We start from the raw sequence: 72,089 nt of genomic DNA on the forward strand, positions 1-72,089 counted from the left end.
CCCTAGTATTTGAACTCTCTCACCAATTCCAGTCTCTCTCCATTCACTGTAACATCACACTGGGATTCACTTTCTCTCTTAATAACCATCACTTTACTTTTTCCTACATTTACTATCTGGGCACGACGCTCACACTCATTAGCAAAACTCTCCACTAGCCTACCAAGTTCTTGTGCGGTATTTCCAAGTAGCACTGCATCATCAGTATACAACATATTTGAGATATTCTATTCAACACCATTCATTACCAACGCCATCCCTCTCTCCATTACTCATGTTTTTTACTTCTCTCATCATCCCACTCATATATATATATATATATATATATATATATATATATATATATATATATATATATATATATATATATATATATATATATACATATATATATATACATATATATATATATATATATATATATATATATATATATATATATATATATATATATATATATATATATATATATATATATATTGAACAATTATTGGGACATCACGCAACCTTCTTGCACACCCACACCGATCGGGAACCATTCACTTAGATGCCCATTTACACTTACATATGCTTCACTACCATTATATAAACTCTTGACGGGACCTAGCAGCTAACCATCTACACCGTACATGCGCAAAACCTTTCACATTCCTCCTCTGTCTACTTTGTCGGATACGTTTTCCAGATCCATGAAAGCCATAAACACCTTATCGTCCTTCTCACACGCCTTCTCCACTGTCTGTCTTACAGCAAATATTTGATCCACACATCCCCTACCACTCCTAAAGCCACCCAGTTCATCACTCGCTAGGACTTCTTATTTCTCTCTTACTTTCTGTATAATAATTCTTCCATCATACCTTCCCTACCACACTTAATAAACTTATGTCACGATAATTCTTCCACTCACTTTGTTCAATTACGTACTACGTACTACATTGTAGTACGTAGTAGTATAAGAAATCTGTAAGACAAGGGTGTCATTAATTCTCTGACAGCTAGAAGACGGCCCATAATGACGTGGGAATGAGGTAAGAAGGATGAGACAAAAATGAGGAGAGGACTTCCAAAATGCCGAGGGAAAGAGTGAGGAAGAATGTAAGGGCAGGGATTGCATTGCCAAGTATTCTAGGTGAAATAGGACACTTGGTAGCTTATTTTCTAGACAATTTATTTTACGTGTATGAACATAATACTGACCTGCAGCTGACTTAAATCGATTTATTATTTACCGGGTTTGCAACAAGAGTATACATGAGGTTAATGAGCTGCATTATGCAGACAAAATCGATTTAGAAAATACGTTACAAAACTTACGTTGACACTACAAGGCGTTATAAAGAGGGAGGTGATGAGGAGTCAAGAAAGATTGTTACCATAAAACCAGAGAATAGAAATTAAATCTCAGTACTATGAGTTTTATTTAGCATGAGTATAAGATCCCGTATTTTAGAGATTAATGAAGAATGCGACTAATCCTCCCAGATAGTCTATCTATCTATCTATTGCCAGACACCTTAATGCTGTAAGGGATGGCCACAAACGAATTGCCTCCATGTCACTCTGTCCCCCGCTATTTCATTGCCCTGTTCCCAGCTCACTCCCCCCTCTCTCATATACTTCTCCACTCCTTCCCTCCATCTCATCCTTGGCCTCCCCCTCCCTCTCCCCCTCTCCACCTCACTCACATACACTATCCTCGTCAGTCTCTCACTCTCCATCCTTTCCACATGGCCAAGCCACCTCATGGTGTTTCTCCTAACGCTTCCTATCACATCCACATCCACACCATAACGCCCCCTCACTTCCTCATTTGTCATTCTGTCTCTTCATGTGACTCCACATGCTCCTCTCAGATAACTCATTTCCACTGCTCTCACTCTTGACTTCTGTCCTTCCAACAAGGTCCAACCTTCACTTCCATACGTTTGAGTTGGTATCACAATACTGTCAAGTTGTAGCATTTTCACTTCCATGCTCACTTCCCTGTTTCTTTTCACTGCTTTCCAGGAACCAGCAACTTTTCTTCCTTGTTGTACACTTTCACGCACTTCACCCTCTAAATCTCCATCCTAACTCACCACACTACCCAAGTACTTAAATGCACTCACATTTTCCATTTCCTCCTCATCCAGTCTCACTGTACATTCACTGACTTCACTTCTCTCTAAGCCCACAACTTTACTCTTCCCTAGATTCAATTTTGGATTTCGTTTCTTACACACTCTCCCATACTCATCCACCAAGCCTTGCAGCTCCCCTTCGTCTTCACTTAACAACACAGTATCATCTGCAAACAACAGTCCAGGGAGTTTCCAAACACTGCCCTCTCTCACTATGGCCACTCCATCATCCACTGCCCTACCTTGTATCTCATTTCTTACCCCATCCATATACAGACTTAACAACCATGGAGAAATGACACATCCTTGTTTCAGTCCAACCTTCAAACAGAAAAGTTCACTCAGTTCGCTATCCACACGCACTGTAGCCTTAGCACCCTCATACAAACTTTTAACGGCCTTCAGCAACTTCCCATCTACTCCATATATTCTTAATACTTTCCACAATCCTTGTCTATCCACCCTGTTATAAGCTTTCTCCAAATCCATGAATGCCGTATACAACTTCCTTCCTTCTGTAGAAACTTTTCCACTAAAGATCTAGGAATGAATATCTGATCTACACAACCTCTTCCCATCCATTAACCTCCCTGTTCTTTTCCAACTAATTCCTCTGCTATTCCCCTAACTCTGTCAATAAGTATCCTACCATATACTTTTCCTATATTACTAAGAAGACAAATGCCCCTGTGATTACCACACACTTCTTTTTCCCCTTTTCCTTTGTACAGGGGAATAATTATACCTGACTTCCAATCCTCCGGGACTCGACCTTCCTCCCAGGCCAATCCGCATATCTTCCACATGCATTCTGCTATTATCTCTCCCTCATTCTTCAGCATTTCACAACATACTCCATCAATTCCTGGGGTTTTCCCCATTTAAACTTTCTTGTTTCCACAACTTCCATCCTACTGATTTCTTCCTTTCTTCTCTCATCCCTCCTTCTCCCAGCCTTTCCTCAGCCACTTATACTTGCATTACTTTCATTCTCTATGTGCAACAATTCCTTAAAGTGTTCTCTCCATCTGCTAACTTTTTCTCCCTTCTCCACTAGTAATCTACCATTTTTATCTTGCACTCCTCTGCTAACTTCTCTGGCACCCTGTCTAACACTCCATATCTCTTTTCATAACATTTTCTTACTTCTCCTCCACTTTACACTGAAGTTCCTTCCATATTCCTCATCCACTCCCATCTTACTCTCACTTCCCATTTTTTTTCACCTCTCTCCTCCTCTCTTCATATAACTCTCTCTACCGTCTCTCAACCTCTTCCACGTCCCTGTTTCTCATCCACTCACTATATGCTTTCTTCTTTTGTGCCACAGCCTCTCTCACCTCGTCATTCCACTATGATTTTCCCTGCACTCCCTTTCGTCTTCTCTTCACCCCACACACTACCTGACATACTGCACAGATTTCTTCCGTGAATATCTTGGACACACCTTCCAGGACCCCCATCTCCTCCAATCCATATTAATCTAATTGCTTCTTCACGTCCCTCTTATAATCTTTTTTTTTTCCTCTTGTAACCTTTCCACACTCCTTTTATGCACTATTTCCTGCTGGCCTTCCCTTATTTTATTTCTACATTTCATTTGGTGGTGGTCAGAGAGTCCACTCCCCCAACCTCTATATACTCTTGCATCCATTACACACCTTCTCATCCTTTTATCCACGCACACATAATCAGTCATTGTCTTCCTTTTATTCAGTTCACACCCACCCTTCTCATCACTCGTCACGTATACCTATGGATCACTTTGTACCTGCAGAGGGTATTACCTATCAGAACCCCATCCCGGCACAAATGTCCACTAAGGCACTGCCATTCTTATCCATCTCTGCAGGCACACTCCACTCACCAACTATTTCACCCACCTTCACATTCCCTACTTTTCGATTCATATCTCTCATTCCTTTCAAACTTTTCCATGCACGCTTCCACATTTGTCCAGAGCTCCTCTCTCACTCTGCTTGCACGATCTTGCGTTGGCGCATACATGCACACAATCACCCACATTTGCAGTCCAACTTTCAATCTTACCCACACAATCCTTAGACCAACCGATCCATACTCTCTTAAATTCTCTTTCCATCTGTTACTCACAACAATACACACTCCTTTTACCTTCTTATTCTCACCTACTCACGCGCATATACCCCATTCATACTCTCATTTTCTCACTCTCTTACCTCTCCATTTAGTTTCAGTTAATCCACATACATCCACTTTCGCACCCTCAAGCACCGCTCTCTTTCTTTCACCTCATCGTTTGCACCCTTTACATTCCATGTAGCTATCCGTACCATGTCCTTTGTTCGGTCCTTAGTCGTCACTTTTTGGTCAGTCCTGGTCCGAGGCTTCTTGTTTGTATTTTTAGTTAGCTGTTTTCCGGAAAGGGGCACTAACATTCCGTCAACCCACTTGTTGTCACGTAGGGAACACGTGTTGGTTGGTTATAAGGTTACCACCCAGCGCTGTAAATGCTTTCCTAGTTTACAGGAAATCATTTGGCTTGCCACTCATTGTAGAGCTACCCTAAAAGTAAAGTACCACTACACTAAGTGGATGGATGATGGGCGCCCACACCTACCACTCCGAGATAGAATAGAGTTAAATGTAAGACAGAAATATCTGCCAAACAATTGTTGCCAAGAAAAAACAAATCTAAAAACAAGAAAGACCTTAGAAAACAGTCTGTCGCAATGTACAATGAACAAAGATAAACAGACGACGCAGCATGAAAGAGGTGAGAGAGAAAGGGAGAAAAGGAGAGAATGTGTGGGAATGGACTGTTGACTCAAGCACTGATGAAAGTGTGGAGTGAGAATCGCATCGCACAAGAGGTGGTCAAAGAGGCGAGAAGACAAAGAGGGAAAACAAAAAGACGAACAGGGTAGAACAAGAGGCAATCGCAGTGTGTGTGTGTGTGTGTGTGTGTGTGTGTGTGTGAGAGAGAGAGAGAGAGAGAGAGAGAGAGATGATAAAGAAAACTAGGACAAGCAAAAGGGGGTAGTATACTAGCTAGGTTGATGAAGAGCAGTTTTGACAATACTGTTGTCACTTCTGTCAATAATAATTTAATAAAACTGATCAGTAATTTTTCATATTTCTCCCATTCCTTCATTATTAGTCCCTCACTTCATTCATCTTCATCATCATCATCATCATCTTTATCTTCATCTTCATCATCTGTGTGTGTGTGTGTGTGTGTGTGTGTGTGTGTGTGTGTGTGTGTGTGTGTGTGTGTGTGTGTGTGTGTGTGTGTGTGTGTGTGTGTGTGTGTGTGTGTGTGTGTGTGTGTGCGTGCGTGCGTGTGTGTGTGTGTGTGTGTGTGTGTGTCTGACTGTCTGTCTGTCATCTTCATCCGTGTGTGTGTGTGTGTGTGTGTGTGTGTGTGTGTGTGTGTCCCTCTCTCTGTCTGCCTCTCTCTCTCTCTCTGTCTGCCTGTCTGTCTGTCTGTCTGTCTGTCTGTCTCTCTCTCTCTCTCTCTCTCTCTCTCTCTTGTTCCTGCTGCAACTTACAACATATCTTAGTTCGATTTCCGTCCATTAAGTCCATATCCTCCTGTCTCGGCAGTGTTTGGTGGTGGTACATTGATATCACACTAAGCGCACCGCAGCTGAATCTTGCAATGTCAGTCATGTTCTGGGGCAACACCGAGTTTCCACCTCTCTTGATGCGAGATGTGATGGGTGTATTATGCTAGCTATGCATCCATCCTTCCTGAACGCCACCACAAGGATATGTATGTCAGATGCACTCACGTAAACATAAACAAGTGAAACATTAATGCTTTCATGATCGAGGCATTTGTGATATTATTCCAGCTAATGCCAGGGGACACCTCCTGCGCCTCCCTCACCTCATATATTACGAATTCATAGCATAAATAATCAGTCAACATAACCTCAGCAAAAAAAAAAAAAATCTCTTGGAGAGATCCGTTGAAATGGCCCGTTTCCTGCAGCAGTGCCCGGGATTGCAACAACAAAAACAATATTAAGCTAAGAGTCATAGCAGCTTAAGTGTAAATTTTATCTAGCGTAAAGCACACGGCTTAGTAAATCACAGTGTGTTTGTTCCTGTTTGCATTCCTTTGCACTACTTTGTACTTGTATTTGATTACCTCTCCTTCTCGTGCTCCTCTTGCATTCCTGTTTGCTTTTGTAATCTGTATCAACACTCCTCTCACTGGATTCACCTCACCTGCACACACACACACATACACACACACACACACACACACACACACACACACACACACACACACACACACACACACACACACACACACACACACACACACACACACACACACACACACACACACACACACACCTCACTTAGAGCTGTACTGCTACAGAAGACGACGTCTGCCATATGTAAGGTTTCTCATTGTCTTTGGTGCCAACTTGTGTGACTGAGCAGACTAATCCTGAATCCGCAAACTTTGTCACTGTCGGCATGTCCAAGTCTGGATTTGCTGGAAGAACTCTGATATGGTTGTGCCCTCATTGTCTACACTCTTCTCTGGCCAGGTCCCGAATTTCTTCATGATGAATTTTTCCTTTGTTGCAGAGGACTCACCAGCGTGTTCTGTCGGAGGCATTAGTTTCAAATTCTTTTGGCATGATGTTGCACTTCTTCAGAGTTGTCCTTATAGGATTGCTATATTTCTTCTTTTGTCCCCCAGGGTTATGCCATGCTGCAGGGAGTTGGCCATACAGAACCTGGTGGGGAAGGCGGTGCTCAAGCATGCTGAACATGTCCGACCCATCCCAATTGCTTTTTAACCAGCATGGTTTATATACAGATTGGCTTCGACCACTGAAGAATTTTTGAGTAAGGGAGTTATCCTCACATCTGAATCCTAGTGTGCACAATAAGCATCGATATTAAACGATTGAAACTCTTTGATGTGATACTGGTAAGTAGTCCAGAATCTAGCAACGTATAAGAGTGTGGAGAGGCATACAGGCGTATATACTGACACCTTCGTCTCGATTCTCAAGTTGGTGTTTTCAAAGACTCTGGATCTGAGATATTCAAAATAGGGTGAAGCGTGGTTGGTTCGTTCAAGGATTTCTGCATTAATACTATGTTTATCTGTGAACACACTTCTAAGGTAGGCAATATTCTCCACCTGTTTTACGTAAATGCCATTTATCTGAAATGCAAGAAGCTAAGCTTGGTAGTTTCTCTGAGATATTATTTCCGTTTTACTGATATTTATTTGGAGCCCCATTGCACAGTATATGTAGAAGACGATGGTGAGACTTTTTTGTATGTGCAAGCACAGTACAGTCAACAACTTATTGTAGCTCTAGGAAATGAGTTATTTCAGTCTTTGTGTTTTAACAAGTCTGAGACTGAATAAGTTACTGCCTAGATGGAACTGGATTTTTAATCCATCATCAGGGTTCATTTGTTGGTGACATAAAAGGGTGACTGTGGTTAAGCAGATGTTGAAAATGACAGGAGCCAGGACACATCTTTGCTGCACTCCCACATCCGCGCTGAAGGACTCAGAAATACTCCCAGCTATAGACACATGAGCACGCATGTTGTCATGCAAACTCTTCAGAAGGGTAAGAATTTGGAACTCCAAATTTTGAAACAGCATTCCATAGAAATTCGTTGTTGTCAGTTTCAAACGCTTTTGTAAAATCGATGAATGCATAATATGTCACGGTTCTGCTTGTATTCTTCTTGTGTCTGTCGGGCAAACGAAGATCACATCACGGACATGTTGGTCCTGTCCACACTGTGGTTCAAGAAGTGTCGACACAGTTTTGTCAGTCTAGATAATATTTTCTTGGCTAGTACTTTGCCAGCATTCACAAAGATGAAGATACTTCTTCCTTTCTCACAGTTTGAGTGGTTCTTTTTCTTCTTCCAGGTGGTAATAATATAAGAACTAAGTAATTCAGATGTAATTCATTCCTGGCTCCAACTGGTTAGCATGAGATCATGGAGGTGCTGGTGGAGTAACTGGCTACCCTCTTTGATTAGTTCAAATGGTATGCCATCAGGACCAGGGAATTTGTTATTATTGAGTTAGCCTGAACATTTTCTGCAAGTGTAGAAGGGACACTTGAGATTTGCCATTTGTGGAGCATTTGGGATGTTATGAAGGATATTGGGCTCCAACAGCTTCCTTCGATTCAGTCAAGTAGTATAAATTGTGCTCTTCTTTCTAAGATACCTTGTTTATCTCTTAGGAGCTCTACTTCAGCTGATTGGATAGGGGTTATGTTATATTTGGATGGGTCAGTGATGGTTTTTACAGCCTTGTAGAACCCATGTTGGTCACTAATATCAGCCAATCTTTGCAGTTCTTTTGCCCACTCAGCGCACTATTTGTTCTCCATATCAAGCACTTTTCTCTGGGTTTCATTTCTGAGATCCTAGAATTCAGTTTTTAGGGTTAAGGATCCAGGATAAGCCACCAGTTGTTATGTTTTCTATTCTTCATTGCACGAAGGTCATGTATGTCAGCATTTTCATCAAACCAGTTTCTTATGGCAGTGAGTGGAGAAGCCTAGGGTTTCTACTACGGTGTTTTAAAGCAGTGTCTTAATGTTAAGCAATGCTGCATCTGTTTGTTGCATTGTTCTTTGGATCAAGTGGTGGCCATTGAGAGAGCTTGTCTGTAACAGTGCTGCGGAAGATCTTAAAAGTTGCCACATCCATTAAAATACTACAGTTTAGATTTTGGAAGATGGCCTGCAGTACATTCGTTGGTGAATGACTAGTTGCAGTTTGGTGAGTATAAGGTTATGATCTGTTGAGCACTCAGCACCTCTCATGGCTCTGGTTATAAGAACTTCTCTTTGGTCTCCCTGCTTTGCAATGACACTGTCAGTTAGGTGGCAGTGTCTAGATCGTTGGTGCATCCAGGTGTTGTAGTAAAATTTTTCTAGTAGTATACAAATCGTAGGTCCTCACTCGGGGCACCAAAAACTAAGAAATATTTATTTTAATATAACTCGGTATCCTCACTCGGGGCTCGAAAATATTTTAATTTTTTTGTAGTAAACAAGTTGTAGGTCCTCACTTGTCCCTAAGATTGTCCTCAAGTAAATTCAAACAAGTCTCATGGGGTTAGGTGAACTGTAATTTACACCTTAACTCACCTAACTATTACTCTTCTATCTACTAGCTAATCCCCCCTTGAATTGGCCAATTCGTTAAGTTTACTTAGCTAGAAAGATTCGGACAGGAGATGACGACGAGCCTGCTTTTCTGTCGATTGCTTGGGCTGTCAAGCGTCCTTGAGGTGCGTATGTACACACGTGCTTGGACCTTGTCTAGGAGCAGAGTGATAGCTCGACGAGATCTAGGAGCAGAGTGAGACAACATGGCGATCCTCTGATCCCTCATAGAATTGTAGAGGTACCAACTATTTTTTAATTACAATGCTAAATACAGTTAGATTACATCATGATATATAACTAATTAATCTTAGTTTTAATTAAACTAAAGCCAAACCAAATATTCCCCTAATCTAGGTAAATATGTTAAAACTTTTCATCCTCAGACACGTCATCTAACGCGCAGACGCAGTTTAGGTCAGTGGAAATTCCCAAGTAATTACATGTATTTACAATATAGTTGTCCAAAAGGGTTAAATGCAGTAGCATTTAATTTATCAATAATAAGAATTATTAAAGAGAACGTAATTTCTGGGTAGTAAAAACAGCTTGAAGATATTAAAGCTGTCAAGTTTTCCTCTGCTGTCTAACCAAGGACGACTATTTTAAAAACTAGAGAGCACAACTGCTCTTGGGGAGAATATTTCCCACAGGTGTTCTTGTTTTTATTCTCAGGTTGAAAAATGGTGTTGGTGATGAACAGACTGGGTTCTGAGCATAAGGAAAGCAATCTAAGGCCATTGTTTGTTCATGTTTCCAACACCATGGCAGCCTATACTGCTTTGCCAGAGGCAATTATCTTTTTCTACTCTTCTACTGAATCTCCAAGCAGGATGAATTAGTCATTATGTGTTATTGTGCGAATGTTATCATCCAGAGTCATAAAACGAATCTTTGACCGTGTCCTCAGAGTCAAGCGTTGGGTCATAGGCACTGATGAGTGTTGCATATTGGCCTTTAGAGAGTAGTATGTGCCGGGACATTAGCCTCTCTGATATACCCATGGGTGATTCTTGGATCTTCTGTAGTAGGTTGCCTTGGACGGCAAAGCCAGTACCATGATTTCTTCTTACATTGTCTGGATGTCGCCTCCAGAGAAAGGTATACCTTTCTCAAGTGTCTGTTAGTTTGCCCAACTCCTGAGAGCAGAGTCTCAGACAAGGCAGCAATGTAAATTTTATTTCTTTCCAGTTCATGGTCATGTGTCTGGTCAGTATCAGGCAACGTTCGTATATTTCAGGTTGGAATATTTAGAGGAATTCTTTTGTTTTTTTGACAGCAATTTGGGATTCCTTGACAGATGCGGTTATCTGCGCAGGTGGTTTGGAAGAGCAAATGCTTAGTTTTCCTTTTCTATGTCCCTCCCCATGAAGGGTAAGCAGTTGGGCATCCATTTCTGGCGGCTTAGTCGCACTGGATGTATGATCTCTTCTGGCCACATCCATGACCTGTCACCGTCACCCAATCCTGTCAACATAAGTCTATTTATTTTAGTGAAAGGATGAAATGGGATGTGAATATAACAGTGGGCCTGCACAATGAATGAATCTGATGTGATGATGAGGGTGCGGAATCCTTACCACCACGTGACATGGCTCTTTTCAGCCTGTGATGGTGGCATGAAGGTCCACAATGACCATCTACAGATCAGGGTTGCAGAAATCTGCGGAAGCTCTGTCTGTCAAGCCCTGTCTTCCATGGAACTCCACTTATGGAGTTTCGTTCAGGATTTACTCCCATAGCCTTAACCCATCCAAGGCAGTGGGCCTGAGAACACTCTAGTCTGACCTCTCGCTGATGGCCCTGCCTGCATGGGTAACCCTGTCCCTCTGCTGAATCGGGGGGAATCTCGCCCCACTGGTACAGCCCACCAGCTTTATGTGGTACCGTACGCAAGCCGCCTACCATGATGAGGTGGTTCCCATGAGGTGCACATACACTTATTCACACATACACTTATAAACACACACACAGACACACACACACACACACACACAGACACACACACACACACACACACACACACACACACACACACACACACACACACACACACACACACACACACACACACACACACACACACACATACACACACAATACAAAGTTTTTCTCCGTCCAGGCAGACAACGCAATATCTCTTAAACCCCCGCGACCCAACACCGTCTCATCCTGGATTGGCCAGGAGAGAATTATATTTTCCACAATTTGCTGCCTTCATGTTGAGGTTTCCGCGGCAGGTGGAGGAAATATATTCGAGTGCTGCAGAGATATACGAGGCTTATAATGTTTATTTTGCTGTAAGCGACATTATAAAAATTTATGATGAATACAGAGTCTGTGTACAAAGCTGTTCGTTCCAACACTGTCAGCATGATTTCTTTTTTCAATATATTGCTCTGTCGATATGATGTTTGTTAGATTACTGTGGATCTTCCGGGTTTCTAAACCCTTTATTGCCAGTTGTCTATCATAAGCTGAATAATATCGGCTGGTGGTACCAAGAATAAAACATAAACGTCACTGTGTTAAAAATATTACTGAATAACATAACATGTTTAACCCGCGCCGTCCCGAGGACGTACTTCCACGTCCTCACGTTTTGTCACAGCTAATCCCGAGGACGTACTTCAACGTCCTGCAATTGCAAGATTCATAATTTCCACGATTTTCAATTTTCGCGAGTCATTTTTGGTACGTATACACGGGACACCTTCCTCAACAAGATGCCAGGCAGAGACAATGCCTTACCCAGCATGACCTCCTCCCCCCCCCTGCATGCCCTTTTCTCAGCAATTCACCTGTTATCAGTGACCTGGCCAGTATAGCCATGTCATGCCACGGTACGAAATTCAGGGCCAGAGTGATTCCCCAATCAATGACAATGTGGAGGACAAACTTTACATAGCATTAGAGGAAGAAACAGTTAGAAATGATGATCAGGTAATGTGGCAAAAAAGGTCAGGTATTAGTGAGTGAAACAATGCTTATAATGCCTATATTACTGCTTGAAAACCAATATACTCTTGTACTACATATAAATTCGTAACAGTAAATAAATAAATACCGTTTATGAGTGATGTGAAATAGTTATCCTCCCATAGAACTCGTTTTCTTTGGTGCCAGCCTGATAGAAAACCCAGTAAGGTAACGAGGCTCTCCTACCTGTAATGAGTATTTTAAACCTCAGGTGAGCGATTTCTCTATGAATTTTCGATGTTTCTCACCAAAAGCGAAAGTTTTAGCAAAAAAAAAAAAGGTCGAAAATTGCCCGGGATTGGGGGGTACCAGTGGTCGAAAAGTGGCCGGGACGGGGCGGGTTAAGGTAAACAACGGTTAACTTTACATATTTGCAATACATATAAATTGATCTGCATTGAATAGCTGTCATGACATAAATAAAATTCTTACAATTAAAACAATAACATCGCCATTATTATCAGCCTATGGAGGTCCGCTGCAGGATGAAGACCTTTCCTTACCTGCTCCACTATAATTTATTTCTTAACTGTCTGTCTTATGCCAGTCTGCCTTATATACGAGTTCCAACCCCCCAGTAACATAAGTGCAAATATATTTGACACCTCAGCAGAAAAGGATTTAATAAACATGAAAGTGAAGGGAGTGCAAAGCCAACAAAGAGAAGGCTCAGCCCAGATATAAACTTGAGCAAGGATGCGACGGAAAGCAAGGGAGAGGAGGAAAGGAAGGGGGAAAAGGAAAGTAAGGAAAAGGGGGTTAATAAGAGAGAGAATGAAAGTAAGAAAGGAGAGGAAAGTAACAAAGAGGAGAAATGTAGGGTAGTGGAGGAAAGCAGAGACAGAAACCAAGCGAGGGGAGAAAAGAGAAGAGTAGGAGGAAAGTAAGGAAGGGGAGGAACATAAGAAAGAGGAGAAAAGTAAGGAAAGGCAGGAAAATATGCAATAGCAGGAAAGCATGAGAGAGGAAGCAGGAAAAGTCAAGAGAAAGGAAGTAAGGAAAAAGAAGAATGTAGGCAGAGGAGGAAAGCCAGAAAGAAGACGACTTCAAGGGAGAGTACGAAAGCAAGGAAAAGGTGGCAAGAAAGGGAGATTAGGAGGGCAAGAAAGAGTAGGAACGTAGGGGAGAGTGAGAAGGCAAAGGAGAGTAAGAAAAGAAAGGAGAGAGGAGGAAAGCAAGGAGCAGTAAGAAAGCAAGGGTGAGAAGGAAGTCAAAGGAAGGTATGAAAGCAAAGGAGAGGAGGAGGGCAAGAGTAATTTAGGAGACAAATGAAAGCAGGAAACGTAAAGGAAAGGAGACAGACACGGGAGAGCAGGAAGGCCAGGGAGAGTAGGAAGGCAAGGGAGGGGAGGTAGTCAAGGGAAGGTAGGAAGGCAAGGGACAGTAGGAAGGGCTAGGAGAGTAGAATGGCCAGGGAGAGTAGGCAAGGGATGGGGGGAAATTCTGAAACTGAAGGCCTCACCCATGATCTTTTGTTGGTGGGCTTGAAGTTAATATACAAAACTTGATTTAACCAGTTCACTGTGATGACATCTTTCTTACACATGCTTGTGGAGGCGATTTTATACAGTTTCGGAAAGACCTCTTGTCCTGGAGTGGTTAATGATTGCCAAATCTGAAGCTCCAGTTCGAAAAACCTCTCCATTGCTGGGTATACCGTATTTTAAAAATGTCACTATAGTGATGGTCGATACTGTGACATATATATTTTTTGCAAGGCGTATGAGGTCAAAAGCAAAGAATGCCAAAGATTGCTATAATTATTTTTACATGGGTATATGGAGATTCAAAGGACAACTATTGCATCCCATTCTCTTTACTTGGCAGTCAAGAGAATGGTCTCCATCGCACTGTTACCATAGCCCAAATGCCAGAACGAGTCTTCAGTCGAACTAGGAAGTCTGGATTGAAACGATCCCAAGCTCAGGCTCACTGCTTACTGAAGTTGGGCTCAGGCAGCATGACTCAGGCCATAGCTGAATCGAAATTCATGTCTGACTTCACAAGGGCGGGCCCATGAAGTCGCAGGCTTGAGGAATATCTTTCATTATTTTCTTATCAGGCATGAACAATCCCAACTTGTGAATATAAAATTGAATAATTAAGGCAAGTTAAACAAAAACGTTTTATAATACATTAAAGAGCTGATATCTAGTCAGTTATCATCTGCTTTGACATTTTCATTACTGAAGCTTGTAATATCACATCTTAGTTTTCAGATATTATAGAAGCATTAATACCGCCTATGAGACAATGCTTACTTTATTTTTGTCTATAAAGTTCATATATATATATATTGCCAGACGCCTCAATCCCGTTTGGGGTGGCCACAAACAAATCGCCTCCAAGTCTCCCTGTCCCCCGCCATTTCACTCCCCTGCTCCCAGCTCACACCCCCCTCTCTCATATATCTCTCCACCCCATCCCTCCATCTCATCCTCGGCCTCCCCCTCCCTCTTTCCCCCTCCACCTCACTCACATACACTCTCTTCGTCAGTCTTTCACCCTCCATCCTCTCCACATGGCCAAACCACCTCAGTGTGTTCCTCATAACGCTTCCTATCACATCCACAGCAACACCACAACGCTCCTTTATATCCTCATTCGTCAGCCTGTCTCTCCATGTGACTCCACAGGCTCCTCTTAAATAACTCATTTCCACTGCTCTCACTCTTGACTTGTGTCCTTCCAACAACGTCCAAGCTTCACTTCCGTACGTTAGAGTTGGTATCACAATACTGTCATGTAGTAACTTTTTCACTTCCATGCTCACTTCCCTGTTTCTTATCACTGCTTTCAAGGAACCAGCAACCTTTCTTCCCTGCTGTACCCTTTCAAGCACTTCACCCTCCAAACCTCCATCCTTACTCATCACACTACCCAAGTACTTTAACGTACTCACACTTTCCAATTCCTCACCATCCAACCTCGCTGTACATTCACTGACTTCACCTCTCTCAAAGACCATCACTTTACTCTTCCCTACATTCACCTTTAGATTCCGTTTCTTACACACTCTCCCAAACTCATCCACCAAGCCTTGCAGCTCTCCTTCGTCTTCACTCCACAACACAGTATCATCTGCAAACAACAGTACAGGGAGTTTCCAAACACTATCCTCTCTCACCATGGCCACTCCAACATCCACTACCCTACCTTGTACCTCTTTTATTACCCCTTCCATGTACAGATTGAACAACCGTGGAGACATGACACATCCCTGTTTCAACCCAACCTTCAAAGAGAAAAATTCACTTAGATCACCATCCACACGCACTGCAACCTTCGCACCATCGTACATACTCTTCACAGCATTCAACAACTTTCCATCTACTCCATATATTCTTAACACTTTCCACAATCCTTGTCTATCCACCCTGTCATATGCTTTCTCCAAATCCATGAATGCCGCATACAACTTCTTTCCCTTCTCTATAAACTTTTCCACTAAAGATCTGAGAATGAATATCTGATCTACACAACCTCTTCCCTTCCTAAAGCCTCCCTGTTCTTCTCCAACTAATTTCTCTGTTCTTTCTCTAACTCTGTCAATAAGTATCCTACCATACACTTTTCCTATTATACTAAGAAGACAAATGCCCCTATGGTTATCACACACTTCTTTTTCCCCTTTTCCTTTGTACAAGGGAATAATTATACCTGACTTCCAATCCTCCGGGGCTCTACCTTCCTCCCAGGCCAATCTGCACATCTTCCACATCCATTCTACTACTATCTCTCCCCCATGCTTCAGCATTTCACCACACACTCCATCAATTCATGGGGCTTTCCCCGATTTAACTTTCTTCATTGCTTCCACAACTTCTATCATACTGATTTCTTCCTGTCTTCTCACCTCCCTCCTTCTCCCAGCCATTCCCCAGCCACTTATACTCGCATTACTTCCATCCTCTACGTTCAACAATTCCTTAAAGTGTTCTCTCCATCTGCTCACTTTTTCTCTCTTCTCCACTAGTAATCTACCATTTTTATCTTTCACTCCCCTGCTAACTTCACTTCCACCCTGTCTTACTCTTTTCACCTCTCTCCAGAACATTTTCTTACAGTCCCTCCACTTTACACTCAAATTTCTTCCAAATTCCTCATCCACTCTCTTCTTACTCTCTCTTACTAATCTTTTCACCTCTCTCTTCCTTTCTACATATAACTCTCTCTTCCGCCTCTCAACCTCTTCCACGCCCCTATTTCTCATCCATTCATTGTATGCTTTCTTCTTTTGTGCCACAGCCTGTTTCACCTCTTCAGTCCACCACGCTGTTCCTTGCACCCCCCTCCGTCTTCTCTTCCTTCCACACACCACATCACATGCTGCACATATTTCTTCTGTAAATATTCTACACACACCTTCCACGTCTCCCATCTGCTCCAATTCATATTTGCCCAATCGTTCCTCCACTTCTCTCTTATACTCTGCCTTTTTCTCATCCTCCTGTAGCCTTTCCACTCTCCTTGCAACTATATATATATTGTTACGGAACAGAGAAAGATAATGTACACTTTAAGTGAGAATACGAAGAGTCACTACTGTTCCGTAAAGTTCCAGGTTCAAAACAAAAGAGTTAGGTAAAATTACAAGTTAAAGTTTAATGCTCAAACTAACAACAAAACATTCAGAACTCATAAGGATAATGTAATGGCAAATAAACAGGTTAAATATATGGTTAACTGCAATAGCCTCTATTAACACGAAATTAGCAAGAATAAATTTATCTAAGTCAGCCCTGATAAAATGAGATACCAGATAATACTCAGTGAATGCCAGATAAATAATTACAGATACAAACTATTATCAAAAATGACTGACATAAAGAACCCCACACGAATTACAAAAACTTCACTAGGCCCACAAATTAAACTTATGCTATACAGTACAAGAAAAAATGCAACAACAGTTATACTCAAATTACACACAGCTGCTAGATGGTTGGAGATTTCTTGAGCACTCACAATAATAATATCTGTACAGGGGAGGACAGAGATGTGAACAAAATGAGGAGCAGATCTAAGTGGCAATGATGCAGAGACTGAGCTCATTATATAGGGGCCAGCAGAGCCTGATACAACTTGTAAGAAGGATGCGCAAATGAAGCCATGGGGACAGAGAGCTGAAAATCCCGCAAAGTATAACAGAGAGAACGACTTACTCTACTATAACGGTAGAAGGGGGGGACTGAGGCAGAACAGCTCGTGATCAGACATGCAGCAACTGTGCGTTAAAATTACACAAAGGATGATGAAATCATAGGCTATGTAACAATATATATATATATATATATATATATATATATATATATATATATATATATATATATATATATATATTGTTACATAGCCTATGATTTCATCATCCTTTGTGTAATTTTAACGCACAGTATGCTGCATGTTTGATCACGAGCGTGTTCTGCCTCAGTCCCCCCTTCTACCGTTATAGTAGAGTAAGTCGTCCTTTCTGTTGTTCAGAGCAGGATTGTCAGCTCTTTGTCCCGTATGGCTTCATTTGCGCATCCTTCTTACAAGTTGTATCAAGCTCTGCTGGCCCCTATATAATGAGCTCAGTCTCTGCATTATGGCCACTTAGATCTGCTCCTCATTTTGCTCACATCTCTGTCCTCCCCTGTACAGTTGTTATTGTGAGTGCTCAGGAAGTCTCCAACCATCTAGCAGCTGTGTGTAATTTGAGTATAACTGTTGTTGCATTTTTTCTTGTACTGTGTAGCATAAGGTTAATTCTTGGGCCTAGTAAGGTTTTTGTGATTTGTGTAAGGTTCTTATTGTCAGCCATCATTAATAATATTTTGTATCTATAATAATATATCTGGCATTCACTGAGTATTATCTGGTATCTCATTTTAACAGGGCTGACTTAGATAAATTTACTCATGCTAATTTCGTGTTAATAGAGGCTATTGCAGTTAACCATATATTTAACCTGTTTTTGCCATTACATTATCCTTATGAGTCCTGAATGTTTTGTTGTTAGTTTGAGCATTAAACTTTAACTTGTAATTTTACCTAACTCTTTGTTTTGAACCTGGAACTTTATGGGACAGTAGTGATTTTTAGTATTCTCACTTAAAGTGTACATTATCTTTCTCTGTTCCGTAACATATATATATATATATATATATATATATATATATATATATATATATATATATATATATATTTATATATATATATATATATATATATATATATACAGTCCACGCCAAAAGTTCGTGCGCCCCCAAAGCAACAACTGTAAACAATATTTAACAATATCTTAATATTAATAAAATGGGTACTTACAAGTAATTAGTACTTCAGAGGTCTTCCTTTTATCTTCAGGCACTTTTTGAGACGTTTTGGGACAGAATCTACTAGGTTCCTTAAATGTTCTGGGTCAGTATTCCTCCACACCTGTTCCACTGCTTCGATCAGTTGAGGGATAGAGTGTGTGTCATGTTTCCTTGGCTCCCTTTTAATAATTGCCCATAAATTTTCAATTGGGTTCAAATCTGGGGAATTTCCTGGCCAATCTTCAACGAACTCAACCTGACAATCTCACAACCACTGCATCACATCATGGGCTGTGTGGTACGGTGCACCATCCTGCATATAAATGTCAGTCTGGCAAGTCTCAAAACACTCTGGCAGGTGGTCACACAAGAGTTCCAGGTAGGTGTTTTTATTGAGGTTCTCATTTTTTGGGAGCACAACTAAATTCCCCTGACCATGGTACCCAAATGCACCCCAGACCATAACACTGTCAGGGAATTTTTCTGTCTTCTGGTGTAGCGAGGGTCGAGTGGGTCACTGCCCCTGCGACGATACACATTCCCACCTCTGTTCCCAGCCACAGAAAAAATTGTTTCATCACTCCACAGGACTCGCTGACACTTGGTTTCTTCCCACTCAGAATATTTTCGGCAAAAAGCAAACCTATTTTTTACTTGCCGAGAAGTTAGACAAGGCTTGTGGCGGGGGAGGCAGCTGTGATAACCCAGCCTGTCGTGCAGGATGTGTTGCACTGTCCTATTGGAGACATCAGCCAGGAGTAGTGGGTTATTTTCTTTTATTTCTCTTCCTGAAATCCGTGGGTTAGCCTCCACTTGCCGCCGGATAACGTTTGCAGTCCGTTTATTGGTCTTCCTTGGTCTCCCAGACTGGTATCCATGTTCTGGTACTTCCTCAGCACCACCATCCTTAAATCGCTTGATCCAGTTTTGAACAGTTCGTTCTGCAAATCCAACGATCATTGAGATATCATGCACTGACTGTCCTGACTTACAGAGGGACCCAGTGCTTGCCAGCTGCTCTTTTGTAGAGTGCTTGGGATTCTCCATGTCTTTTGTAGAGGAGAACAACTAGCAAGAGAATGAACAGAGTAAAGGACACCTCACTCTCAAGCACTTCGAAGAAACCACCAGCTCGGAGCTACTGAGATCCCCCGAGGCAGTTACAGCAGCAGCTGGGTGCATTAATACTGCCAGATGTACGATATCACTACCATCCCCCCTTCGAGGGAGACACAGCACACAGTCTGTGTCAACTGATTAAGCCGCGACACGGTCCAACTTAATAGTTAGGCTATTTCAACTCATCCCTGGACCATCACATTTGTACTGGAGCAGCTGTATTAACCTTGCATTTATCCTTTAATTGAAAGAATAAGCAACCTAATGAGCCATGTTCGATCGATCAATATATCATAAATGTGGGTGTGGTGATCACATCTTCTGTTGTCACCAGCCACTGCCTTTTCACCAGATACTGAACGATGCATTACGGAAGGTTATATCGTTCACTAGACAGAAATGCGTGAGCCATATTCTGTCGGAAAACATCTCAGAGTGCCTGAACGTTAAAAGAAAGCCTCTAAATTACTACTAATTTTTCAATACCAAGTTTATTAATGCATAGGGATGTCTTTCTTTCGTTTACACTTGTTGTGTCAGGTGGTGTTAGTAATGTTTATATGTGTTGCATCAGGGGGTGCATAAATTTTTGGTGCGGTCTGCACATATATATATATATATATATATATATATATATATATATATATATATATATATATATATATATATATATATATATATATATATATATATATATATATATATATATATATATATATATATATATATATATATATATATATATATATATATATATATATATATATATATATATATATATATATATATATATATATATATATATAAATCTATGTAAATACAACTAGAGTATATATCTGCGTAGAAACGTCTATTCAGTAGATCCTCACTATACTGCATCAAGTAGAGGAAAGCCTGGTCCAGTAAAGCCCATAATCCTGTAAGTCCAATGGTCCCCCCCATGAAGTCAGATTTCAAACACATAATGGAAAATAAATGAATAAAATATGATACTGTAGTACTAAAAATGAAAACTATAACCATTTTGCAACAACTTGACCCATAATTTCACACCCTTGTCATATGACTTCTTCATGATTAGCCCAAGCTGGTGAGAAAAACCGCAGCCAACGTGGTACTGCATTCTGAGTAACCCTACGTGTTGGAAGCAATCCGGTAGGCCTGCGTCATACTCCCCATTCAATGGACAGTATACGAAAAAGTGTTCGGTTGTCAAGTCCACGTGGTTTTTCCCATTTGCTGGATGGTATCAGTTATGTACGATGGTATGTCTGGGGCCCCTCAGAGCCTTCATTAAATCCATTTATCTGGTCTAGAAGGATGTGGTAAAGTGGAAGTCTACTGTATTTTAATTTTCAGTACTGTAACGTTAGTCGAGATTAGTATGCTATTAACCTGAGGCGTCCCAATGACATATGGATACGTTCCCACGTTTTGTCTCGGTGACATCTGACGATGTATCCATACGTTTTGCAATTGCGAGGTCCGTCATTTGAACATTTTTCAAATTTTGTGCGTGATTTTTGGTGCATAAGCGCTGGACACTTTTCTTAATCCGCCATCAGGCAGGGACACTCCCTGACCCCGCATGACCCGTGCACCCCCTTGTCTTGGTCACTCACCTGTTAGCAGTGACCCAGCACAGACATGGTGTGCCGAGGTCTCTCTGATGCTGAAATTCAAGTTGCCCTTGATGCCTTCACAGGCGACAGCGATTCCCTACTTGATGACGACGAGGCGTACAAAGACTACATGCTTCCTGAGACGAGACAAGCAGCAGTTATGAGGAAGTACCGTCTCCGAGGAAGCGGTGATACATGATTTATTGTGAAGCTAGAGAAGGCCAGCCTGGACCCCAACCACATGCACACACCTCTCTCCAGCCCCTAGAAGAAAGGGAGGGCGAGGGTGAGGATGAGGACATAGCCATGGGACGTGATGAAACCTTGTGGCTTGGGAGAGAAAGGATTTTGCCCTGGGGAGCTGAAGAGGCAGCAAGGAAGAGAGTCATATATGGGCCTTGTGCTTTATATGGGGAAGGCAGGAGTGGTGTGGCAGGTGTGAGTGGTGAAAGGGAAAGTGGTGTGGCAGGAGTGAGCAGTGAATGTGAATGTGGTGGTGGGAGGGAGGCAGCGCGAGCATGTGGTGTATGTGGGCAGTGGGCCCGTGAGGAAGAGCCACTCCCTAGCCCTTCTTCCTCCCCACAATATTCCTGCACTTCCTCCCTACAGCCCCGTGATGTGGGGAAAGGAAGGAAAGGGAAGGGAAAGGGGAAAGGAAAAGGGAGAGGAAAGAGGAGCGCGAGTGAGGAAGCGCGCCGCTCTCCACCTTCCCAACTTCCCCCACCACCCTCTCCTTCCCACCCTGATGAAGGTGACAATGGGGACGAGGCTGGAGATGGTAGTGTGTAGTGGGAATGGAAAGATGGGAGTAATTTCACTCCTATCATTCACCACTTCACTGAGGAGTGGCGGTCTGGCTGCACGGTCCCTGGAATCCACGCCGGCTCCACCAGGGTGGATTTCTTCCACCTGGTCTTTGATGAGGAGTTTCTGGAGTGGATTGTGGAGCAAACAAACACATTCGCAAGCAGCCAACACTGTGAAAGCGAGCTTGAAGGTGCGAGAAGCAGGCACTTCCTCCAGTATGATTACCCAGTTACCACAGGTGAAATGTTTATCTTTCTAGCCCTGGTTCTTTTGATGGATATTGTACGGAAAAGACGAATCCCGGCATACTGGTCTATGGACCCTATGACCAACACACCTTTCTTTGGGAAGGTAATGGGCCAGAATAGATTTCAGCAAATTCTGAGCCGCCTCCAATTTTACAATGCCGACGATCCTGCTAAAGCAAATAACATGGATAGAATGAGGAGAATAAGGCTGGTATTTGATTACCAGCGGGAAAAGTTCAGCTCACCCTTTTATCCAGATCGAGACCTTGTCATAGAAGAGAGACTCGTGTTGTGGAGAGGCAATAGTTCTTTTCGGCAGTACATACCCAGCAAGAGACACCGTTTTGGGTTCAAGATCTTTGTTATTTGTGACTGTAAGACTGGTTATGTGCAAGACATAGTCTTGTACACCGGCGCACAGACAGACATAATAGAACATCGAAGTATTGGACTCTCAGGGGTCGTGGTAAAGACAATGATAGAGGAATACCTTCATCGTGGTCACGTGCTGTACCTGGACAACTGGTACACTAGCCCCCTTCTTGCACGGTACCTACACCTGCACAACACAGGAGTCTGTGGCACCGTAAAGAAAAACCGTCGGCATATGGTCATGGTTGGGAGGAAACATGACAAGAATGATTTTTTTTTTTTTTTCAAATCAAATAAAATCCTCGCCACGTATGGAATCACAACAGGGAAATTTGCCTCCTGTCGATGGTACACCGCCCTCTGATGCATCACAAAGACTCCGTGGATTACTGCAGCGAGAGGAGGAGCCACGTCTGGACACTGGAGTCGGTACTGGACTAGAATGTCAATATGAGCCAAGTAGAGCAGTCTGATTCCATGACTTCCAATGTGGAGTGTGCCAGGACCACGATGAAGTAGTACAAAAAGCTCTTCTTCCACTTGCTCAATATCACGGTCCTGAACTGCCACTACCTCCACGCCATGACTACTGGAACCTCAGAGACCTTCGAGGGGTTTGTGAAGGAGCTGTCTTGCGAAATATGCAGAGGATAGGCCCCACCGCCGCCTCTGCCCCGCCACTGCCACGCAGACTCCCCTATGCCTCACTGCTCGCCACTTCCCCAGCACCATCTCTCCTCAACTGAACCACCCTAGACCCCAGCAGTGGTGTCACATCTGCAGTAACTCGAAAGTGAGACAAACCACTCAAAGAAAAGACACGAGTTACGAGTGTGTGGATTGCAACATTGACTTGTGTGTTGGGCCTTGCTTCAAAGAATACCATACCTTAGTGTATTACTGATAATGTGTGTGCTTGCGATATGGTGCTCTAAGTGCTGTAAATATGTGATAATCTGACACTTACTATAATAGTAAGGTCTGTAAGTATGTGATAACAGTAATATAAGGTGGAAACTGATATAGTGTGAGTGGAAAAGTTTAATGTAAGTGGAAAAATAGAATTTAAGTTGAAACAGCAGTGACAGCGATTTCACCCAGTATGTAAATATGTGCTAACATTACACTAAATATAATCGTAAGGTCTATAAATATGTGAAAACAGTTATATAAAGTGGAAACGGGTGTAATATCAGTGGAAGGGTATAATGTAAGTGGAAAAATAGAAAGTAAGTAGAAACAACAGTCATAGCAGCTGCACCCACTATGTAAAATATGTGCTAACATTACACTAAATATAATTGTAAGGCCTGTAAACATGTGATAACAGTTATATAAAGTGGAAACGGGTGTAATGTTAGTGGAAAAGTATTATGCAAGTTGAAAAAATTAAACGTATGCTGAAACAACAATCATAGCGAATCATACTGTATATGGCCAATCTGGGCAATTTCACTATGCTTGCTCAATGGAACAATGCTTATTTCACCTATAGTTTTGTATGAAAACCAATATAATCTTGTACTACTTGTTTTTTTTGTTCAAAATAAATAAATATCTAGCTGTTGTGAATGGTTTCCCATACTAAGCCCTACCTTAGAAAACGTGACAGCCGCGGCGCACCTCCACGGAACACTATTCCAGGTGTACAGAGGCTTACCTGTTTAGGTCACTTTTAGACCCAGGTGACCATTTCTTTGTGATTTTCCATTGTTTCTCACCAAAAGCGGAGGTTTCAGCCAAAAAAAAAAAAAAAATCTGTCAGGACGTGGCAACTTAAACTTGCAAAGTACTGTACAAGAATTTAATAATGGCTACTGCATTATCATAATTGCAGTAATAATGCACAATTGTCATACGAATATCCTAAGCTATACTCTTTCCAGTAAGGAAAGCTAGTAAAGAACTGCATAACGTGGCATGCATTACACTGTGTAACAAACCTAAACCAATTTTTTGTTTATGTAGATTTTTATGCTATATCTGATCAATGTCAATGTCTAGAATCCGAATATGCTATTTGTTTTTGTGTAAATCTAAAGCTACAGGAATGTAATGGGTGCAAATGATGGGGTGAAAGAGAGAGATTGTCCAGGTGCTTCAGGGTGTGAAAGTGAATGTATGTGGATTAACTGAAACAAAATGGAAAGGTAAGAATGTGAGAGAATGCGAGTATGGATGGTGTACAGTATATGTGCAGGGGTAGGTGAGAATGAGAGGGCAAAAGAAGGAGTGTGTATTGTTGTGAGTAACTGATGGAAGGAGAATATAAGAGAGTATGGATCAGTTGGCTCAAGGATTGTGTGGGTAGGATTGAAAGCTGTACTACAAATGTGGACGATTCTGTGTGTGGACGCGCAAATGCAAGATCGTGCAAGCAGAGTGAGAAAAGAGTTCTGGACAAATGTGGAACCATGCATGGAAAAGTCTGAAAGGAATGAGAGAGTGTTTTTGATTGGAGATCTATCTATCTACTGTATATACCTAGGCTGCTTCCCCCAAGGAAAGGGAGGTAGCCGAGACGACACATTCCCCATTTACTCATCCATTCAGACACATTCATTCGCATCTTAGCCCTAAAGGGGAGAAGGGAGAGATCCTCACCGCACCACACCACACAAGGGACAACTGCAAAGTGCAATCAGTGACATCCACAGCAGGGCCCGACAGCAGAGCTGGTTTACCCCTGCCACCTCATAATAGACCCATCCCCTTACCTGCACCTGACCTGACTAGCTGATCAGACCAAATGCAGGAGAATATCCCCTCAGGGCTGTGTCATCATTTATTCATTCACAATTTCTCTCCATTTATTTCTTTCATGCACAGCCACTCTTCCTTTGCTCAACAGACATCCTCTCACAACCAGTGCTCTCTTCACATTGTCCATTCATCCTATTCGTGGTCTCCCTCTCAGCTTTACACCTCTCACAACAGATCTAGTTATGTTTTTCATCAATTGCTCATTATCCATTCTCTCCATATGCCCAAACCATTGCAACACACTCTGCTCAACTCTATCAGCCATCTCCCGAACAACTCCAGTTCTCCTTCGTACTTCGTCATTTCGCACTCGATCAATACACGTCACTCCAAACATACTCCTCAGACACCTCATCTCCATTATATTTAAACTTTTTCTCTCTGCTACGCCCATATTCCATGTTTCAGCCCCATATAACGCAGTCGGTACCACAACACCCTCATACACCTTCTCTTTACATCCATTCTAAGCGAACGACATCTAAACACATTTTTCATTCCTCCCAGCACCTTTCCTACTTTATTCATTCTAAACTTTACTTGTGCATCTATTCTTCCATCCACAGCAACATGTGACCCTAAATATTTAAAATACTCTACCTCCTCAAGCAACTCACCATTCAAAACTATATTCATCCCCCTACCATCTACCAACCTCATACACTTCATCACTTTACTCTTATTCTCATTTACTTTCAATTTCCTCCTTTCACACACCCTTCCAAACTCCTCTACCACCTGTCTCAATCTCTCCTCTGAATCAGCCACCAGTGCAGTATCATCTGCAAACAGCAGCTGCTTCAGATTCCACTCTCCACCATCAACATTCACCAGACTCAGACGTCCACCTAAAACTCTTGCATTCACCTCCCTTACAACACCATCCAAATAAATACTAAACAACCAAGGTGACATCACACATCCCTGTCGCAGCCCCACTCTCTCAGGAAACCAATCACTCACAGCATTTCCCACTCTTACACACGCTTTACTATTTACATAAAAACTCTTCACCCATTAACCTACCGTGAAGCCCAAACAATCTTAAAACAGCCCACAAAGCCTCCCTATCAATTCTATCATATGCTTTCTCTAAATCCATGAATGCCCAAAACACATCCTTGCCTTTCGCTAAATACTTTTCACACACTTGTCTCACGCAAACACCTGATCCACGCATCCTCTCCCTCTCCTAAAGCCACACTGCTCATCGCCAATCACTGCCTATGTACTGTCTCTAACTCTCATAATTAACACTCTACTATACACCTTACCTACAACACTCAAGAGACTTATACCCCTAAAGCTGTCAGGTCTCCATATTATAATTACAAATCATAATAGATGAATAGATAAATAGATTGATAGAGAGACAGATAGAAGCAGGAAGTCAGATGATGAGAAGGTATTGTGTCTGCGAGAATCGAGCAATGCTAAACATGCTTACACACTCATAACTCAATGAATGCTTTATAGGCACACAACAGCGCCTCATGACCATACACACACATGCATACATACTCACACACAGGCTTCTAGAACTTTCCAACCACAGTGTAACACACGTGACACGACCCCCGCTACACCAGAATTTAGGAGTCAAGAGGTCAGAAGGAGACAGGCCATAGAACAGGCAGGTAGGAGGGAGAAGGGCTTAGCAACGTGGAAGAGAGAGAGAGAGAGAGCGAGACAGAGAGGTAGCTTGCGGGACTCTACTTAGCTTCACTCGTGTGTGAGAGACTGTTAATATTTCCAAGACAAATAAAAATAGTCCCATACTCATCTTTACCTCTCCTGTCATTGCACGACAAAAGGGAACGAAGATTATCTACTTTGCAAAGCCACTCAAGTATAACAACCGCTCGCCCACAAGTCTAATATATATATAACTTCCCTACAAGTTTATACAAAGTCCTTTGTGACATTTGGTAGCAGCGAATGTATACGAACCTCGTCTATGAATCAACAGTGAATTCCTACAAATATCAAGATTGAAAACAAAAAAATACCTCTCACAACCAACAACTCACAACCAGCTACTGACAGTATTCTTTCCAACTCCCCCTCCGTCTCCATGATCATCACGCTGATTTAGAAGTGATCACACGAAGCCTTGCCAGTAGTTTAACAAAGTATTGATACAAAAAATCTTGCAATTTCTACGACGAACCAACGATCTACAACCATCTACAATCAACTACAAGTAACAACTTATAATCTTCTACACGCACCTACAAGTAGCGGCAGTCTTCATCCCACAACGAGTAAATCACAAGAAAAAAGGACCGAGAATACATCAAGAAAGAAAAAACAAAACAAACAAACGAAGAGTGAGATACGACTCACAACTCACAACCACCAGACCTCACCCTCCTCTCTCTGCTACATCCACCCAACCTCTACCGCTGATGCAGGAGTCAAGAGGTCAAGACGACGAAGCAAATACCAAGTCCATATTCACAACCCATCTTACTCACTCATCTTCACCCAAGTTACTCATCGCTACTCATTTACCACAGCCACCAGTGTGGGAAGTCAACGTCACCATACGTGTGCTGAAACGACGGCAAGCCGTGTGTCTGACACCCCACAACACGTCAATTAACCCGTGAAGAACAACGCTATCACCACGTGCAACACCACTCACACCATTTCCACCACGGTAAAAATTAGTGAGCTACATAGTTACTTCACTCATACGATACACAGTGATAGACAACACATTTTGCACAAACATATAAAACCTGCTATATAGTTACAACTTAAATACATATACCTACTTCAGTTATCTTCATAATTCAATCATTAAATACTTGCACCAACAATAAATATTCTACACTGTATATATTCATTCATTTATTATAGCATTTATTTACTACCAACGAGTGTTACCATTTATACCTATATAAAATACGTGTTTCATACATACAGCTATACATTATTACATCTACAAAGTGATAAAGAAAATATACCATCATAGTTACTCAGTGACAATTAAAAGAACTGTATTAAACATTTATTAATTAAAGCTACCTAGTGGAAACAGATAAATTAATTTACAAGGAAAACCAGAAAAAAAAAATGGCCAACACAAATGACGTTAGCAAGAAAGAACATCTTCAACACAATTGTGAGGACAATGATTTCCACACAGTGCTGACACATATATTGCCCACGATATGTACAAGTAAAAAACAAGTCAGTGTATATAGTTAATACTGTATATAGTGTATATATATTTTTTATATAAAATAGCAAAACATGGGACTATATAATATCATTTTCAGTAATATCTGTGCAATATAAACTAAACCTTAAAAAAAGGATCCCAAGGAAATGAGCCAGCAATTATGCAACCATGAACAACACAGAAAATGCGTAGACAAAAGAAGAAAAACAAACTTTAGAAAATCAATTTAAAAAAAAAAATAATAGAGTAAGATCACATAACAAACAAATGAAAATAAGTGTAAGTGTTACTACAAATGCCAAAATACCACATAAACTACAAACAAAAAAGCAAATTGTTGTCTCCACAAGCTAGTGGCATGGCACATCATATCATCGACCGCAGCATGACCAGATTCAATGTCAGGACTGCAATTATAACAATTATGTAACTACGAACGATATGTAACAATCATGTAGCGACAAACTATTGCATTATGTTACACTTGCTACAATTATGTAACTACAAACAATATGTAACAATTTGTAACAGTTGCATTAACAAGATGTAACTTTTATGTAACTTTAACTACAATTATGTAACTACAAACAATATGTAACAATTATGTAACAATTGCATTAACAAGATATGTAACTTTAACTACAATTATGTAACTACAAACAATATGTAACAATTATGTAACAGTTGCATTAACAAGATGTAACTTTTATTTAACTTTAACTAAAATTATGTAACTACAAACAATATGTAACAATTATGTAACAGTTGCATTAACACGATGTAACTTTTATGTAACTTTAACTACAATTATGTAACTAAAAACAATATGTAACAATTATATAACAGTTGCATTAACAAGATGTAACTTTTATGTAACTTTAACTACAATTATGTAACTACAAACAATATGTAAAAATTATGTAACAGCTGCATTAACAAGATGTAACTTTTATGTAACTTTAACTACAATTATGTAACTACAAACAATATGTAACAACTATGTAACAGTTGCATTAACAAGATGTAACATTTATGTAACTTTAACTACAATTATAAGGCCAACACAATTATGGAACAGTTGCATTAACATAATATAACTACAATTATAAGGCCAACACAATTATGCATTACCACAATATTATGTAACAATTCATAAAATGTTACAATTATGTATTACCACAATATTACTACAATAATATGTAAAGTCATACAATTATACCACAATGTCATAAAGACTTTGTAGTTACTTGTAGAGAAGTATATTTTAGACTTGTGGTCGAGCGGCTTTTATATCTTGTAGTAGTTTCCCCACCAGATGTCATGTAGTGACGGGAGAGGTAAAGAATAGTATGGGACTATTTTTATTTGTCTTGGAAATATTAAATAGGTATAAGAGTATAAGTCCCGGGTAGCTACCTCCCTGTCTCGCTATCTCTCTCTCTTTCTGTTCTAAGGCTAATCTCCGTCTCAACCTCTCTCTAGGGTCGCTTGTCTCCTTCTGTCTAGCCTGTTCGGTGGCTAATCTAGGTCTGAGCTCTCTTTCCTAAATTCTGGTGTAGCAGGGGTGTGTCACGTGTGTTCCTCGTGGATGGAAAGTTCCCGTAGCCTGTGTGTGAGCATATGTGTATGTGTGTATATGGCCACTAGACGCTGTCTCAAGCATTCCTCGCGTCAGAGTGTGTAAGCATGTTTAGTACTGCTCGTTTCTCGCAGACACAACACCTCTCATCATCTGACTCCCTGCTTCTATCTGTCTCTCTATCTAACTATTTATCTATCTATCTATTATGTAGTCCTACATTTGCTCGCATGCGCGAAAATGGCGTACCATCGACATTTAATAGTTATAACATATTAATACATACTACATACACATTATAATGAACTTATAAGCTAATTAAGTGAAATACATAATATTGTAAAGTAACATAATTGTATGAATATTGTATACATATATTATTCATAGTAAATAGTGATTATTCAGTAATATTACATTTTAAATAAGTTGTATACAAATTGGAATAAATGCATTAAAGTAAATTATTTAACTGTAATACAGTATGTACTTGGGATATTATAGTGAAATGCATACATGCAAGAATAAAAATAGTTTAAAATTAAGATTATTGTAAGAGTTATTAATATTTCATTCAAAGATAATGGTACTGGTCTGTCATATATGGGCCATTCTTCTTTGTATTATTATTATTATTATTATATATATATATATATATATATATATATATATATATATAATTAATACTATATACAAAATATATACACTTCATTCAGGGTGGTTAACTGTGATGTTAACTCTCCCCCCACTAAACAATGACTCCAAATTAGCAATTCTTGCATGCATTCTGTGCATTGCCAACAGCAATACTGCAACTACAATGCAGATGATTATAAAGACAGAAGGTGCTTGGCTATACACATACTCGTAATATGGGTTGAACATACTCAAACTCAAATCTTCCCAGGGCTTCATTGTTTCATTGATCAGCTGCATAGTCTCAAACTTAGGTGAAGTCAGCTTAATACTTGTGCTCATGTTTAAGTTCATATCAGGCAGTGGGTGGAAATGTTTGTGTGTATGGTTGATAATGGCGTAGTGATTGATGGTGGAAAAAGTAGACATGGATGGTGTAAATACCGCACAGTAGTCTGGTGCTATGTATAATCCTGAGGCTGATGTATGAGATGGTGGTATATCTGGACAGACTATGTAAACTGATGTGTTATGAGGGAAATAAAAAAACTTCACTGAGTGTCCAATGCGTTGATGGTGTACAAGTTTATCTGGAGCAAAAGTGAAGTTGCAATGATGATGAATATTGTTATTGCTGATGATAGCCATTTCACAAGGGACCGTATCAGTAGGCTGAAACGTGAAAATGTACGCAGGACAAAGATGAACAGCATGGAAGGATGTGCGGCACTTTCGCTCAATCGTTGACTCACTTACGAAAGTGACAGTGTCTCGTCTCTTGGAGACCATGATGAGTTCGGTGTCTGTGTTGATGTTGATGATGACTAAAGTGTTGTTGTTTCTATAGGGGAAGGGGTGTATTTGGTATACTGTGAACAGGTCCTCCGTGATGAATGGTACATGAACTATCACTGATGTTGGTGTTAGTGTTGCTTCTAAGTATGGGTAATATTGCATAAATTCCCTACTGCGGAACAATGGCTTCAATTTATGTTTATGTATGCCTTGACTAACTATCTGACGTAGCTCATGAACTGGGAGTAAGTCATTTGTGATCTTGCCATCACCAGCATTCGAAATTCCTTGCATAAGTGCCCTGAAATGATCTCTAGTGTTCTCTAATTGTAGTAGAATCGTGTCAGTATGTTCTGTGATGATGGAGAAGTGCTGGAAAAGAGTAACGTTGCCCTCTAAGTCATTTATTTTATCTATACTCTCGAGAGCTACGTTTTCTGCTTGTTTCAGATTTTTCACAATTGTCTTCATTGCCGAGCTCTGTCCTGTGATGAATTTATCCTGGTATGTTAGTACCTGAGCTATCTTATTAAATTTGTTGTTTATTTCTTTAAGGTCATCCTCTGTAGCCAATCCAAAGATGTTCCCAAGAATTGCGCCGCCCAGATCGAACAAACCGAGTACGTGTGATGTTGTTCCTGTCGCTCAGCACCTCCGTTCCATAAGATGGGAGATCTTGGATCATGACGAGCATAGTTGACTTCGCCTGTTCTAGTTTCCATTTCGCTAACTTCACCATTTCATCCACTTCCTTGGTGATATGTGATTGTGAAACATAATTCCCTATCTTGAAGTCCAGAGTTCGCATCGGCGTCGCAAGTCTGTCTAGATAAGTAGGTAAGTCATACAAGTAATCTAGACTTATTTCAGTACTCATGACGTCTTTGACGATTGTAGTCGTGGCCGTTGGAGCTATGAGGCATCCTTGTCGTACTATATGCTTGGGGTCTAGATGCGCATATACTCTTACTATGTGTAGGAGAATCCATAGCATAAGTCCCTTCATCGTAACCTACCGAAAAAAAAAAAATCTATTAATTTCCTATAAAGCTGTGGTTGATGATAGTGATGATGTGCGTTACGGTTGGCTGTTATTTCATTTATAGAAGGAGTTTAAATCGATATTTAATTCTCGTAAATGATGTACTGTAGATTTCATTGGAATAGTTGCACCTATGTTCGATTGTTTGGTATATGACCTTAATTTCTTTTTGTAATCATTGTTGTGTTCTTGCTTGGTTTCTTGAGGTACGTTCACCTGTTCGGTTGTATCCGAGGCTGAATAATTATGTGATAATTCCCTTGAAACTCGTTTTAAATGGTCAATATGAACTTGTTTTTCCTCGCCACTTGAAAGTGACCTAATTAAAACTTTGTTTGCCTTTATGTTAATTACTCTGTATGGGCCCTCAAACTTAGGGGATAATTTATTGTCTCTCGTATGAATGACTCCGTAAACAATGTCTCCTAAGCTGATAGGTGAATCTTTTGCCTTCTTGTTAAATGCCTCCGTCATTTCTTCCTTGGACATCGTTAATAGTTTTTGCACTCTTTTGTGAATGTCGTGGAATTCACGTAAACGGAGTTTGGAGTAATCATCGTAATTGTAAATAGGCATGCTGTCACCTTCTAGGAGCTCATATGGTAATTTTTTATCTGTGCCATATATAATGAAATGTGGTGTGTCACCAATGGATTTATTTATAGACCCATTAATGGAGGCCTCTACTCTGGGAATCCAATCATCCCAGCTTGCATAATTTTCACTGAGAATGTGTCGTAGCACATCTAATACCTTTTTATTTTGTCTCTCTACCAACCCATTCGATGCTGGGTGATAGGCCAAAACGTTAACCTTTTTGATGTTGTATTGTTTACATATTTCTTGTAAGATCTCAGAATTAAATTCTCCTCCATTATCACTTATTAATACCTTTGGGGTAGTAAAGCGACAGTATTACATTATCTGTTATTGCCTTTACTACTGTCTCTGCTGTCTTATCTTTAATTGGAGCTAAAATGACATAACGGGAAAAATGATCCGTTGCTACGAATAAGTATAGGTTATTATTGTATGATAATGGCATCTTGAGTAAATCAACAGCGAGAACGTCCCATGGTTGATGTGGTACAGGGTAATTACCCATCGTTTCAGGTGTGATTGGGTATCCTTTGTGTTTCGCACATGATTCGCATCTGTCTATATGATTGTTTATATCTCTTCGTAATGAAGGCCAGTAATATAATAGCTGGGCTTGGTTGAATGTCTTATCCTTTCCAGGGTGTCCTGCATGTGGGCTGTCGTGTATCATTCGTAATACTTGGGGTATCATGTCATTAGGTACTACCAACTGGTTGAGTATTTCTTTGGCGTTTTGGTTGTTTAGAGTTAATTTTGTATAATGTATTATTGACCATTGTGAATTGTTCAAGTGGGACATGAAGTTTGGGTAATTGTATGTCATCTCCACTTTCTAACTTGTATATTACTTTGACCATACTGGGTCAAGTCTTTGTGCCTTTGCGATATCCTCTGGTTTGGGATATTTCCTTTGAGATCTAACGCCAGACCTGGAATTGTGTTCGGGTTCCTAGATAATGCGTCAGCTACTATATTCATTTTACCTTGTATATAATGTATTTGTACATTGTAGTTTTCAACTGTACATTTCCATCTTGCTCTCCTCCCAGAAAGGAGTTTTTCTTTAAACATACCCACCAGTGGTTTATGGTCGGTAGAATAAGTGGATTTCGTAACCATATACCAAATCTCGAAACTTTTGTAATGCAAAAATCACTGCAAGTGCCTCTAAGTCTGTAGTGCTATAATTTTTCTCCGCACCTCTTGTTTGTCTGCTGGCAAATGCAATTGGTTGATTCTTTTCCTCTTTTATCTTCCTGCATCAGTACAGCCCTAATCCTTTAACTGATGCGTCTGTACAAATAAGAAATGATTTCGTGTAATTCGGATATGCTAAACAAGGTGCATTTGTTAGTTTAATTTTTAGATTGTTAAATGCCCTTTTTTGTTCTTCTTCCCATTGGAATACAGCATCTTTTTGAGTAGTTGGAATAGAGGGAAGGCTATATGAGAGAACTGTGGTACGAAGGACCTATAGTACCCAGCCAGACCTAAAAATTGTCTAACTTTGTCAGTCGTAGTGGGTTCAGGAAAATCTCTCACTGCCTGTATTTTGTCATCAGTGGTGTGAATACCATCAGAACTTAATTTGTGGCCTAAGAAATTTATTTCCTTAAAGCAAAATTTGCATTTAGAAAGTTTAATTTTTAATCCAGCATCACTAAGCTTTTGTAAGAGTAAGTCTAATTTCCTGAGATGATCCCTTAATATTCTTCGTTGCGATAATAATATCGTCAAGATAAACAAATATGCCTTGTCCTAAAATTCCGGACAATACGTAATTCATAAGACGCTGGAACGTACCAGGGGCTGTCCTCAGTCCCATTGGCATTCTTGTATATTGATAATGGCCTCTGTTTGTTGAAAAGGCAGTGTATTTACGTGACTCCTGAGATACCGGAATCTGATAGTATCCGTTTAGGAGATCGATGGTCGAGAATATATTATTCTCAGGACCAATATTCTGTAGAACATCACTTAGCAATGGCATGGGAAATCTGTCTGGGATTGTGTGATTATTTAGTTTACGGTAATCTACTACTCCGATCGCATTTCTCCATTTCTCTTGGGCACAAAGAAAAGGGGAGCGTTCCACGGAGAAACTGAAGGCTCAATAATTCCAAGCTTTAACATTTCATCGACATACTGATTTGCAAGTGTACGTTGGGAGTGTGGTATGCGATAAGCTGGTACGAAAATTGGTGGTGTTTCTGGGTGCACATTAATCATGTGATTAATCAAGTTAGTACACCCTAATTGTTCTCCGGGCAATGCTACGGTGTCCCTGTGTGTTTCCAGCAGGGTTAACAAATAATTTTCTTCGTCAAATTCACCTGAGTGAATAAAATTCTCTTTTATTCTTTCTCTATCCGTAGATTTTATCTCACTTGTTACTCCACCAATATTTATTTCCTTCACAGGGGCGAAACATTTTTCAATATTAACTATGCAAGTTCCCTTCTTCATCTGAACTTCCCCATTCATGTGATTAATAATGAATATCTGAGTTAGCCCTTCGTCGTTCGTATGACATAATGCGTTTTCTACTGACAATCCCTTTACTTTACATAATTCTTCTAAGACAAGAACAGTACTATTCCGTAATTTGCTCTTTATGGTAACCTTCATGTATGAATTAGGTAGTATAACCAAATCATTAGTGAGATGGGCTGGAAAAATTGATAAATCAGTACTGTTATCTGGGTCACTAATTCTCGAGGATGGGGTTGCTGGTGTAAGTGGATCTATACACTCATCTGTTTGTGTATGTTTGTTAAAGCCTTTAATATTACCAATTCTTTTTGGCTCTCTTCTACCAATCGGTGAGGGCTCTGAAAGTATTTCCTCTATGAATTCATTATCAAAGTCTATTCCATTCATTTGTGGGAGTATAGTTATGTTCTCAGTTCTCATGGATCTTAAGCCCAGTAACATATGAGCTTTAATTGCTAAGTTTTCAACAATATAGAACAATGCAGAGAATGGTCTTGTAGTTTCTGTGAAACTGAGATTTAATCTTATCATACCTTTTACTGTAATCTCTTGACCATCTACTGTGTATAATTCTAAATCAGCTTCATCCAGAAAAGTTACTTTCTTTTTATTTTTAAGAATTCTGTTTAGTTCTTCATGTGTTATTAAGTTCACTGGAGAGCCTGTATCTAAAAATAAGAAACGTTTTGATCCTCACATACAGCTGGTATCAAGATACACTCATTTCCCAACATGCCTCCTATGTGAAGTTTAACCTTGTTCTTCTTTACGTTTGTTCGTTTTTGTCATGACTTGGTCTTCCCCCGATTTGAACATAGAACACAATTTTTTCTACTGTTTTGCAATCACTAGTCCAAGTGCCCTTGGTATCTATGATGCCTACAGTAAGGACCAAATCCTTGTGTCTTTTGATTATCCTCTTTTGCCTTGATAAAGCATTCATACCTTGTGTGTCCTGGTTTTGCACAGTAATGACACAGAATGGACCTATCCCTTGACTGTGACCTACGAGGTGATTTCCCATAAGAAGTGTTGTTTATGGCGCGAGACCTGCTCGGGCTGCGCGAAAATTTATGAAACTGCCTGTAGGAAGGCGTGTGGGAACGAGGTCTAGGCGTCTTTGTTTGTTTGGGCTGCCTCATTTCTGGTCGCGATCGATTTTGTTCTCTGTTTGGGGTCGGTGTTGATGTTTTCACCTGGCTGATACTGTCTCAGGTACCCTGATTCACCAGAATGTGCATGTGTGTCGACCACACCTGCTTTACTGCACTGCATCTCTACCTGTTCATTAAGTCTAGTAAGCACATTCCAGGGGTGTACGCGATTGTTTTAGCGATCTTAAGGGTTCTATCAGGTAATTTACACAAGGCAGCTACATAACCAATGATGTCCACGACGAGGTCTGGGGACATCTTTCCATCATCTGTTATCCACTTAGAATTCTCCAGAGTAGCTAATAGGGTTCTCTTGATTGTGGAGACATCAGCAGTTATTTCACTGAGCACATGGTTTGTAGTGTGCTCCCTTACAAGATCTACAATTTTATGTAATTCTGGAATTATACCTGGCAAGAAGTTCATACCTCCAGAAAATTTCTTCAGAAATTCAGTTTTAAATTCATCATATGTCCTAGCACGATGTAGCTTATCGGAGCGCAATAAATTGCTTGCTGGACATCTTTCCTGGCTTATGCAAGATGAAAAAATAGCAATTTTCTCTTGTTCATCTAGTATGTGGCGCTTGATGAACATTTGTTCGCACTGACTGATTAATGAAATGACATCAATGCGATCCTTGTCTGTGCCAGAGAATTTGGGGGCAGTCTTATCCTCGTGATACACAAAAACGTGAGGTGTGGTTTTTAGATCAGCAGTATTTGGTTCTTGATTCATATTTAATGATTGCCCTGTTAATTCAACTTGTACAAGTTTATCGTTATGTGAGGGAATGGTAGAATATGTATGACCGGACCGGTGAACCCTGTTAAGTATATTGGCATACGTATTCAAGGCAGCTGCAAAGTCGATACTCTCTACGTCTGAAGGGGTTTCCCACTCATCATCCGAAACTCCCGTATTTGTTTCCTTATCTATAACGTGTGGTGTGGGTTGTACAATGGGTGGGCTGTCTCTTAATTGTGAGTCTGATGTTGTGGCAATTTGTGTGTCATCTGGTATTAACGTGGATGGTGGCGAAAATATTCCTGTCATTAAGATATGATGTTATGAAATACGCCTCTTGTTTATGTATGTCCTAGCAAACTAGATGAGTAAATAAGTTGAATATAGCTAATTTTAGCACTGAGAAGAAATGAGCAAGTATAATTTTACCCACTTGATACAGATCGTAGAGGTGTGTCGATACAAAAGTCGATCTCGGAAGAAAATACAGGTTTGATTGAAGATCTCTTGATAATTCTAGTGGTGTGTTGATGGACGATATTACTCAGGAAACTCCATGGCCTGGTATTTGTAGTGGTTAACGGCTGTCCCAGGCAAACCTCAGCATAGAACGTCGAATTTCCAACTTAACTGTGAAAATAAGTGAATATGAGTAGGAGCTATGTGAATAATGAGTAATGAGTAGTGGGTGAGAAGTGCCTGGTGTCAGTCACATCGCGTTGCTTGGCATGGCAGACTCGCGTTGTGATGTCATCTCAGCACATGGTGACGTCGACTTCCCACACTGGTAGCTGTGGTGAGTGAATGAGTAGCGATGAGTAACTTGAGTGAAGACGAGTGAGTAAGATGAGTTGTGAGTCGTGTCTCACTCTTCGTTTGTTTGTTCCCTTTATTCTATGTGGAAGTTTTCTCGGTCCTTTTCTCTAGTGATTTATTCGTTGTGGGATGAAGACTGCCGCTACTTGTAGGTGCGTGTAAAAGATTATACAGACGACGTAGAGTTGTTAATTGTAGTTGATTGTAGATGGCTGTAGTTGATTGTAGATGGCTGTAGACTTTGTAGAACTGAAGCTAATCTTGTAGTCTCGGTTGCTTTTGTAGAAATTTGCTTTTAATTCGAGACGATGTCCGCAGATTTGCTGGTTTGTCGTTAAGTTACGTGCAAGGCCGTCGAGTGATCTCTTGACCTCTGCATCAAATGCGTAATGATCTGGGAGACGGAGGGGGCAGGATGGAGAGAATACTGTCAGGAGCTGATATTGTTGGTTGTTTTCAATCTTGATATTTTGTAGGAATTTAATGTTGATTCGTAGATGAGGTTCGTATACGTTCGCTGCTACCAAATGTCATAAAGACTTTGTAGTTACTTGTAGAGAAGTATATTTTAGACTTGTGGTCAAGTTTTTTATATCTTGTAGTAGTTTCCCCACCAGATGTCATGTAGTGACAGGAGAGGTAAAGAATAGTATGGGACTATTTTTATTTGTCTTGGAAATATTAAACAGGTATAAGAGTATAAGTCCCGGGTAGCTACCTCCCTGTCTCGCTATCTCTCTCTTTCTGTTCTAAGGCTAATCTCCGTCTCGACCTCTCTCTAGGGTCGCTTGTCTCCTTGTGTCTAGCCGGGTCGGGGGCTAATCTAGGTCGGAGCACACTGTCCGAAAGTCTGGGGGAGCAGGGGTGTGTCACGTGTGTTCCTCGTGGATGGAAAGTTCCCGTAGCCTGTGTGTGAGCATATGTGTATGTGTGTATATGGCCACTAGACGCTGTCTCAAGCATTCCTCGCGTCAGAGTGTGTAAGCATGTTTAGTACTGCTCGTTTCTCGCAGACACAACACCTCTCATCATCTGACTCCCTGCTTCTATCTGTCTCTCTATCTATCTATTTATCTATCTATCTATTATGTAGTCCTACAACAATTCTTTATTACTAGAATCATCTTACAAGTTAGGTGAAATATTAGACATTACTAAAAGGATAACTCAATATGTAATGTAACAACCTAGCAGTATTACCATTGCACAATTATATGCGTATGTCTGTTATACATACACATCTTACAAAATGTCATACATCAACCATGGCATTTATTCAAATATGTATACAACTTGGTTAAAATGTAATATTACTAGATCATTGCAATTTACTATGAATATTATATGTATATAATATTATAATCAATATTATGTACTAATAGATTAGCATATGTCAATGATAATTGCTGTCGGAGGACCTTCAGCGGCGCGGCCGAGCAATGTCAGGTCTCCATATTATAATTACAAATCATAATAGATAAATAGATAAATAGATTGATAGAGAGACAGATAGAAGCAGGAAGTCAGATGATGAGAAGGTATTGTTTCTGCGAGAATGGAGAAATGCTAAACATGCTTACACACTCATAACTCAAGGAATGCTTTATAGGCACACGACAGCGCCTCGTGACCATACACACACATGCACACATACTCACACACAGGTTTCTAGAACTTTCCAATCACAGTGTAACACACGTGACACGACCCCCGCTACACCAGAATTTAGGAGTCAAGAGGTCAGAAGGAGACAGGCCATAGAACAGGCAGGTAGGAGGGAGAAGGGCTTAGCAACATGGAAGAGAGAGATAGAGAGAGAGAGAGAGAGTGAGACAGGGAGGTATCTCGCGGGACTCTACTTAACTTCACTTATGTATGAGAGACTTTGTTAATATTTCCAAGACAAATAAAAATAGTCCCATACTCATCTTTACCTCTCCTGTCATTGTACGACAAAAGGGAACGAAGATTATCTACTTTGCAAAGCCACTCAAGTATAACAACCGCTCGTCCACAAGTCTATTATATATATAACTTCTCTACAACTTTATACAAAGTCCTTTGTGACAAAGCTAGTACATTCATACTTATCACCCCTGCCTTTATACAACGGGACCACACAAGCACTTGCCCAGTCAATTGGCACCATACGTTTCACAAAGCACACATTCAACAATCTTACTAACCAGTCAACAATAGTCACTCCACCACCCTTCAGGCATTCCACAGCACACCCGTCCATACCTGCAGCTTTCGCTGTTTTCATCTCCATTACTGCCTTCTCCACTTCCTCCTTCATGATCAAAGAATCATTCAACTCACCCAACACATTTATTCCTTGCACCCTTCCATCCGCCACATTCTCAGCCACCCTTTCCTCCTCTACATTTAACAGTCTTTCAAAATACACTCCCCATCTCTTCCTTACTGCATCCATCTCAATTAACATCCTTCCACCCTCTCCTTTTACTCGCTCTTCCTTCCCAGACTCTCCCTTTCGCACCCTTTTCATCTTCTTATTCTGTTGAAAATTCTCAGTCAGCTGCCTACCCTACCTCTCATCTGCTGCCACGCACAGCCTATCTCACCCTATTGCTCTTTTCCTTATACCTCTCATATGACACCTCATCCTTCCTCTGCAGCCACACTTCATATGCACATCTCTTTTCAGCCACAGCCATACATACTTCCTCGCACCACCATTCACTTCCTTTTCTTACACCACCACCCACACATCTCACACCACACTTCTGCATGCCCCACCACAGCACTCTTAAACAACTGCCATTCCTCCTCCACACTGCCATTTTCCTGATCTTTCACTGCATTCCACTCATCTTTCAATTTCTCCTTATACTCTATCATTTTCTCTCTTGTATCCAACTCACTTTCAAAACCTCCCTGCCACACCTAATCCTCCTAGCTCTCACCCATCTCTTACCTACTCTTAACTTTCTCTCCACCAGGTAGTGGTCAGACATACCTCCACCCTCCCCTCTCAGAACTCTCACTTCCAACAATCCTCCTATTACATTCCTGGACACAACCACATAGTACATCAAAGCTCTATCAACAACCCTTCCACCCTCCTGTCTCACCCATGTATACTTATATATATATATATATATATATATATATATATATATATATATATATATATATATATATATCTTTCTTCTCAAACAGCGTATTTCCAATCACCATCTCTCGCTCAACACATATCCCTATCATTCGTTCCCCATTTTCATTTCTTCCAGGCACACCATGCATACCAACTATACCTTCAACTGCTACATTTCCCAATCTAGCATTCAGATCTCCCATCATTACCACATTCACATTCGCTCCAAAACTCTGCAGACACTCACCATCATTCCAGAAAGGCTCCCTCTATTCCTCAACCCTTTCACTACCAGGCCCATATGCACTCACAAACACCCTCAACTCACATTCAAATTTCGCTTTCACCCACATCAGTCTCGATGACACCTTCCATTCAATCACACACTGCTGTACTTCCGGACTCACTATCAAGGCCACACCTTCTCTGTCCCTTCCTCTATCAACACCTGACAATCTTCCATTTACACTTCCAAACATAGACTCACCCTTCCCTTTCATCTTCGTTTCACTCAAAGTTAACACGTCCAACTTTCTTCTCACAAACATTCTCCCAATCTCCTCCCTTTTAGTCTCAGTCGTACTACATCCACGCACATTCATAGACCCCAATTTTCAGGGTACGGGGATAACTCAATCTCCCATCCCTTTCTCTGGCCTGTCTCTTTTTAGGAACTAAAAAACATAGGAGGGGGTCCCTAGTCCCCTCACCCCGCCCCTTTTAGTCGCCTTTTACGGCACGCAGGGAATATGGTGGCAGTATTCTTCCTAACACAACCTGGCCGCAGAGTAGTAGTACCACTCCATAGTGCGGCCAGTTTGTGTCCCCCTCGCCACAGGGGGGATTGGAGATATGAATGGAAAAATAGGGAATGTGAAGGTGGATGGAATAGTTGGTGAGTGGGTTGTGCCTGCTGAGATAGATGAGAATGGCAGTGCTTTAGTGAACATTTGTGCTGGGAGGGGGTTGGTGATAGCCAATACCCTCTTCAGGCACAAAATGATCCACAGGTATACATGGCGAGTGATGAGAAGGGTGAGTGGTGAACTGAACGAAAGGAAGGCAATGATTGATTATGTGTGTGTGGATGAAAGGATGCGAAGGTGTGTAATGGATGCAAGAGCATATAGAGGTTGGGGGAGTGGACTTTCTGACCAAGTGGTGGTCAGAATCAAGGTCCAAATAAAATGGAGAAATAGAAAAAGGGAAGGACAGGAAGAAAGTGTAGGCGTAAGGAGAGTGGAAATGTTACAAGAGGATGAGAAAAAAGGCAGAATATATGAGACAAATGGAGGAGCGATTGGGTAAATATGGAACAGAGCAGATGGAGGACGTGGAAAGTAGGTGCAAGATATTTACAGAAGAAATATGTACAGCATGTAATTTGGTGTGTGGGATGAAGAGAAGATGAAGGGGATTGCAAGGAATAGCATGGTGGAATGAAGAGGTGAGAGAGGCTGTGGCACAAAAGTAGAAAGCATATAGTGAGAGGATGAGAAATAGGGGCTTGGAAGAAGTCGAGAGATGGAAGAGAGAGTTATATGTAGAGATGAAGAGAGAGGTGAAAAGATTAGTGAGAGAGAGTAAGAGGAGAGTGGATGAGAAATTTGGAAGGAATTTGAGTGTAAAGTGGAGGGAATGTAAGAAAATGTTCTGGAAAGAGGTAAAGAGAGTTAGACAGGGTGGCAATAAAGTTAGTCGGGGAGTGAAAGATAAAAATGGTAGATTAGTAGTGGAGAAGTTAAAAAACGTGAGAAGATGTAGAGAACACGTTAATGAATTGTTGAACATAGAGAATGAAAGTAATGTGGGTATACGTGGCTGGCAAATGGCTGGAAGAAGGAGGGATGTGAGAAGAGAGGAAGAAATCAATAGGATGGAAGTTGTAGAAGCAATGAAGAAAGTCAAAATGGGGAAAGCCCCAGGAATTGATGGAGTGTGGTGAAATGCTGAAGCATGGGGGAGAGATAATAGTAGAATGGATGTGGAAGAAGTGCAGATTGGCCTGGGAGGAAGGTAGAGTCCTGGAGGATTGGAAGTCAGGTATAATTATTCCCTTGTACAAAGGAAAAGGGGAAGAAGAAGTGCGTGGTAATAACAGGGGCATTTGTCTTCTTCGTGTAACATGAAAAGTATATGGTAGGATACTTATTGTCAGAGTTAGGGAAATAACAGAGGAATTAGTTGGAGAACAACAGGGAGGTTTTAGGAACGGAAAAGGTTGTGCAGATCAGATATTCATTCTTAAATCTTTAGTGAAAAAGTTTCTAGAGAAACTTTGTATGCGGCCTTAATGGATTTGGAGAAAGCATATGACAGGGCGGATAGACGAGGATTTTGGAAAGTACTAAGAATATGTGGAGTAGATGGGAAGTTGCTGAATGCAGTAAATACTATGTATGTGGAGCTAAGGTTGCAGTGCGTGTGGATAGTGAACTGAGTGAATTTTTCTATTTGAAGGTCGGGTTGAAACAGGTATTTGTTATGTCTCCACGGTTGTTCAATCTGTATATGGATGGGATTATAAAAGAGATACAAGGTAGGGCAGTGGATGTTGGGGTTGCCCTAATAAGATAGGGCAGTGTTTGGAAACTCCTTGTACTATTGTTTGCAAATGATACTGTGTAGTTAAGTGAAGACGAAGGGGGGAGCTGCAAGGCTTGATGGATGAGTTTGGGAGAGCGTGTAAGAAACAGAGTCTAAAGGTGAATGTAGGGAAGAGTAAAGTTATGGTCCTCGAGAGAGGTGAAGGCAGTGAATGTATAGTGAGGCTGGATGAGGAGGAAATGGAAAATGTATGTTTAAGTACTTGGGTAGTGTGATGAGTAAGGATGGAAGTTTGGAGGATGAAGTGCTTGAAAGGGTACAACAAAGAAAGAAAGGTTGCTGGTTCCTTGAAAGCAGTGATAAGAAACAGGGAAGTGAAAAAGTTACTACATGACAGTATTGTGATACCAACTCTAATATATGGAAAAGAAGGTTGGACCTTGTAGGAGGGACACAAGTCAAGAGTGAGAGCAGTGGCAATGAGTTATTTGAGAGGAGCATGTGGAATCACATGGAGAGACAGACTGACAATTGAGGATGTGAAGGAGCATTGTTGTGTGGATGTGGATGTGATAGGAAGCATTAGGAGAAACACAATGAGGTGGTTTGGCCATGTGGAGAGGATGGAGAGTGAGAGACTGACGTGAAGAGTGTATGTGAGTGAGGTGGACAGGGAAAGAGGGAGGGGAAGGCCAAGGATGAGATGGAGGGATGGAGTGGAGAGGTATATGAGGGAGGGGGGTGTGAGCTGGGAGCAGGACATTCAAATGGCGGGGGACAGGGCGACGTGGAGGCAGTTTGTTTGTTGTCACCCCGCATGGGATTGAGGCGTCTGGCAATAGACAGACAGATAGATAGATATGTATCATACAAAGACAGGAGCTGCAACTTGTTACCATTTCCAGAATGCTGAGAATGTCAACGAATTTCTATACTTCCGGGTGTATATTATGAATATAACTAGAAAATGAGGAAACAGTAACATGACAAGGAATGCAGGGCACAAAGTATCTAGAAATGTACTTTTGATCTTGACTTTTTTCTGTAGCTGTGATGACAATCATGCAACAGTCCCCAAACGCAATCACCCATCATTGCCTCGTTCCACCTGCCCTGATATCTGGTTTCCATCAGCAGAATGTCCTGGTGGAACCGTTCACCATGCTCCTCACTGACTACACCTAAGTTGTTTTTGAAGAATTCAGGGTGGGAATGCAGATAGTGCAATTTGATTTACATTCTGCATCCAAGGTGGTGGAATGCACTGAACAGGTCATCAACGAGCTGTGCGCAATCTGGTCTCCTCTGGTTGCCAAGAAATCCTTTCACAACCCCTCTAAAAGCATTCCAAGTGCGCTTTTCATCATCGGTCATTTTACCCTGGGGTTCATGACTTGCAAACATTCCTTGAACCTGCGGCCCAGTGTGTATACCAGCCATCATCTTTGCCATGGTTAGCTTGGAAAACATTGATTGGATATGCAGAAACGCATTGCCATCCTTGTCGATGGCATTCACGAACTGCTTCACACGACCTAGTTTTATGTGTAGCAGCAGTAGCAATATCTTCTCTCTGGAGATCAGTGGAGCTCTCACAATGTTGCACGAGCCTGGTGTGAGACTCTCCCTGAGTGCCCAGTCTTTCCTCACGAAATGTTCTGCATCACTCCTGCTGTTCCAGAAGCAGTTCGTATAACCGCCTTGCATTCCAGGTAGAAACGAAATCATTTTGAAATCCCCATGAACCTCCCAATTGTGCTCTGAGAACTTGATCTTTGTCAGATAAATCTTCAGATTCTCATAGTCTTCTTTGATTTCCACAGAATGTGCAACTGGAACTGATGGGAGTTCGTTGCTGTTATGCAAAAGTACAGCTTTTAGGCTCTTCATGAAACTGTCTATAAAGAGTCTTCATCCTGAGGCCTTGTAATCCACTCCCATGGCTTGGAACAAACCCTTTACATCAAAATAATGACACAACGAGGTTTCTTTACAAAATTTGAAGAAGGATGCAAACTTGCCGTGGCGATCCTATAACTGAACTTGCAACTGGGATCCAATAAGTTCCATTAACTTAGACGTGACACCAGCAGCTCAGCATTAGACTTGGTGAATCCTAAATCTCGGACAGAGTCATCCAGTTCTTGCTGACTGGGAAAGTGTGGGGTGTTTCCGGAACATTCTCCAACATACGATTCATCATCACTTTCCCCTCAATCATCGACGATGTCCTAATGATCAGAGACAACTTCCGTGTCTGCAGGAAGGACAGGAATTGCCAGCTTATCGTTGTGAGGCACCGGAGATATAGAAGAAGGCAAATTTGGATATAAAATGTTCTTTCTTCCCTTAATGCTCTTCACACCACTTATATCAAGAAAGCAAAAACAACAATCGTCGTGGTGATTCGAAGGCTCTTGCCACACTCTCGGAACTGTGAAAGGCTTCTTCTCTCTCGCTTCTCATAGCCAAGCTTCAAATGCAGAGCGACCACAAGTGTAGTGCGGAGCCCACTCCTTATCTTCATTGCCCATTGTCACGCCAAAACATACTTTGTATGCACAAGCAAATTTGGTATTAAGGTGGATTTTATATCTTTGATGCAGTATGTTCTTCACATACATAACAAATGTATCAGCTGACAGCTTGCAAGAACATTTACTGGTCATTCTCATCAGCAGAAACACTTTTAGGAACAGCTCAAAAACACGCCGACCAGCCAAACTAGCAACGTGAGACTAGCACATTGAATGAACTGACTTGATCCACGTTGCATGACGCAATAATGGTCATATCAGGGACATCTGCATGGTCGCAGAAGGTGCGCATATGTGTGTGTGTGTGTGCGTGTGAATGTGTGTGTAACGTGGTAAGTGATACATCAGCCATTACATCGGTGTGTGATAACAAGATTGGAAATTAATAATTGCCATTTGTTGACAAAAACCTAGAGATAGACAAACAAAACATACACCATTGGAATCAGAGTGGAAAACTGAGTTAAACAAGACCAAAAACCTGAATAAGCAAATTGTCTGTTATTGAAGTGCTAGAATAGTAGTGATACAGATGGTAAAAATTTGCTTGACTTAGATAATGTTATGATTCCTTAAGTATCGTACAAATTCGATTGGTCATGGACTATGTATATAAGAGCATTATAAAGCCTATATTGTTATTACAATGTAAGTTATATTGTACGAAATATGAACTGCAAGACTGGACCAGCAATATTTATACTTTGAACAGACAATAAAAATTTTTCATCAGCACTGTGTATAAACAGGCACAGCCTACATATAATTTTGTGAGTGGTGATGTAGCGTAGATAATTGTTAACCATATGCCGCTTTAATATCTTCAAAATTCGAACTGTACTTGACTTCATGAAAACTGCATAATTAAATAAATATTAATTTCAGTTGTATAGGAATGTGTACAAGAAAGTTTTGTCACCGCCTATTAGCCATCATACTGCAAATGAGTAGTATAAAACATTGTCATCAACATTTGTATGTAGTGTCCTCAAATGCTGGAAAATTATTGTATTTATATTTATACATGTGTACAAAAGGAAGCCTATGTATCTTCCTAATGGCTAAGCATTTTATATAACTTCCAAATGTTTTTTGCCACCAATTTCACGGCCAACGTCTGTTGTTACAGTAAAAGTCCTTTAATCCAGAATGCAGTAGCCCTTGGACCTTCAGGATTATCAGATTTGTCGGACTATCAGAGAAGTACCTGAAAATGCTCAAAAAACACCCCAAAAAATATAGTACACTACAGACAATCGACTGGGTGAACATCCAGGACCTCTTGAATCTCGGCATGGGTGTAGAATTGGATAGTTCGGCGCACTACTTTTGGCTTCTTTTTTTTTCTATATTCTATTTTTCCTTTTTCTTTCTTAATTTTTTACCCCCAAAAGCTAAAAATGACCCTGGGCTGAAAATTCAGAACCATCAGGTGTTCTGAGCAATCGGATGCTGGATTATCGGAAGTTTACTGTATTTTGAGAGCATTGTCTCAGCATGTGAGAGGCTCAAGCCTTGTTTCTGCATCACGGCTAGAAATCATTAGACCTTGTTTTTTAACATACTGTAGTTTTCATGACTGTTTCTAAAAAATTTTCCTGTGCTGAAACCAAATATGATGAGTGCCAGACATTAAACTTTGAGTGTTTTTGTAAAAATGCAAAAATCCAAAATTACTGCCAGGAATCCTATGAAAACGCTGAGAATGAATCTAAATGGTTGTTAAAGGTGTAAATTATGTTATATTTTATGTTTTTGTTGACAAAACAATCAGATAATATTACTAGAAATATGGCAATAATGATTAATCCATCCATGAAAATAAGTACACAAAGACTTTATATCGTTATGGTAACATATGACGGTTTATGAGTGTTCAGTTTTAGAAATCAATTCAAGATATTAATTCTGACAAACTATAATGTTTATAATAATATATTCATGTAATATCTATTCAGACTCATCGCCACTGTCAACACTGCCGCCCATGTTCAGTTTGAACGGATTTTGATAGCTTGGTTGGCCCCTGCTTTTCAGAAGTCTGGGCACAGAAGTGTAATTTTTGTGCAGGGACAGTGTGTCGTTTTGTAGCCACTTTTGCAGCCACAGTTGACGAGATTAAGCACTTCATCTGGTGCAGCTAACTGTCCAGGCAGAGCATACTTTGGTCGCAATTCTTGTCCATTCATTTCCCAGCCATGCTGCAGAGGGTCCAACTCGGGTGGCGAACCATGCCTGTTGATTTCCACAAAGCTGTTCGGAAATGGGCTCACTCACAATGTAGCTTAAATGCACCTTGAGTAGGTGGAAGGCTGCTCAACTTTGGTGGTACATGTTGTTTACCAGCAAGTTTTCTCTTGAATGTATTATCACGCATGTGGCCTAGTGATATCTCTGGCTCCTGCCCATATAACATGGCTACAAATTTCAAACAAGAGCTAGTGACATCATCTGATGATGCTGTGACATCACCTACAAGAAGCAAACCAGTGAACTTTTCAAGTGTTTAGAACACAGTTGCCTTGCCAACAGCAGAAAATGAAGAGACTGCATCACATCCAGTTAGTGCATGAGCTCCGAGATGGTTACAGATGACTGCAACATGCTTTTGACCACCTCATTAGCACTTATGACAGTGTGCTTTCCAGAACATCACTCCATGGATACCTCAGCTGTAGTTGGCAAGCCGTTAGTTCGTGCATGCAGGTGATGTGCAAGGATAAGAAGGACATCAGTGTCATTATATACAACCCGAATAGGTGAAAAGCCCTCAGAAGCTTCGTGAATCATATGATATGCCACGATGACATCTGCCCCCTCATGTGTTATTGCTGTCTGTTGTGGACCAACCCCAACTTCTACTGGATGTGGATCAGGGCCAGTCACGATGATGCATTTTCCTTGATTCTCCCGAAATTGCCCCACTTAAAATACAGACAAGATTTGTAAAATCCATCCTAGACAGTTTACCTACCAACAAAGCTCCAGGTCCAGATGGAATTCCGCCAATTGTTTTGAAAAAGTGTTCCCCTGAACTTGCCTCTCTCATAGCTAAATTATTCAGACTATGCAGACGTACTTCTTTATTCCCAAATTCATGGAAAGAAGCCAATATCCACCCAGTTCCGAAGAAAGGAAGTTCGTCTGACCCCTCCAATTACAGACCAATAGCTATCACATCTTCTCTTGGTAAGGTATTTGAAACTTTAATTAATAAGCATATTGTTAAACATCTTGAATCCAACAACTTAATTAATGATAGACAATACGGTTTTCGCCACGAAAGATCCACCATTGACATACTCAATCTCTTAACTCATACCATCCATCAATCAATTGATCTTTTTGGAGAAACTCATGCAGTAGCTCTTGATATCTCTAAAGCTTTCGACAGAGTATGGCACCGTTCCCTGCTGTCCAAACTCCCTTGCTATGGACTAACGTCTTTTGTTCCTTTGATTTCTTCTTATCTTAGTGACAGGAAAATAAGAGTAAAAGTCTATCTATCTATCTATCTATTGCCAGACGCCTCAATCCCGTTTGGGGTGGCCACAAACAAATCGCCTCCAAGTCGCCCTGTCCCCCGCCATTTCACTCCCCTGCTCCCAACTCACACCCCCCTCTCTCATATACCTCTCCACCCCATCTCTCCATCTCATCCTCGGCCTCCCCCTCCCTCTGTCCCCCTCCACCTCACTCACATACACTCTCTTCGTCAGTCATTGACCCTCCATCCTCTCCACATGGCCAAACCACCTCAGTGTGTTCCTCATAACGCTTCCTATCACATCCACATCAACACCACAACGCTCCTTTATATCCTCATTCGTCAGGATATAAAGGAAGAGTAAAAGTATATGATGTATATTCGAATTTCCACTCAATTAACGCCGGCGTGCCGCAGGGATCAGTTCTGGCGCCAACCCTATTTCTGGTTCATATTAATGATCTCTTATCTGTCACTCACAATCCCATTCACTCATATGCAGATGACTCAACACTACATAGTTCATTCACACTCAGACATCCATTTACAAAGTCTAATATCTCTACCTCTCAACTCAGTACAGCCATTTCCATAAATCAAGATCTATCTACAATCAGTGAATGGGGACAAAACAACCTTGTCTCTTTTAATGCTAGTAAAACTAAATATATACAGTTTACTAATAGACAGATATTGCCAGATTCGTACATTACCTTCAGTGCTACTAATATTCCCATCTCCCAAAGTATTGAAATTCTTTGTGTTTCACTTAACAGTGCCCTCAGCTGGACCTCTCATGTCAGATCACTTGCTAAAACTGCCTCAAAGAAACTTGGATTATTGTACAGAGTCCGTAACTTCTTCGCCGATGAGCAGTTAGGTATAATTTATAAGAATCATGTGTGCTCTCAGCTTGAATATTGCTCACCCTTGTGGAATGGTTGTGGAGAGGTTGCATTAAGACAACTAGACAAAATTCAGAATAAAGCTGTTAGAATCATTAACAACCCTGCCATTACATATAAACTACCTCCCCTGCAAGTAAGAAGGAATGTTGCCTCCCTTGCAATATTTTACAGATATTTTTTTGGCAAATGCTCAGACGAAGTTGCGTCCATGGTGCCACCTCTCCATGCCTTCCCTCGTGCTACACGGGCATCTGGTAGCGCTCATGACTGGAATGTCACTCAACCATATTGCAGAACTTCTGCCTATCAGAATTCTTTCATTCCCCGAACTGCATCTCTCTGGAACTCGCTTCCCCAGAGTTGTTTTCCTCCAAATTTCAACCTACAACTGTTCAAGTCTAACTGTTACAGATATTTTATGAACAGAGGACACCAGTAATCTGGTGTATGGATTATTTTTTTTCTCCATTTGTTTTTCCTTCCTCCGTTCTGTTATTTAAAAAAAAAAAAAAAAATTCCTTGTGGGACCTGGATGGTCCATAACTTTCTTTACAATAATATGGATGACCTGTTCTTTGTTTGCATTTATATTCGACACAATGGCCTATTTGGGTAAAGGAGAGTCTTCTGTCAGCTTGAACATGCGACTCATTCCTTTCTGTCATTAGGTTCGACAGCATGACTTTGTACTCAGCTTATAGTATCTGTTAAACACCACATGAAGGACTGATGCTGTCTCAGTACATTGCATGATTCTGGACACTGCAGAGCTGATGAACGTCGAAAGCTTTGCAGCTGATGCTGGCCAAGGAACGGACCATAACAAAACACAGCCGTCTAGGATTACCACCATTCGATGTTGACAGTGCCATATTCCACATACCATCTGAAGTTTATTCCTCAGTGCAGACTTGCTGCTTGTTCTCACTTCACCATTCTCCTTAAAGAGAGAACCTGGGTGTGGAGCTAGTTCATGAGGGAATAGAGTCTCTATGGAAATGGTCTCCGTTGTTGATGCCATTATTGCAATGATGTATGCATAGATAAATTTAGTATCAACAATGATGTGACAATGGTCAACCTTAGTAGTACGTGCCGTTGCTGATGTTATGGTCTAGACATTTTTCAACTTGTTGTGGAAGCCTGATGGCTATTGGCTCTCATATTCTAACCACTGGGCAGTTCCGATTTCGAGGCAACAATGAACATTAACTGTAGGATCATCAACCACTCGCCCAGAAAATATATCAACCAGACCAGAGACCGGGTGCTTATCGCTGTCAAATATGTCAATGCATGTCAAAAGAGCATCATGTAGCCTATGTCCATTCTATCAGTCACATCTGCTGTGAAGAGTGTCAGTTGCTCCTCCTTGTGGGAGGTGACAACATGTTGAGCTTCTCCATCTTTCATTGCTTCTAGGTCATTCATCAGCTTTGCATATGTATTGTGAGATAGTGCCCAAATGGCAGGAGTGGATTCATTCAAAGTAGATCCTATGATGCCAGATGGTCCTTTGACATATCGCATGTCGGTGGTCTCAGTGAAGAGATCTGACCATATAGCATTCCATAGGCCATCTTGGTGACACATAATATGCTCTCCATACATAACTCTCTTCAGACATTCGGGATCAAGACGTTGTGGAGACCGTGGATAATAGAGCCCATAGCGTGCACAAATGACATTACCTGACAATCTTTGTGGTAACGGGCATCTGTTGAATGCAGATCGGTCAAAGCAAAATTAACCCTGAACGTCAAATCTTTTGCCCAGGCATCATTTCTTTCATTGCTCACCTTAGAATGGCTTCTTTTGATGTGGTCTTTCCAAAATCAGCAGTTCTACAAACATATGTTTCTCTCCAACGAATTGGATTCGTTGCGGGGCATTCCACTGCACATTTCTGACCACAGTACAAACAGTCTCCAAGGAAGTTATTTTTCTTTTATGTGAGGAAGAAGGAACCAAAGGCCGTGAGCCCGCAATTGTTGTTCCTTCCAAGAGAAAAGCAAAATACAAGAGAGAGCCAAATTCAAGATCCGTGCATTTCGAGATGCATGGACACACTGCGTTTGAAAGACTGGAGATCATAGGAGGCAGGAAATACAGACAGAGGGAGACAGTTCCAGAGTTGACCTGTTGCATAAATGAAGGACCTGGAGTAACGGTTAACTCTTGCATTAGAGAGTTGGACAGAAAAGGGATGAGAGTTTGCTGCTAGATTGGTTCTATGTGCCCGTCATAGAGGTGGAGGAATGCATGCAGACAGTTCAGACGAGCAGTGACCATTGAAGTTGCGAGAGAAAAGAGATAAAGATGCAACAGTGTGACAAAGAGACAGAGACTGAAGGGAGTCAGTAAGAGGAGGAGAGTTAATGAGACGAAAAGCCTTTGAGTCCACCCTATTGAGAAGAGCTGTATGTGGGGAGCCTTCCCACACATGAAAGTTGTACTTCAACAGGGGTGGATAAAACTCCTATGTAGAGTCAACATTTGTGCAGGGGTAAAGAAGGAACGGAGTCGGCTTAGCACACCTAATCTTATGGAAGCAGATTTTACCAGAGATGTAATATGATCTTTCCAAGATAAGTTCCGAGTAAATGAAACCCCAAGCATGTTCAAGGATGATGTAGGATTAACCTGAATATCATTAAACATTAGTGGGTATACCTGTGGAAGATTTTGTCAGGTTGATAGGTGTAAAAACTGAGTCTTTGACGCATTAAAAACAACCAGATTATTTTTACCGCAGTCAGAGATACAAGCCAAGTCAGATATTAGATGTGCCATAGCCTCATCCCTTGTTTGCTGAAGTAACTGCTGAGATGGACATTGCGGGAACCGAATGGAAAGGTGAAGGGTGGAGTCATCAGCATAGGATTGGATAGGGTTAGATGTACAGCTTAGAAGGTCATTGATGAATGAAAGGAAGAGAGTTGGTGATAGGACAGAGCTCTGAGGAACACCACTGTTGATAGATCTAGGAGAAGAGCAATGGCCGTCTACAACAGCGGCTATAGAACGACGAGAAAGGAAGCTAGAGATGATGGCACAGATAGAAGGATAGAAACAGTAAGAGGGCAGTTTGGAAATTAAAGATTTATGCCAGACTCAATCGAAAGCCTTAGAGATGTCAAGTGCAAGGGCAAAGCTTTAGCCAAAGTCCCGAAAGGAGGATGACCAGGAGTCTGAAAGATTGGTGAGAAAGTCGCCAGTGGAGCGTCCCCAATGGAACCCACACTGACGATCAGAAAGAAGGTTGTGACAGGAAAGATGCTTTAAAATTTTTCTATTAACCCGTCACGTCCCGAGGTTTTCCACACCTCTGACATCCCCCAGTCCCGAGATATTTTCGAAAAATTTTTTTTTCGCTAAAACCTTCGCTTTTGGTGAGAAACATCGAAAATTCATAGAGAAATCGCTCACCTGAGGTTTAAAATACCCAATCCAGGTAGGAGTTCTCCTTACCTGACTGGGTTTTCTAACATGCTGGCACCAAAGAAAATGAGTTCTATGGGAGGGTAACTATTTTATCCACTCATAAACGGTATTTATTTATTGACCTGGTACGAATGTATATGTAGTATGAGAGTATATTGGTTTTTAAGCAGTAATAAAGGCATTATAAGTATTGTTTCACTCACTAACTGATCACCATACCTGACCTTTTTTTGCCACATTACCTGATCATTATTTCTGGCTGTTTCTTCTTCTAATGCTATGTAAACATTGTCCTCGACATTGTCATTGATTGGGGAATCACTCTGGCCCTGAATATCTTTACTAGCCAGGTCACTGGTAACAGGTCCTTTGCCAAGACAATGGCATGAGGGGGGGAGAGGGGAGGTTATGCGGTGTAAGGCATTGTCCCTGCTTGGCATCTTGTAGAGGAATAGAGGAAGGTGTCCCGTGTATACATACGAAAAATCACGCACGAAAATTGAAAATTGTGCAAATTAGGGACCTTGCAATTGCACGACATACTGGTACGTCGCTGGGACTGGCAAATGCAAATCGTTGCAATGTACCCATACGTCGACGGGAGGGGGCGGGTTAAGAATAGACTCGAAAACTTTTGAGATACAGGATGTTAAAGCAATTGGACGATAGTTAGAGGGTTGGGAATGGTCACCCTTCTTTGGGACTGGCTGAATGAGAGCAAACTTCCAGGAAGAAGGAAAGGTACAAGTTGACAGACAAAGGCAAAAGAGCTTGCCTAGGCATGGTGTAAGCACAGAGGCACAGTTCTTGAGAACAACAGGAGGGACTCCATCAGGCCCATATGCCTTATTAGTATTGAGGCCAGCAATGGCAGAAAATACATTATCTGAAGAAATTTTAATGTCAGCCATGAGGAAGTCAGAGGGGGAAAGTGATGGAAGAACAGCACTGGAATTGTCTAAGGTGGAGTTGGAGGAGAGAGTCTGAGTGAAGAGATATGCTTTATCAGTAGAAGTAATAACTACAGAGCCATCAGAGTAGAAAAGAGGAGGGAAGGATGATGAGGTGAAGTTGTTAGAAAGGTTTTTGGCAAGGTGCCAGAAGGAACGGGAAGAATTCGAGTTGGAGAGTTGAGAGCATTTAGTATGGATGAAATTATTTTTTGCAGAGCGAAGAATAGACTTAGCATTATTCCGGGCAGAAACGTATAAAAGATGTGATTCAGAGGTGGGATGGCTCCGGTATTTTTTTTGTAGGCCATTTCCTTGTTGCGGACAGCATTTGAACAAGCGTGAGTGAACCAAGGCTTTCTTGCATTAGTCAGAGGATATGAGAAAGGAATGTATGCTTCCATGCCCGAGAGAATAACCTCTGTAGTGCGCAAGGCACACTCAGATGGCTCCCAGCCATGGAAGCAATTAACATTCCAGGGAAAATTAAAGAAGTACTGCATGAGGGTCTCCCAATCCAGAGTTCCAAAGTGTAACAGATGACATTTCTTTGAAGGGTCCACAGGCCGTACCGGAACAATAGGACAGGTTAAGGTGATAAGGTTGTGATCAGAGCAGCCTAACGGAGAGAAAAGATTAACAATGTAAGCAGAAGGATTAGTAGTAAGGAAGAGGTCAACTATGTTGGAGCTCTCTCCAAGGCGGTCAGGGATACGGGTTGGGTGCTGTACAAGCTGCTCTAGGTCAATAAGGATAGAAAAGGTGTAGGCTAGTTCACCAGGTGGATCAGTGAAAGGAGAGGAGAGCCAAAGGTGGTGGTGAACATTGAAATCTCCTAGAATGGAGATTTCAGAAACAGGAGAAATGGATAGAATGTGTTCCATTTTAGAAGTAAGATGGTCAAAGATTTTTTGATAGTAGAATTAGGAGATAAGTAAACAGCACAGATATATTTAGTCAGAGAATGACAGGAAAGCCAAAATCAGAGTGTAGAGAATTCAGAAGAATCGAGTTCAGAAACAGGAGAACAAGATAGGTCGTTGTATACATATACGCAACATCCACCTTTGGCTTTGAAATGAGAATAGAGAAAGTAGGAGGCTACAGAAAAGGGCTTGCTGTCAGTTGCCTCAGAAAGTTGAGTCTCAGTTAGAAAAAGGAGAGGTGGTGCTCAACTGAGCGAAAGTTAGAGGAAAGGCTGCAAATGTTGTAGAAATGAAGAAGAGAGTCAGGCAGTGGTTCCAGGCAGCTCGAGTCGTCACCGGTAGAGGGGCGGATGGTGGGGGCATTTATGGCCCCCCCCCTCCAGGGGACTCCAAGGCCACGTGTAGTGCTGCCATTATTTTTTTTGATTTCGGGAAAGGAAGTGAAGTGTGTACTGTGCATGTAGTTTGGTGTTGATAGTTAGAGAAACTTGTACTGGAGAGCATGCTGGCCTACTCTCTGTTACTGAGACATCAGCTGCCTGCAATTTATGCTTTTATAGAAATCGCACTATACGATGCCTTGAGCAGTAAGTGCTGATGCAATTCTTGTGACAGGTGAATTGTGTAACACCTTCTGCAAGACTTTCACTCAAACCATCACCGTGTTGACGACTCGCATCATGCAACCCTGGATTTTTGAAAACTGGACAAGCTTCGGCTTCTTCTTGTCTATCTATAGCCCGACACCCTAATCCCGCAAAGGATGGCCGCAGACAAAACGCCTCCAAGTCGCTCTGTCACCCACCATTTGACTACCCTCCCCCCAACTCACCCCCCCTCTCTCATATACCTCTCAACTCCATCCCTCCACCTCATCCTCGGTCTACCCCTCCCTCTCCCTCCCTCCACCTCACCTACATACAGTTTCTTAGTCAGGCTTTCATTCTCCATTCTCTCCACATGTCCAAACCACCTCAGTGTATTCCTCCTAATCCTCTCAACCACATCCACATCCACCCCACAACGTTCCTTCACTTCTTCATTCTTGAACCTGTCCCTCCATGTCAATCCACATGCTCCTCTCAAGTAACTCATTTCCACTGCTCTCACTCTTGACTTCTTCCCCTCTTGCAAGGTCCACACCTCGCTTCCATACTTCAGGGTAGGGATCACAATACTATCATGCAGTGACTTCTTAACTTCCATACTCACCTCCCTATTTCTCATCACTTCTTTCAGTGAACCCACAACCTTCCTTCCCTGCTGTACCCTTTCACGCACTTCATCCCCCAAAGTTCCATCCTTACTGATCACACTACCCAAGTACTTGAATGCACTGACGTTCTCCATATCCTCACCATCCAACCTCACTGTACATTCTGTGACTTCATTCCTCTCAAAAACCATAACATTACTTTTGTTTACATTAACTTTCAGCTTCCTACTCCTACACACTGTCCCAAATTCATTCACCAAACCTTGCAGCTCCCATTCATCTTCACTCAACAATACTGTATCATCAGCAAACAGCAACACCGGAATCTTCCAAATCTCACCCTCATTCATTGCAGCCACCCCCACATCCACTGCTCTACCTTGCACCTCCTTTACAACCCCATCCATGTATATATTTAACAGCCATGGAGACATCATACAACCCTGTTTCAGTCCCACATTGAGATCAAAGAATTCACTCAACTCACCATCCACTCGCACCGTATCCCTAGCTCCTTCGTACATACTCTTCACAGCACTCAATAATTTCCCCTCTACTCCATATATCCTTAATACCTTCCACATATATTGCCTATCTATTCTATCATAAGCTTTCTCCAAGTCCATGAAGGCAGCATACACTTTCTTTCCCTTCTCTAGATACTTCTCCACTAAACATCTTAGAACAAATATCTGATCTACACACCCTTTTCCCTTCCTAAATCCCCCTTGTTCTTCTCCAACTAGCTCCTCTGTCATATGCCTAACCCTATCAATGAGTATTCTACCATATATTTTACAAGTCACACTAAGAAGGCAAATATCCCTATGGTTACCACATACTTCTCTCTCTCCTTTTCCTTTGTATAAAGGAACAATTATACCTGATTTCCAGTCCTCTGGAACCCTTCCCTCTTCCCAAGCCAATCTACACAACTTCCATATCCACTCCACAACAATCTCACCCCCATACCTAATCATTTCACCACACACTTCATCAATTCCTGGTGCCTTTCCCAACTTGATCTTCATTGCTTCCACTACTTCCTCCATACCGATCTCTTCCTCCCTCCTCTCATCTCTTCTTCTCCCAGTCATTCCCCAGCCACTTATACTCGCACTGCTGTCACTCTCAACATTCAACAAATCCTCAAAGTGCTCCTTCCATCTCCTCAATTTCTCTCTCTTCTCCACCAGCAATCTATTATTCCTATGTTTCACTCCCCTACTACTTCCCCTTTCACACTGCCTTACTTTCTCTACCTCCTTCCAAAACAATTTCTCACTCTCCCTCCATTTCACACTCAGATTCCTCCCAAGCTCTTCATCCACTTTCTTCTTACTCTCCTTCACCAGTCTCTTCACCTCCCATCTCCTGCTCACATATACCTCTCTCTTCTCTCTCTCATCTCCCCTACCTCTACTCGCTAACCATTCACTATATGCCTTCTTCTTTTGCTCCACAGCTAGTTTCACCTCATCATTCCACCATACTGTCCCTTGCACACCCTTGGATCTCCTCCTCACTCCACAAACCACCTCACACGCTGCTCCTATCTCCGTGAATATCTTACATACGTCTTACACCCTTTCCATTTGCTCTAGCTCATACCTTCCCAATCTTTCTTCCACTATGCTCTTATACTCTGCCATTTTCTCACTATCTTGCAAATTCTCCACTCTTCTCACAGGAGCTGTTTCTTCCTGTCTTCCCCTTCGTCTCCTCAACCATTTTCTTTAGAGCTTTACCTTGGCCATCACTAAGTGATGGTTCGAGACTCCATTCGTCCACTCTCTCCACACTTGTGCATCCAACACTTATCTTCTCATTCGCTCATCCACACACACGTAGTCTATCATTGCCTTTCGTTCAACAAGTTCACCAACCATCTTCCTCATTACTCTCCATGTATAACGTTGGATCATCTTATGCCGAAAGTAGGTGTTGGCTATTACCAACCCCTTACCAACACAGATGTCCACCAAAGCACTACCATTCCCATCTACTTCAGCTGGCACACCCCACTGACCAACCACTCCATCTACTCGTACATTCCCAACTTTCCCATTTATGTCTCCAATCAAAAGCACTCTCTCGCTCCTCTCAAATTTGTCCATACATGCTTCTGCTCTTGCCCAAAACTCATCTTTCACTTTTGCCACTTGGTCCTCTGTCGGAGCATACACACATACAATCGCCCACGCTTGTATACCTACTTTCATCCTCACCCATACAATCCTTGCACACTGTTCCATACTCTCTTATATTCTCTTTCCATTTCTTGGTTATCATCAGACATACTCCCTCTCTTGCCCTCTCATTTTCATTAACTCCCACACATACCTAAACCATATTCCCATTCTCTCACCCTTTCACCTCCCCATTTAGTTTCAGTCAATCCACATATATCCACTCTTGCATCCTCAAGCACCTGAACAATCTCTCTCTCTTTCACTTCATCATTCACTTCTCTCACATTCCATGTTCCCACCCTCAGAATGTCCTTTGTTCATTCCTTAGTCGTCAACTTATGGTCTGTCCTGGTCCGAGGCGCTTTATTCGCTTGTTTAGTTAGTTCCTTTTACGGGGTGGGGCACTAACCCACCATCATCCCTTTTAGTCGCCTCGTACGACAAGCAGGGATACTGGGGGAGTATTCTTGAAATCCCCCTACCCCTAGGGGGTAGCTTCTTGCTGCCACATATTATGGAATCAATCACTGCAAGAAAGACAAAGACAAATATTTACCAGCCTTATAATCAGAATTAAATATTGAATGCAACTATAAAATATTCAGTCTTTACTTTTTTAATAATATACAATAATGACCTATTTTGTAATAATAAGTAATAATGACGTGTAAATTTAAATAAATTTTACAGAGCTCCATGCCAAATTGCCAATCTTGGCAGTTCTTCCTCTAGATAGGTATAAAAGGAGATTGCCAATGCCTTTTACCATGATTTCATACACCTGCTTTAAAGAGATGTCTGCAAAAACGCAGAAGTTTTATCGTCTGGCACTCACCACATTTGGAATCAGCAGGTCGATATTGCCTAAAACCAATGTAAATATATATATGTATTCCAAGTGCAAGGTTCACTCAAAAACCTTACTTTCTAGCCGGGACATTTGTCGGGCGTTTCTCGAGTTCGACTCAAGCTCCACGTCCGGCTCAAGCCTCGTCCTGGCATTCGGCCTGTGAAGCACAGTTCGTGTGTGGAACATCGGCTTTCCAAGACAATGGTTTTCAATCTTATAACACTAAAATTATATATATATATATATATATATATATATATATATATATATATATATATATATATATATATATATATATCTTCTATCTATCTATTGCCAGACGCCTCAATCCCGTTTGGGGTGGCCACAAACAAATCGCCTCCAAGTCGCCCTGTCCCCCGCCATTTCACTCCCCTGCTCCCAGCTCACCCCCCTCTCTCATATACCTCTCCACCCCATCCCTCCATCTCATCCTCGGCCTCCCCCTCCCTCTTTCCCCCTCCACCTCACTCACATACAATCTCTTCGTCAGTCTTTCACCCTCCATCCTCTCCACATGGCCAAACCACCTCAGTGTGTTCCTCATAACGCTTCCTATCACATCCACATCAACACCACAACGCTCCTGTATATCCTCATTCGTCAGCCTGTCTCTCCATGTGACTCCACAGGCTCCTCTTAAATAACTCATTACCACTGCTCTCACTCTTGACTTGTGTCCTTCCAACAACGTCCAAGCTTCACTTCCGTACGTTAGAGTTGGTATCACAATACTGTCATGTAGTAACTTTTTCACTTCCATGCTCACTTCCCTGTTTCTTATCACTGCTTTCAAGGAACCAGCAACCTTTCTTCCCTGCTGTACCCTTTCAAGCACTTCACCCTCCAAACCTCCATCCTTACTCATCACACTACCCAAGTACTTAAACGTACTCACATTTTCTAATTCCTCACCATCCAACCTCGCTCTACATTCACTGACTTCACCTCTCTCAAAGACCATCACATTACTCTTCCCTACATTCACCTTTAGATTCCGTTTCTTACACACTCTCTCAAACTCATCCACCAAGCCTTGCAGCTCCCCTTCGTCTTCACTCAACAACACAGTATCATCTGCAAACAATAGTACAGGGAGTTTCCAAACACTATCCTCTCTCACCATGGCCACTTCAACATCCACTACCCTACCTTGTACCTCTTTTATTACCCCATCCATGTACAGATTGAACAACCATGGAGACATGACACATCCCTGTTTCAACCCAACCTTCAAAGAGAAAAATTCACTTAGTTCACCATCCACACGCACTGCAGCCTTCGCACCATCGTACATACTCTTCACAGCATTCAACAACTTTCCATCTACTCCATATATTCTTAACACTTTCCATATATATATATATATATATATATATATATATATATATATATATATATATATATATATATATATATACAGTATTTATCTATTTATCTATCTATCTATATATAATTATATATATATATACTTATCTGTCGCTATCTGTATCTATCTGACTATATATATATATATATATATATATATATATATATATATATATATATATATATATATATATATATATATATATATATATATATATATATATATATATATATATATATATATATTATCTGTCGCTATCTGTATCTATCTAACTATATATATATATATATATATATATATATATATATATATATATATATATATATTCTATCCCTCTCTATAACTGTCTATCTGTCTATCTATTTGTATATCTATCTATCTATCTATCTGTCTCTCCATCTATCTATCTATCTCTATATCTACATATATCTATCTATAGATAGATAGATAGCTATTCTGTATATTTATATACTGTATATATCTCCTGCAGAAATATGAAAGTTACATTATCAACACACACGTACCAGAATAGTGAGACACATGTGCTTCACTGGATTTGCAGTCAATCTTCAGGAAATTTTTGCGGCACACAAATATATGGCGGTGGCACACAGTTTGAAAATCACGGCTTTAAGGTGAAGCAGACAGTTTATCAACGTTAATGTTCAGTTATCTATCTATCTATCTATATACCTAGGCTGCTTCCCCCAAGGAAAGGGAGGTAGCCGAGACAGGACGACTCACTCTCCATTTACTCATCCATTCAAACACATTCATTCGCATCTTAGCTCCAAAGGGGAGAACGGACAGATCCTCACCGCATCACACCGCACAAGGGTCAACTGCGCAATGCAATCAGTGACATCCGCAGCAGGGCCCGACAGCAGAACTGGTTTACCCCTGCCACATCATAACAGACCCATCCCCTTACCCGCACCTGACCTGACTAGCTGATCAGACCAAATGCGGGAGAATATCCCCTCAGGGCTGCGTCATCACTTATTCATTCACAATTTCTCTCCATTTATTTCTGTCACGCACAGCCACTCTTCCTTGCTCAACAGACATCCCTCTCGCATCCAGCGCTCTCTTCACACTGTCCATCCATCCTATTCGTGGTCTTCCTCTCAGCCTTACACCTCTCACATCAGATCTAGTTATCTTTTTCACCAATCGCTCATTATCCATTCTCTCCATATGCCCAAACCATTGCAACACCCTCTGCTCAACTCTACCAGCCATCTCCTGAACAACTCCAGTTCTCCTTCGCACTTCATCATTTCACACTCGATCCATACGCGTCACTCCACACATACTCCTCAGACATCTCATCTCCATTACATTCAAACTTTTCCTCTCTGCTACATCCATATTCCATGTTTCAGCCCCATATACGAGTAATGCAGTCGGTACTACAACACCCTCATACAGCCTTCTCTTTACATCCATTCTAAGTGAACGACATTTAAACACTTTTTTCATTCCTCCCAGCACCTTTCCTACTTCATTTATTCTAAACTTCACTTCTGCATCTATTCTTCCATCCACAGCAACATGTGACCCTAGATATTTAAAACAATCTACCTCCTAAAGCAACTCACCATTCAAAACTATATTCATCCCCCTACCATCTATCAACCTCGTACACTTCATCACTTTACTCTTATTCTCATTTACTTTCAATTTCCTCCTTTCACACACCCTTCTAAACTCCTCTACCAACTGTCTCAATCTCTCCTCTGAATCAGTCACCAGCGCAGAATCATCTGCAAACAGCAGCTGCTTCAGATTCCACTCTCCTCCATCAACATTTACCAGACTCAGACCACCTAAAACTCTTGCATTCACCTCCCTTACAACACCATCCATGTAAATATTAAACAACCAAGACGACATCACACATCCCTGTCACAGCCCCACTCTCACGGGAAACCAATCACTCACAGCATTTCCCACTCTTACACACGCTCTACTATTTACATAAAAACTTTTCACCCCTTTTAGTAACCTACCATCAAGTCCATACAATCTTAAAACAGTCCACAAAGCCTCCCTATCAATTCTATCATACGCTTTCTCTAAATCCATAAATGCCCAAAACACATCCTTGCCTTTCGCTAAACACTTTTCACACACTTGTCACACAGCAAACACCTGATCAACGCATCCCCTCCCTCTCCTAAAGCCACACTGCTCATCACTAATCACTCCCTCTGTACCCTCTCTAACTCTCATAATTAACACTCTACCATACACTTTACCTACAACACTCAACAGACTTATACCCCTAAAGCTAGTACATTCATACTTATCACCCTTGCCTTTATACAACGGGACCACACAAGCACTTGCCCAGTCAATTGGCACCATACCTTTCTCAAAGCACACATTCAACAATCTTACTAACCAGTCAACAATAGTCACTCCACCACCCTTCAGGCATTCCACAGCACACCCATCCATACCTGCAGCTTTCCTTGTTTTCATCTCCTTTACTGCCTTCTCCACTTCCTCCTTCGTGATCAAAGAATCATTCAACTCTCCCAACACATTTATTCCTTGCACCCTTCTATCCGCCACAATCTCAGCCACCCTTTCCTCCTCTACATTTAACAATCTTTCAAAATACTCTGCCCATCTCTTCAGTTATAGCGATGTATTATCCTTTATTGGCCATCCTGCTGGCAATAATGTTGTTTGTTTGTGTGTGTGTGTGTGTGTGTGTGTGTGTGTGTGTGTGTGTGTGTGTGTGTGTGTGTGATCTTATTCCTAACTGGATCCTGCCCACTGTATATTTTAGAGAGAACTAGAAGTGGGGTGATGACAATGATGATAACAGAACTAGCGTCAGATAATCAAGACGAATTGCGGCATGTGTAAAATAGGCGAGTTGCCGGATTGAGGAAATATTGAGAAGGGAGGAAGAGAACAAGGAAATTAGGAGGGTGGACAAGGCAGTGTTTAGGTAGGAAAACCATTATGATGAACGAAGAGGTGGAGAGGGAGAAGGAGGCCGAGAGGGAGAAAAGAGGAGAAGGAGCAATGGTGGGAGTGATGAGTTGGTGAGAAGAACGAATGAAAAGAAGGGAGGAAATGGAGAAGGAGAGCAGAAGAGAAGAAAAGAAGAGATGGGGAGCGATGGGGAGGGAAGAAGGTGAGAAGGAAGAGTGAAATAAGAGAAGGATTAGATGGAAAGGGAGAGGAAGATGTAGGGAGTAAGGGAAGAGATGAAGAGAGCGGGGGGAGGGAAGAGAACAGAGAGGGGGAGAAGGAAGTGAAAAGGATGACAGGGAGAGGGGAAGGAAAGGAGGGCGGTAAGAGACAGTGACAGGGAGGGAAGGATAGAGAGGAGGGACAGTGAGAGGGATGGAAGGAAAAAGGAAAGAGAAATAAAAGGGAATGGAAGGTAAAGATAACGTAGAGCGTAAGAGGAAGGGTATAAGAGGTTATAATGAAGGTGAAGCCTGGAGGAGAAAAAACGGGAAAAACAGGGAACAGGTGTTAAAGTAGAAGGATAGAGAAGCCACAGAGGAGGACTAAAAATGAGAGGGAGAGAGAGAGAGAGAGGAGAGAGAGAGAGAGAGAGAAAATGATGGTGACTTACTGATTTTTCCTTTCATTCTCAGACTAACTCGTACAACACTACTCTCTCTCTCTCTCTCTCTCTCTCTCTCTCTCTCTCTCTCTCTCTCTCTCTCTCTCTCTCTCCACTTTGCTATCTCAGCCATTTTATTTTTCATTGCTTTCCCACGCTGGTAATACAGTGCAATATAGAGCTTTTTCTTTTTATATAAGACTAGACAGAGGCCAAAGATGTATACACATGCACAGCAAGATGTATTCACAAGTAATACGCGATCTATATTCATTGTAACTGAAATAACTTTGCCATTGCATCCTGTTCTATTCTTTCTTTTACCTTTCGATAACCGTGGCCAGTAAGTTTATTTCTTCATTTTCTGTTCAGTCTTTCACTGGATCGCTCTGTTATTGTATTTTCTTCAGAAAGTGATTATTTTTTTTTTTTTAAGAACTCTACTCTGCAGTCTACTCCGAACAATTTCTTTTCTTTTTCTCTCGTTTTTTTTTCTTTTACTGCATCACGTTACACCGCTACTTTCTCAAGTCTGATATAAATATAAATTTTAAATAATGATCTCTGTGAAGAAAATCGGGAAAAAATTCATTACTTCTACATTACTGTACATTTCCCCCTGTTCGCTAATGCTGAAAAGCTTTGGAACGTCTGATAGGCTTAACAATCCATGGACGATTGTCTTTCATGTGTCAGGGAGTAGCAGGCGAACCTCTGTCCCTGATCTTACTATCTGTCCTCTCTGATGCCAGTACTATGTGACAAATTATCTTAACAGGATCCCTAATATTGCTTTAAAGAAATGGTGTCAGTGCGGACACGGCCAAGGCATGTGTATCTGTGCTTCTGACCTTACATCGTATATATAATATCTTTGGAGATTTCATAACGTCTTTTCCATACTGATTTATTATGTACACTGCACCTCAATATCCTCTTCTGTTTTGTGATTGCAAATTTACTCTCTGCAGTAACAATAAGTATAATATAAACGAGGATGTTAAGGTTTAATGTACGAAACAAACCGTTAGGCAGTGCTACGGAGCCTCCCTTACCCCGTAGAACACGCGGTATATTCTTCGTCCGTTAACTTGCACAATTCCTACCTGTAGGAAGTTGTTGCTCATTAAGGCTGTGCCAGAGACGGGTTGCCGTTCCCAACTCTCAAACTGTCCAACAATTACCTTAATCTCTTGAATCCAGAGTTTCTGAGTCTGGACTCTCTTTTTCCTTCTCCTTCTCTTCTCCATCATCATCATCATCACCATCACCTCTCTTATGTGATACTAATATCGCCGGCAAATGGGATCAAACAATGAAGGCAGAGAAGCTGAGAGAGAGAGAGAGAGAGAGAGAGAGAGAGAGACTGTGAAGACAAGTCGTACCCCAAAAGGTCTTATGACTCATACCGAGAAGGTACTATTGCTGTCAAGAGTTCTTAGCCACCCTCGTCCAGCCAACCCGTGTATGTGGCAGCGTCGCATTCACGAGCACAGAAGTTGCCTTCGATGCATTTCTGTCGAAAAATATTCCTTCAGCTTTGGGCTTGTACTAATGGATAAAGCAATAGTAATATTTACTTTTAAGGTTTGACTCTGATAACACAAATGTATCATACTGATTATTTAATAACTTGTTTCTCGTATAGAGCCAAGCAAGTGATAAATATGTATATACTTGGTTCCACTTCACGACTTCCTGTAGGTTTGAACCAGCGAACACAGAGTGAACAAGTTCGAAGCATTCATTTGTTACCAGGAGAGAGAGAGAGAGAGAGAGAGAGAGAGAGAGAGAGAGAGAGAGAGAGAGAGAGAGCGTGTATGGTGGGCACCTGTGAATTTTGGAGTAATGAGGTGAAGACAGACTGGCGCAGGGAAATGCAAGGGATGAGAAACCCTGGATTCCTGTGATCCATTGAAAACAGGCCACAGTGTGAATATTTCTTCCATCAGTCGCAAGAACTTGCCTTGCTTTGTGATAATTTTTTTTTTTTTTTTAAGGGCTGCTGTCGGAGGAATAATGAATTAGGAGATAAATGCTGTTGATTTAACAAAAAGCTGTGCTTAAGAAAGTAATTTGCTTCTCTGTCCAGCGAGAGATATCCAGTTAATGAGAAAAATACTCATGAGTTTGACAAAAATCTCCAGGTGCCAAACACCAGAGAGAGAAAAAAATGCGAACATAAGGCATTTAACAGAAGTTACGCGGCCTGCTAAATTATTTGACAAAGTCAACTGGCGTTACCCAGAACAAAACCCATCTTTAATTTTGTCCGACGAGACGTTATCCTGGGATAAATAAACTCCTTCGTCATCAGCGAAAGGAAAAATTCCCTGTTTAGCTCGAGCACCTTATTTACTCATATCGCATAAAATCATGCGTATGTAGCCGGAATGAAGCCCCTTATCTCCGGCCTGACAAACTCCCTGTAAAGAATACCCGGTACTATTTTCTACCGACAGAGTTAAGCGGTGAGACTCATCTTTCGTGTAAGGAAATTCACCCTGCCTGTGTGTGTGTGTGTGTGTGTGTGTGTGTGTGTGTGTGTGTGTGTGTGTGTGTGTGTGTGTGTGTGTGTGTGTGTGTGTGTGTGTGTGTGTGTGTTGAATTGAGTCATCTGACTTGTGGAGCATGGTATGCAGGTTGGTAGGTTGGTGACTGGGTTGGTATATTGGTTAGTGTAGGCTGGTTGTTTCACAGGCGGATTAGGTGGAGTGGGTGGGCGAGAGGGAGGGAAAGGGTTGTTGGGCTGGTTAAGTGGGGTGGAGTGGGGTTCGTGCATTGTTTAAGTGGGGTGGGTGGTGGGGCTACCTGTAGGACAAGGCAAGAGACGGGTTTGTGTCGTCCTACTTTTGAGACATACTGTATTGAGTAAGGTTGTGGGTATGTGCGTTGATGGGTGGGTGTGTAGGCGGATGGACGGATTGTGGGAAAACAGGCCACTGGGATTAGGTGATTTGAGTTAATGTCCGAGTTGGGAGAATCGGTCCACAGGGGATATTATTCTGGATTCATGCTGAAGTAGGTATATATATCCACTGGGTTACAATAGGTCCATCGTGCAATACGTCTGTTGGTTAAGAGGTCTGTGTTTCAACTGCACGCATCAATGGGCGATATAACCACGTCGGATAACAGGTTAATGGGGAAAATAGGTTCATTGGGAAAAATACACCCATGGGTATACGACCATGTAGGAAACCTGCATCAATGAAGAGATTCAAGGTCGAAGCAAAAATTGGTCCGTGGGGAGAAAATACATCAATGGGGAAAATTAGTTCGTGGGAAAATAGGTTACGTAGAAAAGTAGGAGTCTTTGGGGAAAAAAAAAAGTCATTAAGGACAATAGGTTCATGGGGGATTTTGTTCCGAGTGGTGAAAATGTCCATTGATGAAAATATTTATTGGGTGAAAATAGGTCCATAGGGGCATACACGTACTGTAAACATACATGGAGATATTTACAGTAAATGGGACCTAAAATATCCAACTTTTAACAGCGATCGTTACCTGGAATTAGGCTTACCACCTCACACCTTGCACCAAACATCCATTGGCCGGACTCTATTACCACTTCGTCATCCAGTTATTATATTTCATAATTTACCTTTATTTAGTCATTTAGGCATAGAAATCCAACCGAAACGAAAGGAAAAATCCCTGTTTAACTGTGTTGAGCACCTCACTTCACCTCATTCCTCTAAAATTCATAGGCACCTGCTACTCTCTCTCTCTCTCTCTCTCTCTCTCTCTCTCTCTCTCTCCTGGTAACAAATGAATGCTTCGAACTTGTTCACTTTGTGTTCGCTGGTTCAAACCTACAGGAAGTCGTGAAGTGGAACCAAATATATACATATTTATCACTTGCTTGGCTCTATACGAGAAACAAGTTATTAAATAATCAGTATGATACATTTGTGTTATCAGAGTCAAACTTTAAAAGTAAATATTACTATTGCTTTATCCATTAGTACAAGCCCAAAGCTGAAGGAATATTTTTCGACAGAAATGCATCGAAGGCAACTTCTGTGCTCGTGAATGCGACGCTGCCACACACACGGGTTGGTTGGACGAGGGTGGCTAAGAACTCCTGGCCGCAATAGTACCATGAATGAAGTTACCATGCAAGAGTTGTTAATCTACTTGTGAGAGAGACATATTGTAAATATGAAGACTCTCCCCTCCCACTTCTGAAAAGTATAGAAAACATGAAGGCTCTGCCCTCCCACTTATGCCATTTGCAGATCGGGCATGGAAAAGAGGGTGCTCCGAACTTGGTGGAAAAGGTCGCACTAGAAAATGTAATAGGAAAGGGGGAAACATTACTTCTACCGCTGAGTTAGGCCTAATAATTTTTTCTGTAACCTAGCTCTGAACTGCTCTATTGAGAAACTGTCTACTACTTCTGCTGGCAGACGATTTCAGGTACTGCAGATTTTATAAGTGAAGAAATTCCCTGACATATCATGGTGGTAATGCTTCAGGTCAAGCTTCCATCCATGATTCCAGATCGAGTTGTTATTTAAAATAATCATGTGCTGATAGTCATTTTCAAATCTACAAAGGATTTTGAAAGTCCCAGTTAGCTGTCTCACAAACACCTAGTCACCAACGAAAATAGGCCCATACCCCAGCATCTCCAGGCAACTCATGTACCTGATGGATATAAGTCAGTTATAATACTTACCCTAAAATGTATGCTCAAACAGCACTTATAATGTACTTCATATCACATTTACGGTTTACTGCACTTCATAAAAAATAGCTGTTCAGCATACTGAACGCATGTAAGGTTGAGTATGAGGTATGCACTTGTACGTAAATTTTGGCTTTTTTCTACTCTTCACAGGCATCTTGAAAATATTCCTTATGCTCTCAACAACTTAGACTATTTGTACTTCAGCTTACTAATACGCTTCATATCACATCTTCGCAAATATTTCAAGCGTAATTGAAAAGAAACTATAGTTCTACCCAATAAAGTCATTTTCTCACTTGAACTCTTGGTAATCTTTCATAAATCAGGTAGGATTACTCAAGGTATTATCAACAGTGGCATCAAATTATCATAAAATAATCATATCTACTTTCCTCATAACACCCCCCCCCAAACAAAATAATGTGCACACCTGTTCACATTTTACACCTTCCCATACACCATCTCAATAATCATATTTAGAGTGATGCTCAAAGAAGCCTTTAGGGCATAGTGGGACATTGCATTCATCGCATTGGTAGGGGGTTTCCTTCTGCGTGGGGGAGCAGCATTTTGTCTTGCTGCACACATGACAACGCCTGTAGGCTGGCCGACCTGCAGGTGTACGGCCTACGACAAGACGGTGACACTGTAAATACTGCCTGGTACATCCCCCACCTCCCAAATGTGAACTGTGTAGTTGCATACTCTGCAACCAGCTCGCATGCTAGCTATTCCTTAAACTCTTGCAGAGAAAAATTTCTTCACCAAACTTGCTTGAAGAGCACTTAACTGTTCAGGACAGCAATATCAAGAAGGTATAAGAAAACCTTCTTGTACTACCGACAGGATTTACGGAGGCAATCAACTTCCCCTATCTGATTGTCCGACTTATCAATGAGCAGCGTGTTGATGTTGAAGTAACTGACATCATCGGGCATGAATACGGGTGCCTGTTGAAATACCTGTCCATGAGCACTTTTACAACTGATGCCGAGAAACCATGGGGATCATCAGTAGGTATATCAACATCTGTTGCTGAAAAAACTGTTACATCAAGCACATATCTAGTGTTGCAGTCACATAGGACAAAAAACTTCAGTTCAAAAAGGTGACACTTTGAGAGAATATACTGAATAAATGCTAAACGGCCCCAGAACAACACAAGTGACTCGTCAATAACCACTTTCTGAAACAGCTGGAAAAGCCTTGCAAAAGACTCCTTGAGCATGGTCAGAATAGTCCATGTTTTCCATAACCTGTCACTGGGTGCTGGCCCATAATTCCTGTTGAAATGCAGAAACCGTAATGTTCCACCTCCCTACTCGTTGCCCTGTTAACATAAATCCAAAGATCTTGTAAGATAAACAATGGAGGTTTATTACAGGAGAACTGTACAGATGTACTCCATTTGGCGTCCAGCCTCCAACTGCCAGAGGCGAGACAGAAGCCGGCTGTTGCTTGCATTGCAGTCTACTGTACGAAATTCACTGATACCTGCATTCTTGATCTGATCACATACACAGGTTCAAGACTCTATGAATGTATGGTTATATATTGTTACTTATATAGCATGGTTACTATAATACAGTAGTGACAGTGGTTACAATACTCCTCTGGTGGTAACGAGTGGCATAGGTGATGACAGACTCAGACTTAACTGTACAACAGTCTGATGCCTTATAGAGA

Source organism: Coenobita brevimanus, chromosome 112 (assembly GCF_032717465.1).
Source record: "Coenobita brevimanus isolate Jiangsu-jjx chromosome 112, ASM3271746v2, whole genome shotgun sequence".
Classification (NCBI taxonomy): domain Eukaryota; kingdom Metazoa; phylum Arthropoda; class Malacostraca; order Decapoda; family Coenobitidae; genus Coenobita; species Coenobita brevimanus.